The sequence below is a fragment of the Sander vitreus genome, chromosome 21 (genome assembly GCF_031162955.1).
Source record: "Sander vitreus isolate 19-12246 chromosome 21, sanVit1, whole genome shotgun sequence".
Taxonomy (NCBI): domain Eukaryota; kingdom Metazoa; phylum Chordata; class Actinopteri; order Perciformes; family Percidae; genus Sander; species Sander vitreus.
In genome coordinates this window covers 14,927,776-14,988,723 of record NC_135875.1, presented here as the reverse complement: position 1 = coordinate 14,988,723, position 60,948 = coordinate 14,927,776, and the positions used below count along the sequence as shown (strand labels likewise).

At 42.1% G+C, this 60,948-nt stretch overlaps 1 protein-coding gene across 1 annotated transcript; it reads right to left on the bottom strand.

The window, feature by feature from the left end:
* Positions 1-7,407: 7,407 nt before the first annotated feature.
* On the bottom strand, positions 7,408-60,426 carry ankfn1b (ankyrin repeat and fibronectin type III domain containing 1b). Its single transcript, XM_078279994.1, has 20 exons — positions 60,392-60,426; positions 43,968-44,090; positions 29,929-30,142; positions 29,416-29,623; positions 26,096-26,293; positions 25,123-25,236; positions 24,812-24,909; positions 23,572-23,662; positions 19,396-19,503; positions 16,937-17,036; positions 16,327-16,459; positions 15,742-15,861; positions 15,400-15,615; positions 14,130-14,296; positions 13,807-13,957; positions 12,490-12,658; positions 12,213-12,379; positions 11,299-11,506; positions 10,435-11,159; positions 7,408-10,318 (listed from the first exon to the last, which is right to left on the bottom strand). The coding sequence occupies exons 3-20, from the start codon at positions 30,124-30,126 to the stop codon at positions 10,010-10,012; spliced, it is 3,480 nt and encodes a 1,159-aa protein (XP_078136120.1). The 5' UTR covers positions 30,127-30,142; positions 43,968-44,090; positions 60,392-60,426; the 3' UTR covers positions 7,408-10,009.
* Positions 60,427-60,948: the final 522 nt, after the last annotated feature.

Genomic DNA, 60,948 nt, shown 5'->3' with positions numbered 1-60,948 from the left:
CACACCAACCCGACGGCCGACCGTCGGCAGAAAAGGCAGTTGGACTGATCAGTCGGCTCCCCGAGGTCAAAAAAGTGCCTCGGAACACACCGAAGCAACGCCGACTTGAGCGTAGAGCTTAGATCTGGCCCAAAAAATCAAGCCCGACCCAACCCGAGCCTGTGCACGTTGTGTCCGAGACCGGCCCGTTAACTGGAATTATGAGCCCGAGCCAGATTTCAACCCGACACTTTTTTAATACGTGGGCCGTTATAACTGACGTTCTCAACTACAATTCAGAGTTGTTTGAACTCAACGCATTTCTCTGTGAGGGCTTGCTTCGCCCTCATGCTTGGAGAAGTAACAAAAGAGGATGTTGAAGGCTGACTATGATCTTCTCTGCCACGGCGAGCCTGCTTCATGTGTCTGTTCATCATCCAAGTCCCCGTTTTATTTGCTGTCATAGGCGAGCAGCGTGCCGCACTTAGCCTAATGCATTCGACAAAGCCGACACATATGTTGTCACTGCCCACGACTTGTTTAAAATGGTTCCATACCTCCGATTTTCCTCCAAACCTGCTCAAAGGTAATTCTCCTGTTTTTCTTTTTTTCTTACATCCTCAAGCTCCATGTTGCACTTAAGCTACACTATACAGCCCAGCAGCCCCGGTGTGATGTGTGCGAGAGGAGGAGACTCCGCGCATGACACGTGTTGCATTTTAGTCCAACTTGTGTAAGTTTTTGGACACATTTGTTACTTTGGCCTAAATATAACCTATATAGATAATATTTCTGATTATGGCATAGCTTTCTCCCCACCCAATTAGGCTAATAAAGTAATGTTAAAAAAAAACACAAATGCTTGATCAAGGGCCCGGCCCGGCCCGGCCCGAGGATAGTGGCGGAAAATAACGGGCCGAGAATCTAAACTCTACTTGAGCGTACGTTCTGCGCGTGGGCGAGACGTAATATGTCTCCATAATGGCGGAGCTAATCTGTATTGTCGCCCAAAAAATTTTAACCGGAAATGACGCGTCATGTGGGTCTGGCTTCTCCCGAATTTCAAAGCCGACCATAATGGCAGCTCGTTCAGAATACGATCTCGTATTTTACGAAAATAGTTCACCAAAACATGTTTCTGAAAACATTTTAAGCGAGAAATAAGCCATGCAGTTGCTGAATCTGTCTGTTTTTTTGATCGACAAAGGTCAGCATGAAAGATTTTCGTCAGATTTTGAGAGGCATTCGCCACACTCGTCCCGCTCGTCATTTCCGGTAAGTGTTTTAACATAAATGCACTGATTCGCTAGTCAAGGGCTAGCAATCCACCAATCAGATTGGTCATTGAGTCCGACTGCCCACTGGCCGATTCAACAAGTCAAATCAATCAAATTAAAGCCGACGGCTCCTCCGACTGAGTCACGGACCTCGCCAGACTGTCCGACGGCCGATAATCGGGTTGGTGTGTCAGAGCCTTTAGCCGCACACAACCTTGAGCATACTGTAGGGCTCATATGCACCTAGCAGTTTAGACTCTTCCTGTTCAAGTACGAAAGCTTAGCAGCCTCTGAATCCTGCTTCACAGTCAGGGGAGGTGCTGACGAAATCACCTATCAAATGATTCTCCAAGATACCCAACTTCAATTTGTCGCTGCACGTATTTTGATGAGTAACGAGTTGCTGCGCCTGCACACTCTACTTTGAATCTCTTTTATGAGCATGAATAGCCACTATTCAGGGTGTTTTGGGAATGTTTTTTTTATAGGTATTCAGATATATACCAGGGTTTATATTTAGCTCGTTTCCTCCTGGAGTCAGAAGGTTTAAAATTAGGAGGTGTCAGAATTCCAGTACAATTCTTAAGTTACTGTCAATAAACGTTAAAGGGGTGCTCTTAAAGGCGTAGTGTGTTGGCAAGGATGCATTATGGTATGATTTGTGTGTGATAAGCTGCTTGGGAAAGTGTGTGTGACTTGGTCTTGATATAGTACAAAAGTGTAAATCCTCTACATGGTACTGTATACATGTGCATTTGCACATCTAGATATCAAGATTTAGTGCATGCCGCTTGTGTGCACCAATGTGTGTTTGTGCGTCCATCTGCACATTAGTGTTTGTAGGATCTGTTGACAGGGAAGCATGCAGCATTTTATTTGCTAAAGGGCTGAAAAAACACATGGTGCTAGCAAGGGAGCGCTGTGATATAAGCCTGCTGAAAGCAACCTGGCCAGCCAGAATTTAGCTCTGGGATCACGATTCAACTAAACATTTAAAGATACTGCAATAACCGAGCTGTGCAACATAAAGCTTTATTAATGCAAAAATGCAGAGGTGTTTATTACTTTAAGTTTTGAAAAAACAATGTATTTGTACCAGTGAGCATCTAGCTTTCAACAGTAAATATGTAGGTAAACAGATACTTATGTAAATATGTAAAAATTTGTTTTTAACATTTAATTTGAAAGTTCAACAGTTCATGTACTGGCTAAAAAACCAGAAATGTTAAAAAGTGGTAAAATGAAAGGTCCCATATTGTAGTGAGAATTTTGTATGAGTCTTTTTTTTAATTAAAAAGCAGGTCGAGGTGCTGAATAAATAATGTGAAAGTATCAAAACGCTCAATCCACAGAGAAATACACACAGCCCGTATTCACAAATGGTGCCTTTAAATGAGGCCTTCCGTACAGTTGTGATGTCACAACCATACTATATATAGGTAGAAAGTGCCGCTAAAATGCCGTTACAGTCATTCCCCGTCTGCAATACCGGTGCAGTGGCACTGACAGCACAGATGCGGAAGACCTGAAAACGCAGATTTTTTTAGGAGGGTTGCTTAAAGAGACAGGCGCTAAAACGGAGCATTTCAGACAGAGGGTGAATACAAGTATATTCAGAAAGACAGTATGAGAAAAATGTTTGTGTTTTTTGAACATTAAAACTAGTGCTGTCAGTTAAACGCGTCATTAACGGCGTTAACGCAAACCCATTTTAACGGCATCAATGTTTTTATCGCGAGATTAACGTTCTTTTTGGCCTAGCAAACTTTGTAGTTTTTTTCACATGCTGTTGCAACAACTAGTAACGTTAGAAAAACTACAACGCCATATCAGATCTAGCTAGACCGGAAACAAAACAACATGCACGGCGCACACACTTGTTTGGGCTTGCGAGCCGGCCAAAGAGTAGTAGGCTAACGTTACGTTTTGAGTGGATGGCGAGCGCGAGACGCCAAAATGGATGCCAATAAGATTCTGAATGGAAAGTTTACTTTTAAAAAGTTGTCGAGGGGGACAGTAGTTTCACGCATACACAGCCTGTACGACACGGAGAAAACAGCCCAACTGGAACTGCTGCAAAGTGCTGCAAACGCTGTCTCATTAACCGGTGATCACTGGACGTCAGTGAGTAATCAAAATTATTTAGAAGTTACTGCACACTATATTGACTATGTATATCAGCATACGGTTTTAGGACTGTGTTGTTTGCAGCGTTTTTTTTGACTGTTTTTGTCATTTGGGACATTGTCCACCCCCTTTTGCAGGAATTGTGCAATAATGACCGTTTCACACATTTTTCTTTTGTTTACAGTAAATAAATAATAAACAATTACAAATCTTAAAGTCAAGTTCATAAAGTAACTTTCTTTGCATTCATTTGATTCCCAATTAAGATACCATAACATTTCCATTGTTAATATGTACTTAAAAACAGTTCAGAAATGCAAAATAATAGAATTTTATTCATGTGATAAAACATGCGATTAATCGTGATTAACTATAGAAATTTGGCGATTAATCGCGATTAAAAAAAATTATCGTTTGACAGCCCTAATTAAAACATGTAAACATGTTCTAGTAGAAACCCAAAATACAAGTATGAACCTGAAATTGAGCATGATGTGGGACCTTAAAGGATCTATAACACTTAGCAGGATCTTGATGTGAATGAAGGCTAACATTGGGTTCAACATCTCACCTTGCTGCAGTAATGCACAGGTGTACTCCAGGACACTGCAACCTCACTGCTGGGTGGGGCACAGGTGCAGCAAAGCCCCCTTCTGAACACACTCAAACACACTCATATGGAGTTTGGTCAGAGGTGAAACTTAAAAAAAATAAAGTGTTCTGTCTGTGGATGGAGGCCTTAGATTCCCTGCAATTAAATATCTGGGACATTTTTGTTAATATCTGGAGGTGAAAAGTTCTGACAAATATATAATTCAGCTGATAAAGGACCTGAGCCAATTTGTAACAAATGTGCATTTGTCACCTTCAAGAGTTGAATCCACTTTTCCAAGGTTTCATGTGTAGTTTGTGGTTCTGTTATGAGCACAGCAAATTGACCGTTTTTTCATAGTCTCTTCAAGCAGAAAGCACTTTTTTCATGACAGTATTAAAGTGCTCATATTATGCTTTTTGTCTTTTTCCCTTTCCTTTATTGCGTTATACATCTTTTTTGTGCATGTTATAGGTTTATGAAGTGAAAAAGCACAAAGTCCACCCCAAAGGGACTTACCATCTCCAACAGAAAACAAAACCAAGCTAGTTAGAGCGGAGGCCCGAAGAGTTCAGATAGTTGTATCACCATGTCCAGGAGACAGTGCAGAATTAAAACGTGACATTATGAAAGATTCATTTGTTAACATTTAAATAACTTACCACTCTGAAACGTCTTGCTCCAGTCTAGGTTGCGAAACTGGTTCGGGTTGTTCTGCCTGTGTTTCGGGATTAGACTCGGGTTCAAACATGTACGGCTGAGCCGAAGCCATAGGTTACCGGCTGAAGCGGGTTTCTTTTGGATCACACTAGCTTGCTTGTCAGGGCCCGCCCTACTCTGCTTCTGACTGGCTAGTAGTCCTTACTTAGGTACTGCACATGCATGCCTCCCAACAAAGATGGAACAGAAGTGAGATGCCTCACTCTGTAGCTAAAACAGAGAGCTCAACACACAGGGTGAAAAGAGGAGCTGCAGCAATGTGCAGTATGACAAAATATGGTGTTTTTTGAAAATTAAACCATGTAAAGCTATTGTGGTCCCTCTAAATACAATTATGAACCTGAAAATGAGCAAAATATGAGGTCTTTGAACTGTCTCAAGTAATTAAACCTCACCAATAGCAATTGCATGCTTAAAGACTATTATTTAATGAGCGTAACAGCACTGAGTTTGAAAAACCATATTTTAGTATCTTATTTAAAAAGAGGCATCTACTTTAGATCTTTTATGATACTTTATGTTGAGTGTACTTCGACAAACATGCATATCTCATCTTTACAGTACTGCATTGAGAACGTAAAGCTGACGTAATGCACATCACCCTGAGACTGGTGGAGGGGATGTCATTATGTCAAGTATTTTTCCTAATGCTAAGCCTAAACTCCATTCAAACCTGTTACAAAAAAACCACTCCATCAACATAGGCAATAGTAGCATCATTGTTCATCCCTGGCGAGTGCACGCTGCAGGCTTCATGTGGCCATGCCCATCACTTATACTGTGAGATTCTATCTGCAGCTGCCCACCATTCAGTTTTCAGCAACTGGGTGACAAACACTGATGAGGTCATTGCAAAATAGCATCTGTAGGAACAAGTGCCCTCTATTTGTCATTTACTCTCATTCATATCAGATGAATGAGCAGCTTTTGGGAGTGTATCATACATGTGGATGAAACTACAAACTAAAAGAATAAGCCCCAAAGAAAATCTGATCTCCACACATTTGAAATATAAGCTTGTTATGCTCCTTGTGGCTGATGGGGGTTGCCAACATACAGTGGGGAGAACAAGTATTTTTTGCAGATTTTCCTACTTACAAAGCATGTAGAGGTCGGTAATTGTTATCATAGGTACACTTCAACTGTGAGAGACGGAATCTAAAACAAAAATCCAGAAAGTCACATTGTATGATTTTTAAATAATTAATTTGCATTTTATTGCATGACATAAGTATTTGATCACCTACCAACCAGTAAGAATTCTGGCTCTCACAGACCTGTTAGTTGTTCTTTAAGAAGCCGTCCTGTTCTCCACTCATTACCTGTATTAACTGCACCTGTTTGAACTCGTTACCTGTATAAAAGACACCTGTCCACACTCTCAATCAAACAGACTCCAACCTCTCCACAATTGCCAAGACCAGAGAGCTGTGTAAGGACATCAGGGATAGAATTGTAGACCTGCACAAGGCTGGGATGGGCTACAGGACAATAGGCAAGCAGCTTGGTGAGAAGGCAACAACTGTTGGCGCAATTATTAGAAAATGGAAGAAGTTCAAGATGACGGTCAATCTCCCTCGGTCTGGGGCTCCATGCAAGATCTCACCTCGTGGGGCATCAATGATCATGAGGAAGGTGAGGGATCAGCCCAGAACTACACGACAGGACCTGGTCAATGACATGAAGAGAGCTGGGACCACAGTCTCAAAGAAAACCATTAGTAACACACTACTCCATCATGGATTAAGATCCTGCAGCGCATGCAAGGTCCCCCTGCTCAAGCCAGCGCATGTCCAGGCCTGTTTGAAGTTTGCCAATAACCATCTGGATGATCCAGATGAGGAATGGGAGAAGGTCATGTGGTCTGATGAGACAAAAATAGAGCTTTTTGGTCTAAACTCCACTCGCAAGATCTTGGCCAACAACCTCCTTCCCTCAGTAAGAGCATTGAAGATGGGTCGTGGCTGGGTCTTCCAGCATCACGACGACCCAAAACACACAGCCAGGGCAACTAAGGAGTGGCTCCGTAAGAAGCATCTCAAGGTCCTGGAGTGGCCTTGCCAGTCTCCAGACCTGAAAGTCTGTATTGCCCAGCCCCGAAACCTGAAGGATCTGGAGAAGGTCTGTATGGAGGAGTAGGCCAAAATCCCTGCTGCAGTGTGTGCAAACCTGGTCAAGAACTACAGGAAACGTATGATCTCTGTAATTGCAAACAAAGGTTTCTATACCAAATATTAAGTTCTGCTTTTCTGATGTATCAAATAATTATGTCATGCAATAAAATGCAAATTAATTACTTAAAAATCATACAATGTGATTTTCTGGATTTTTGTTTTAGATTCCGTCACTCACAGTTGAAGAGTACCTATGAGAAAAATTACAGACGTCTACATGCTTTGTAAGTGGGAAAACCTGCAAAATCGGCAGTGTATCAAATACTTGTTCTCCCCACTGTATATCATGAATCCTAGTGGAATGTTCAGCTTTCAAGCTAAGTCAATGTAGTGCAGTTAATGCGGACACGTACTGTATCTCTCCAACAGGAAGTGTAAAAAGGTCAATATCACATAAAAGATGTTGTTATTGCTCAGTGGGACTCACATGAAGGTTAGAAACGTCCTACACTCGTGTGCAGTGATCTGTTAAAAGAGAAGAAACCCTCGTAAACAACCAAGGCTTTTATTTTGTAATATTCATTTATTGTTCAATAAAAATAGATTTAAAAAAAGTGACGTGATGTCTCCTTCATGACTTCGCCTGATGGATCTGCCAACAGCTACTTGTAAACATGGGGCTTTACTTTATTTTTCAACTGGACAGGGAATTCAAATCCCCTTCTTCCCCTTCAGCTTAATCTTAAGACTATAACTTCACTGTCCTTTGACCTCAGTAGTGATGACAGCCCCACATTCACTTACTTTCACATTTAGGACAGATACAGTACATTCATCCCCTGGTCTTTGTTAGTCTATGTACATAGTTCGGTTACTGGTTGTGTTTTTTGCAGTTGGCCCCCGTAAAAACCGCTTATAACAATGTGAATAAAGAAGACATCTAAGCGCTAATACAACAGTTCAAGCCATTAGTAAAACCAACTACAACTTATAACATCAGTTATCAGTGTCTTAAGACATCTATATACAGTAGTTACACGTAAACACGTTTGAAAGTGTAAGGAAACTAACCTCTGTAAACACTTTGAGAGACACCGTTGTTAACTCCCCCTGTGACAGGTTCGACAACATTCTGTGAACCTGGAATGCTACAGTAACTGAGGACAGGTCCACTGACTTCATCCCACTCTCCTCTTTTTGACCTTTCTGGTGCTACATTTTGAAAATGCTGCAGGTTATTGTTAACGGTATGATGTTGACATTTCATAGCCGGAAAAAAGTATTGATCATATGCTGAAAAACAGTTGATAGAAAAAAATATATAAAACAAAAATTAAACACAGCAGCCTGCAGTTTGAGATGTGGAGTTTGATGTAAACAATGCACAGACTGTTCTGTCTCAAATGTAAAGTTGTGAGGTTTCACGCACTGTATAGTGTGAACAGAGAAATCAAAACTTGGCACAGGTTCCCCAAAATTAGCTAAAAAGGATGATGTAGATTGGTAAGGGGCCTTAATTATTGTGTAGTCAGAAATAGTGGTTCATCCAAAAGTACAATACCTGCATCAGTGTTTTGGTGATTGAGGTAATCCACATATTAGAGACTCCCGACTGAACGCTTCCATTTGCAAGGAGAGGGTCCCATAACCCATTAGGGTAGACAAGCTGAGCACTACCGCTCGCTCGCTAATCTGCTAGCATGTTAACAGCAGACTGAGCACAATTGGCTGTGTGAGCTATTACAATATTATCTAATAGACCACACTGGCTGTGGGTTTGACAATGTTGTTTTATGGGTGTTTTTACATTTGACATTTCGCCTTTACAATTCTCCATCGGTCATGCGCATTGCAGGTCGTGGCGGTGCGTTCAGGGGCTAAAACGTAAACCCTTTTAAACCCTCTTATAGTTAATATATAACTTATTTTGAAGCAGTTCAGAGGAAATTCTGGAATAAACTGTAGGATATGTTACTTTGCTAATAAACACTGGGCCTCTTAACAACTAGAGTCATCCCTTTCACACTAGAATCCCTTTGGGAGACCCAGCTCTAGACTGGCGGGCACCATTTTCTGAAGCATCTGGGAATACCACTGAACCAAACACAACAAAACACAGTTTTTAGCACTTTTAGCACAGCATGAACTACAGTACTTTAGATGTACTCAGCACAATTCTGGAAGGTTTACATGCTTTTTTTCCCCCATCTATTAGAAAAACCAAAAGGGTCAAGTATTGCTTGTGTTTTCTCTGTTGTGAAAATCCAAATTGGCTGGTTTTATTTTGTGTTACTTCACAAGATGAGTATTTGTTAGCTACACTACGACAGAGGATGTGTTGCCGAAAAGGGAGCAAAAGAGCACCAGAGAGCCAGTGACATCTGAAAGATGCAGCCTCCACCCTCCTCTTTGCTCTCTCTCACTCTCTATCAAGTTCTCTCTCCCTTGCTTGGCTGCTTCGCCACCAGACAGTACAGTGGACAGGAGCAGTTGAGTGACAGGCTGACGGGCCAAATCGTTGAGTCAATTGCGTCCCCAAGCGGAGACGCCAGCCGCCCTCTGTACTTCTCCCTTCCTTTCTGCCCTCTGGGCCGTGGCCAGAGCCCACATCCTGGGGACATGGGGCCGGGCGGCTGCAGCCGACAGATCTTTGGGCCTGACACAATGAGAGAGTTTATAGGAAAAGCCGTGTTCGCGTGTGGCTGGGGAGGATGATGCTGCCCATGTCGTTTTGGCAACGTAAGCGTCCCAATGTGCCGGCGTCAATCTTGGCAAAATTCAAAGTGACCCTCTATTAATCTTGCTCAGCATCACAATCTTTTTCCCAAATGATTCCTGACAGCACAAAAACTATTTCTCTTTGTTCCATTTTGTTATTGTTCATTTGGTGTCCATATGAGGGTTTCTGATGTTCATAAAAAAAAAAAATCCTACGTACGGGGGAACACATTCCATGGAAACAGAAGCATTTCATAACAAGAACACAGCAGAAAATATGACATGTTATAGCTGCAGTTGTGGATGGTAATACCACAGTGAGAGAAAATAGTGTAGAGTTTAGGCCTGTTTGTACAAATGTAACAGTTCCTTCATTTCCAAACACATTTATCCAAAGTTAATCCAGAGAATCTGCACATGGCAGGTACTCTTAAATGTTCTCTTTATTTGTCTAAATGTTCTCGTTCTCTCTCCTGGAAGTGTCACACTGTGGTGGCCCGGCTGTGTTTGAGTGCTAGTGGTGAATATTCCTTAATGCGAACGCACAGTTTGCCCCTCAGCCAGGGGTTTTGGAGCTCCAGGGGACAGAAATCATCCTGAAGCCACTTTTCTCTATTGTCCACCACCAGCATGAGCCCAAAGTGCTTTAACTGTTCGGGACTGTAGTACACACACTGCTCCTGTTCACCACCGCCTCCGCTGCTACCGAGCATGCGCCGCGACACAATGTTCATCTCCTGCACCACCAGCTGGACTATCTCCCGCGCTGACGTCCCTGGAGTTGCACAAAGCTGAAACACGGGAAGACAGAATATCAACAACTAGTGTCATAACAAATACTTAAGTCAATCAGATACTTCAACAGTTTAAAGGTGAATAGCTTCAACATGTCAAAACACATCAATACCTTAACACTGGTCTCCTTTGGCAGGCCTGTGCGATACTGCGGGTACACTCTGAGTGTGGCATGACAGCCTTTCCTGAGGGCAGCAGGTGATGGTGAGGAGAGCCTCTGTGTGCCACTGTCCTCTGATAACGTACGCGCTGGTGGAAGCCGTGGCTGGCAGCGTTCAGCCGAGCAACAGCGGTCCACCGACGAGGGCCTGTGCCATCTCCGCTGTGGCGAGTTGGAGGGCGAGGGGCAAGTAGTGTGGTAGGAGTAAGGCTGGTGGGCTGAGGTGGTGGAAGGGAACTCCAGGCTGCTGGTTCTCACACAGAAGGCCTGTCTCTTCTCTGTGATGTGCAACAGCTCGATCTGCCTGCTGGGCAGGATGAAGTCACTGTCAAAGAGCTCTGGCCCCCCCCTTCGCCTTTCTCTGACACAGTGAACTCCTCCGCCACACCGCTCGCCTTCCCTCCCGTGCTGCAGCTCTGAGGCCTGGAGGACATCTGGCGTGGAATCCCTTAGCGCCCCACCTCCGCATCCACTCCCACCGAGACACATCCCTCCTCCTGAGCTGCTCCCGTCACTACGCAGGAAACCACATGGCTCCAGCGGCGCAGAAGATGAGACGGGTGAGGGCGGCAACAGATCCAGCTCACGGGGACTCTGGGCACGGCTAGAGTCATAGTCGCTGTCGGTGGTGAGGAAGACCTCAGAGGAGCCCTCCTCATCTGATAGTCCAGCAAAATCTGCAGAAATGCAAAAATGGCAAGTACCAGAATCATGTATGTTAATGTCATTGTTGTAAGTTGAATATTAAATCCTCTATTTACAACATCATATAACCGCAGAATCTGACATGTTTCTGTTGTAAGAGTTGATTGTGACCTGAGTGCTTGCGGCAGGGTTCGGGTGAAGGCATGGGGGAGGGCATGAAGTCTGGTTGGGAGGAGGTAGAGGGGGGCTTTTCGGGCAACACTTCCTTGGAGAAGTCAATTATCCAGCTTATGGAGATGCCTCCTGTTGGCTGCTTGTAGCGAGCATACTGCAGGGCGTCCATGATCCACCTCGCATCGCGCCACACCTCCTCCATTTGCTGTTGTACAGTCAACAAATTCGTAATAGTTAATCTCAGTAACAATCAAATGTATTATTGGATTAATTTCAATCCATTTTCCATACAAATACCAGTTTTACAGTACATAATCCAAACACCTAGGTGTGTGTAAAACCATAGGCGTCAATTTCGGTGGGTACGCGTACCTATCAGATTTCATCATGAGTCATTTTGTACCCACCACTTTTTTTGAAAACCTCGAGCTCAATTTAGTTAAAAAAAATAAAATTCATAACACATAATTTTTGAGCGACAGATGCCAACAAATCCACAAAAATCTCTATCCCCACAGGGCAGGTACAGACACAGCCGTTGTGCTGCTGCGCTGGCTACATGCTTCTCTGTTCACAACCCTGCAACAACTGTAACACTGGGATACGTTCTAGGTTGTGGAAGGGGTGGGTGGCACGTGTTTGCCAAATGGAACTTGTTACTCTGTCAAAGCTTTCTTTTTCATAAAACGTGTTGGACATCATCACATTTTTGTATACATTTTTATTCATTTACATTAGTAAGCTACAGGACAGCGTCTTTCAAACCATGAACTGCGTCCCAGCACTTCTGAAAATACACTTCTGAATGCGTCTCTGTCCCCAGCACATTTCAAACCAAACTATATATATATATATATATATATATATATATATATATATATATATATATATATATATTCCTGTTGTGTTACCTGTATGTGTTCCTGGACCTGCTGGTGTTTCTTCTTAGCAGCAATGAGCTCAGCCTCAGAGAAGGCCTCCCTTAGGGCCTGCTGGGACATGAGGGACTCCAGCTCCAGCAAAGCTGAAACTCTGCAGTACTGGCCGATGAAACTGGGGTAATAGGCATTAAAGTGGACTGAGGGAGAAAGGGAATCCAACAAGAAAAAAAATAAATACAGGAACATATATTTGGAAACAGCAGTTAGTGTCAAATTTCCCATTTCTGCCAAAATCGGATATACTGACCCAATTCAAAGATCTGCAGGGGCAGGGTGAGGAAGCCAGAGCGGGGGGAGTATGGGTTATTCTGACCAGGAGCTGTGCACACTTCATCTGAAGGTGGCAGGAGGAGCAGGAAGGACACTTTCTCTCCAAACTCTACCACTTCTTGGCTGTAGATACGGAAGTCCTGCACCTAAACACACGGCAACAGGTGTTCTCAGTATGCCGATGTAGATCTTAAGCGTGATTTATGGTTGTGTGGAGGCACCACGTAGAGCTTTCGCCGTAGCCTACGCAAGTGGCCTAAAGTTTATACTTGTGCGTTGGTGTGTGCTTCGATCTCTTTAAGAGAATAGCAGGGTTCAAGAGGTGTCAGGCTACGGCGTAGGGTCCGTGTCTCCACGTACCTACATACGTTGCCACAGCGTAGATTTAACGCAGAAGCATAAATCGCGCTTAACCTTAAAACAGTGACAGAATACTGACATCATGTCATTTTAATGTATGCAGTTCTTTTTGTGCAAGATTATCATATTCAAGATCAATTGCTCAACTGCTCCTTTTTTACCTCTAAATATATACATATTTTAAGGTTATTTCAGCTTTAATGTTTTAAGATAGAAGTAAAGGGTGAGTGGTTGCCTTCAAGAGGAAGTCACAGTTGAAGGGTACGGATCACAGACCGCTAGCCCACCATGAAGTCATTTTTTCACTCATTTGAGTATCTTGAAAGTAGAACCAGAGGCTCACCAGTGGAATGAGAAGTACGGTTTGCTGTAATTATGGGTTATTGCATGTCACTAATACACTGCTGAAGCCATATTTGATTTTTGTTTTTGTACTGTAACATCCATCCCCTTTGGAAACAAACTTTAAGGTTTCAGTTCTACATTCTGTCATTCTAATCTATCAATACATATGCTCATATATGTATTCATGTAACTTTTCATTGCGCAGCCGTAGAGTTCTGTCTAGTGCGAGCTGGAAGAGTGGGTGGTAAAAGGTTAAAGTCGAATGGACAATGATTGCCATTGTGCTGGAATTCAAACCATGTTCTTTTACAGAAATCATGTAGAATTAGTGGTCTAACCAGAATTGGCTGAATAACCATTGGAATCATTTTCATTGCTTTGAGCTCTTGCTACTGCCTGCCTCTGGAACTTGGCTAGATATCTCTCGAGAGGAGTTTCAACTGGTTCCATGATATCAGTCAAAATCAGTCTACACAAAAAATACCATTTTTGTTTTGCATTTGGTAAAGAAAAGGTTGTACATCTCACTGTAGAACCGTATGCTTATGGACAAAGATACACACACACACAGTTTCACATTGTCTCTGACCTGATTGCCAGGGACATTGATGTATGCCATCAGGTCTTTGATGGCGCTGCGCAGGTCCTGTAGGAGGCAATGTGGAGCACTTTGTTCTTCATGGTCCATTTCCGACGACTCCTCCAGAGAGCTGAGAGCCTGCAGCCACTGCCACTCCTCTCTAAAACAACACACATGCAGAACACACACTCACAGGAATGCTTTAAAAGGGCGCATCAATCCACTTAACAGGTATCCCTTGTCATTGTTTAGCCAGTATATTCAGGTGTCTGGTCAAAACTGATCCAGAACCCATATACACTGACCCACATTAGGTGTCATATGATCCCCACCTGGACACGTTGCTGTTGTCCCGAATTTTGGAGTGACAGAGGACGTTGGGCAGTTTCTGGGGCACAAGCGCTCTGATCTGCTCCACTGATGTACACAGCTTCAAGTAGCCCAGGTACAAGCCTGGAGGCAACGTCTTCTTGCTTCGCCTGTGATATGCCAGCTTCTCCTGGGAACAGCAGGTGGAGAGAGACTAAGTTAGAGCACGGTATGGTAGTGTTGACTGAGGTCGACACAATTCTAATTTTATCTCTTTAAGCAACCTCACAATCATCTAAATGATTGTGTTTTCATGTTTTGCCATTGTTAGTCCTTGAGAGACTTCACTCTAAAGTTGTTCCAACATGTTTAAAGTGGAAGTCAGCACGGCAAAGTAGCCCATCAGTACATTTTTATGTATTTCATCATACAATTTGTTCATAACTGGCCACAAAACAAATATTTCAGTGAAATGTGGTTTTGCCAAAGGGTTTCTCTACCATTGTTTTGGAACCACAAGGCCAAACCAACTTACACTGGAGACAGAACAGCATTGCAACAATGGTATCAAGTTTACCGGGCTATATAGACAAAATCAACTTGTGGTTTGGTTCCAGATTGTGGTCGTTCTGAACAAAACAGCCACACAGCATTAGTTACAAAACACAAAACAACAGTTTGCAAGATCATCATCATCAGGTCCACAATGCTGAAATTCAAAGGTAACCTTCCAGTTTCTACTAAAATAAAGTGACTGAGATGATTAACATTCATGTTGGGTCGGCATGGATCATTGACCTGAAATCTGGCTTTTAATTAATTTGTTGGCAAGCCAATTCAATATGTGTCTGCACAAAAAAAGGTAACAAATGGATGAGGAGAGAATAGAAAACAATAAAGAGTGTCTGCACAAGCAGCACTGGTAATTGGAAGCACATTTCATTTTAAAGTGCTATTGTTTCAGCCACAGAGACTCATGTTTACTGGTTTTCTGTGAATGAGAGTTTAAAAACATTAGAGCGATACTAATAGATAAATGCTTTCCAGTGTTTTTGGGGGCATTTTATTGTTGACAAAGGGCCTTAAACTATGCTGTTTCATCTTGCTAACTCTCTGGGTAACAAACAATGCAAAGAATGAGCCTGATGAAAACCACAACCATTGCTGACAAACCCTCCTACCATTCCTAACTGCTGTGGCAGCAGGCTGTCTCCAAAACAAAAGCAAAAATAACACATTTTCCAAAACTGAACTAACTACCAATCACTGCCCGTCTAATCACGTCGGACTCACGTGGAGAGTGATGAGAAGCATGTCCAAGGCAGTGGGCTCTTCAGGGGATGAGATGGACTTGCGTTGGAGCTGCAGTTTGCAAAGCTGCGTCCAGCGAACCCCATCCAGGTTGGGACAGGCATTCATGTCCTTCAGGAGCACCAGCAGGGCATTACCATGCTTGTCTTTGATTGGCTCAAAGTACACCTGACCAAGGTCCTGGGTTCCCAGCATTCCCTGATGAAAAGACATCAGATAATAATTGTACTGCTGTTCAGTGCTTTTCTCTTCGTTTGGAGCATCACCACCATTTACATTTCGAAACCATAGTCCTAATAGTTTGTGATGCTGGCGTTGTACTACCTGTAGATGGGAGACAGCCTGCAGCATCTTGAGGCGTGTCTGCAGAGTACAGGAACAGGACGACTGGGACGGACTGAGACACTGCTGCAGCCAGGGAATCTCCTCCCATAGATAGGAGACCTGGCACGTGGATTGGATGCACACATACAAAACGTTTTTCAGTTTATGAGCTAATGTTCCGTTTGCAGCTGATCAGTAGTAACCAAAGGGTAATGTAATCATTTGTTAAAATGCAGTAATGTGGCCATGTAAATTACTAAACAAAAACCCATTTTTAGCACAATCTTAAAATAAATTATTCCTTTAGATTTGTATCAGTTTTATGATGGGTCATCAATTGTCTGAGAAATATATATATAATAATAATATTGTGTTATATAATATAATATAATATAATATATATATATATATATATATATATATATATATATATATGTGTGTGGTGTTGTACCTTTCTCTCTCTCTCTCTCTCTCTCTCTCTCTCTCTATATATATATATATATATATATATATATATATATATATATATATATATATATATATATATATATATATATATATATATATATCTGTCTGTCTGTCTACCTTTGTAAACCAGAGGAAGTCCTGCATGAGGGAGCTGGAGTAGGAATCTTCAACCTCCACAACGGGAATCTGGTCCTCTGGAGTCACCAACACATTGTCATCTCTGTAGAGTATGGATGTCAGATAGAGACCTCTGGAAAGTAACACAGAAAAAGTACATGTGTTACAGTAACACTACGCCACTGAGTGACTAAATATCAAAATGACACATTGCACAACTCACAGTACCCCAAACGTATCATCTATCTTGCCTTGGTGTCTGAAGGTGATTCAATTTTGATGGACTTGCATTAAAGCCTACACTGGTCTGCACGTCTCTGTGTGTATGTTCTCAAAGTAAGTAATTGTCATTAAAAATGTGATAACTATTTGCTGCAATGGAAACCATGTCACCATAAAGTCAGAAGTATATTTAACAATCTATAATGGATATGACGTTCTCTCCAAAATGAATACTCGTTGAAAATATATGTAAATTGACAAATTAAACACATTTGCCATACACAGCAATTACAATTTATTTCATATTATAGTGTAAAGTCTATAGTATGGAGGCTAACTATTTTTATGTCACATTTCACGGAGGAAAGCGGACAAAAAGAACATCTACCTTTTCAAGCTTTTAACAAATTTGCTGGTGGGTTGGAAGAGGTGGCGCAGGCTTTTGGATACTGAATGCTTCCTCCCTTGTGGTGGAGGTTTGCACTGTTCTGTGTGGACAAGACAGAGACAAGAAAAAAGATGTTTGTTACTCAATAGAACCAGAACAAATTAGTCAGATTACTTTTGGATAAATATTTTGATGCTTAAAGTCAGGGCACTTATGAGAAACTGTGGCATGACTCTGATTGGTTGTCTGATTTTTTTGCACCAATGAATACCTCTGTCCTGACAAACTCTAGAAACATCTCTTCCAGTGACAGGTCGTTAACTAATTGACAACAAACCTGACATGTCCAACAACATGGTCGGAGTGGAATGTTTTTCGACATTTCATGCGCTCCAGTGGCGCGGCACCATTTGACAGTCATGCTGGCTGCCAACAGCAGACTATGGGCCTTAAGGGAACCACTAGCTCTCTGCTCCCAGAGGGACACTAACTGTGTGTGTGTATATGTATGTGTGTGTGTGTGTGTGTGTGTGTGTGTGTGTGTGTGTGTTTACCTGCACATACTAAAGCTGCTGGAGCATGGCATGTCTTGAGCTGCAGCCATATGAGTGGAGCCAAGGAGCTGTAGTAATGTGTGTGTGTGTGTGTGTGTGTGTGTGTGTGTGTGTGTGTGTGTGTGTGTGTGTGTGTGTGTGTGTGTGTATGTTTCTTAACCCTTTGCCACTCACTGACAGGGAGGTCAGTTAAGTCTGTGGGGACATGTTTATTTTTAGTGGGCCTGGAGGTGGTTGGAGGCGAGAGAGGGATGTGTGTGTGTTTGTGTGGGCGCCTGTTGGTGAGATAACGCACCTCCCAACTCATTAGAAATCCTGAGTCCCAAACCCTTCACAGATTCCCTCTCCTCCCTCCCAGGTGATCTTACTCCAGCACCAGGCCACTTAAAGTCAATAAATCCCCCCATTCAGGACCAGAAAATAACTAATTTTCTCTTCAGGTGGACGAGTCGAGGTGGAGTAACAAGAAAAAACAGCACCCTCGACCCCTCTAACCTCCCCAAATTTCTCTTTACTCGCGAGTCTGTTCAGCTCAGGTCCTCCTGGCCTCACTCCCTCTTTGACACTGAGTAAGACAGACAAGTAGGGCTGACTGCTGGGGTGCCTGTGTTAGTCAAGGCCTCTTTCACAGTTTAATTAATAGTGTTTGGACAAGAGGGAGAATGTGGTGTGGGCTATAAGTCGTGCTGCGATGGGGGTGCGTACATGGACATGTGTGAGAGAGTCAGAGCTGAAAGAGAGACCATGAACTAGAATATTTGTGTCTGTTTCATGTACATGTGTATCTATGTGTGTGCCTGTCTATCTTTATGTGTGTATACAGTATGTATGGACAGTAGACAGGACGACTGGCGGGCTGTGGGGGGTGGAGGCAGCAGTAGTCAGTGTTAATTTATGCCCTCTCCCGACTCCAGCCCAGGACTCGTCTCTTACAGGAATAACAAACATGACCCCGGGACACGCCACCTTGGCTACCGTGCCTGAACTCTCAAGCTCAATCAGTCGCCGTCTGAAGAACCAAGAGCCACTCAATACTGACTATTATATTGCGTCTCGCCCTATTGCAAATATGGTCTGGCCACAGTGGACAATAGTAAGTGGGTGAGTGTGTTTGGGCATATGGGTGTGCGAGAAAGAGAGAGACAACTTGCTCCACGCTAAATGCAGTTTGCCGTCATGTAAAAGAGTCACTGTGGACAGGTTTTGACACTTATGGGACCAGCTTACAGCCTGCAGTGTTTGGGGATATAAACAGCCTGAGTGTGAAAGAAGTTGATCTGCATTTTGTCACAGAGAGAGAGGTATTCAGCAGAGGAAGGGCTGAGTCATGGAAAGATGTATAAGGGGGTGGGGGTGTTGTTGAGACAGAGGGGAGGGTATTATTTTTGAGGTGGCATGCCGTCTTAGGGTGTATGGCCCCTAGACTACTTGTCGTGCTTGAGATTGTAAAGTGTCTGTCAAGGTGAGATGAAACACAGCAATTGGTGAGACGTGTTACACCTGCGAGTTGAACCGTCCATTGCTCATGTTTGTGTTTGTTTACACAAAGAATATTTCTGAAACATGAACTAGATGGTGGCTGAAAATTCTGATGTGTTTGTTTAAAATGTGACGGGTGCAGTTAAAACGACAGAAGCTCAGGTTAATGTCAGAAGCTCATAGCGCAGCTAATGGTGCATTTCACTTGCTGCATGTAATTCCATAGTTGAACCCAATGGCAGTTTAAAACCTTCAGTGTGGCATAACATGTGCTCATATGTAGAGTACATTAAGTCACTATCACTACCAGGTTTATGGGTTTGGGTTTCACCAGGGGTCAGCTATGCAAACCGTTAAAGCTCTCATATTACTGTTCTGTATTTTATGTAAACACGCCCACCAAATCGATCAAAAAGTTGTTGATACCATGGCAGACACAGTGGCGGTGAGCTTCTTTTATCTGTCCAAGTAGCTGGTCTAGTGCTTCCTTCTGGCCTCTCTGACGTGGCGCACGGCCATCGATATCCATCCAACCTGCAGACAGAGGTGAGAATGACGATATTAGAAAAGTGAGAATGCAATGTGCTGTATTTATCAATAAAGCCGTAGTGCTGATCTCTAGACCTATGATGTGCATTAATGATGGAGAAGCAAAGATGATGAAATGATGGTGCTGCAAGTCTGAAAATCCTATTAAATATGTTGCTGTAATGCAAGACAAATATTTAGCCATGCTAGTTGCATAGCTCTATGGATGGCAGTGTCGGTACACCACTTTGATCCAGATTAAATCCAATTATTTAAACAATTTGTGGATGAATGGTAAAAAAGAAAAAAAGTGTACAAACATTTGTGATCCCTGAGGCATGAATCATACTAACCTTACCTCTCGTGCCACCAGGTTGACATTTTTGTGAAACGTTTTTTGTGAAATGTCTTGACTATTGGACAAATTGTCATGAAATTCAGTACAGACATTGGTGATTCCCTCATGTTGAATTGTAATTACTTAGTTTATCCCTTAACTTTTCATGTAGCTCCATCATAAGGTCAAACTTTATATTTGTCCATTACTTTGACGTCAGCCTCAGGTATGCTTTGTGTTCAGTGCTAATTACCAAATGTTAGCATTCTAACGTGCTAAGCTTAAATAGGGAACAAGATAAACATTATAACGTCTAAACATCCGCTTGCTAACATTGTCTTTGTGTTAGCATGTTTGCATGCTGACGTTAGCATTTAGCTTAAAGCACGGCTGTGCCTTAAATAAAGCCTCACAAGCCTTTAGCATGGCTGTAGACTCTTAGCCAACTGTACATGCTGGAAGACATTTTGAACAGTTTTTAGTGTTTATTGAGTTTTTACTGTCTGTATATTATCTGTTGTATGTTTACTGTTATCGGGCCCCCTCTGAAAAGCTTTTAGTAGCTTATTTGGGGTTCCCCATTTCACGCAGCCTACATATGATCATTGTACCTTCTGAAAATGTGTTTAATGATACAATGATGACGTGTGAAATAAACGAAACGGAATAAACAAAATGAAATATGGGTTTGCAGCAAAGACTATAAAATATGGAAGTAGTCTCCTAACGACACAGATAGGATTCTGAAAAGCCAAAATGAGGCTCAAAGTGGGCGGCTCCCAGTGACTGTCAACTATTAAATTAATGGGCAACTATTTTGATAATCGATTAAATCATCTTATTCCAGCTACTTAAATATTTCCATTTTCATCACTCCTTTATGACAGTAATCTTAATATGTTTGAGTTGTGGACAAAACAAGACATTTAAGGATGTCATCTTGGGCTTTGGAAAACACTGATCAACATTTTTCAAAATTTTCTAGCATTTTATAGACCAAACAACTAACACCAAAATATTGGACGGATTATTCGACGATGAATGAAATAATCGTTAGTTGCAGCCCTAATAGAGACTAAAACAGTTTTTGTATCAGAATCGGTCAGTAAGGTTGGACATTTTAACATGGGGTCTATGGGGATCGACTCCCTTTTGGAGCCATGCCTCAAATGGCCACTCGATGATAGGCAGTTTTTGGCACTTCCGCATTGGCTTCTTTTTTCAGCACCGGAAGTTGCCGCTTAGTTTGCAGAGATGAGCTGACATATAGGATCGCCTGCTGTATGTTGGGTTCTGCAAATTAGGTATTTAGGTACATCTCAGTATTTATCATGAAACTTCAAAAATTCCTAAATGGTAGTTTGAACACAACTGTAATAAAGAGAGTCGTCCTTCTTTGATCTTCATATTTTCCATTGTGGAGCCATGTTTTCATAGAATCTTCATTAGTTTGTAGATCAGTCAATAAGTTTATTATTTTTCTATGAATAAAGAAACATCATCCAACATTGCTTGACTACTGTCAGTTGTTTCCCTTTTTTTGGTGTGTAAGCCTTGTGCAGTAAGATTTTTATTATGGACAGGCTGCTGCTGGGGAAGTATACAGATTAGGTTCACAGAGGAATGTTTGAATAACATTATTTGGTTTATTTTAAATAGGTGAACCTGGCTCCATGGACTATAGAGCAATAACTTTGGTTAGATGGAAATAAACTGGACTTAAACTGACTACTTAACTACTACTAACTACTTTTACTATTGTATAACCATACAGTGCTGACACATACGTCAGTGGGACTCTATGTGAGGTTAGCCTGGGGATTGGGAGGGGGTTAATCAAATTATGCCTGGGACCCCAAAAATTCTTGGGCTGGCCCTGTTCCTGAGGCTTCCAATAGTAGGAGTGTGAGGTGTGTGAGACGACCTGCTTCTCAAACAGATCTTGTGTGTGTACTATAGGAAACAGCACCCACCCCAGTGTGAGAAAGCTGTGGTTGGCTGACAGACAGACCTACTGAGAACCACTGCTACTGGCTGCTCTGCACATATTTTAGCTCAGAATACACACACACACACACACACACACACACACACACACACACACACACACACACACACACACACACACACACACACACACACACACACACCCAGTCACCCAGTGACAGAAAGTATCACGCCACACATTTGCTATGCCTCCAAAAGCAAAACATTCTGAATGCACAGTTATTGTAATACAACCTCTATCTCTGTTGCTATCCCTCTTTGTGTTTTCCCCCTGTTTCCTCTCATTACAGAATGATATAATAATAACCAATAATATAGACACACACACAAACACACACTTTCCCTTCCCTCCTCATAGATGACCATCTCTGCAGAAAACGATCCTTCAGCACCTTCTGCATACTGTGGTAGTAAGCCAGCATCCTTGCTTGCTCACTGGAGGATGTGTCAGCGATAACCCCCCCTTACCACCATCAACCACCACCCACCCCCCCATTACCCCCACCCCAACTCCCTCTCCTGGAGCCCCCCGGAGGGCGCGTGAGGCTGAAACACGGTAAGCTCTATTCCCGGAAAGGTGCCTGTCCCGACAGGACAAGCGGGCCCTTTAATGGGCGTCCACGGCACGGTATAAGGCCCCCACTGTTGGGGCCGCGCCGCGTGCTACAGCACAGACATGCAAATATTTCCAGTGGTAGGCCCAAATGGAAAACACAAACACGCAACATCGAAATTAGCTCTGAGAGAGGGAGGGAGGTGGACAGTAGAAAAAAAGAGAGGGAAAGCCCAGTCTCCTAAAATGAAGACGCACATACACACTCACACACACACACACACACACACACACACACACACACACACACACACACTTGCTGAAAAACACGGTGTGCTGATGAGGACAAACATGTTCATGTGTTCCCCAGATGTGCCCTCAGTGTGCCAACACATCTACACTCACAGTACCTATGTTCACTCTCTTACAGTAGGTGTGTGCCGGCTGCACAGACTATACATGCTGCACACAAACAACTATCATGAAACCCATCTCACAAATCAATACACTGAATTAAACACTTCACTTAAATTAATTAATTTACTTGCAAACCAACACATCTGATATTATACTACATACCAAAGACAAAACATTGTAAAGTCCTCAATCTGTCCTTTGTAACTTATAAGAAAACCTCTGATAGATAGATAGATAGATAGATAGATAGATAGATAGATAGATAGATAGATAGATAGATAGATAGATAGAGAAAGGAAGAAATAAGATCAGAGCTGGAGAGTCAACACCTCAGCTGTTGTTGCACATGACTTCACGGTTAACTTCTTGGCTGAACTCGGGAACCTTCTTCTGTCAGCCAGCCCCAAACGCCATCCTGAGGCTATGGTTACACACTCTGACGTCCACAGAGGGGGTCCCAAAACCCACCCAGCCTGCTGGCCCCAGAGGGTCCAGCTGCCCCCCCCCCCCCATGATGCCAAAGCAACGTCAGAATGACGTTGGAACAACCAAATCAACTAATGTGAAATTGTGCAAAGTCCACACACATACGCACATCTAAGTCCTGTGTAAAAACAATTTTTCAGTGGTGTTAATTCAGTGAGGCAAGCCAAAACCCTTCAGGGCACTTGTTTGGAGATGTTGTTAACTTGAAGTTCTATGTTTTGCTTTGTGTAAAACATAAAGTACACACACAAACATACACACTGTGGAGACTTACTGGAAGGTGCAGCGCAGGCAGGTGTGGAAACTAGTGGAGGCCCCCAGCCCTTCATGTTGTAGGCTGACACCTGGACATAGTAATAGGTCCCCTGTAAGGACAGGACAGATTACAGTTAAGGCACCATATACAAATGTATGTGTGTGATTCAGTGATGCATCTGTTTGTCTCTTGCTAGGTAGCTGTCTGTCTACATTTCAGTGTGTGTGTGTGTGTGTGTGTGTGTGTGTGTGTGTGTGTGTGTGTGTGTGTGTGTGGAGTGTAAAGGGTCTTATCTAGAAGCTCTGTCTGTCTCTGTGCCCGGTCTGCAGACAGCAGGCCTCTGTCTCTCCTTTCTCAGCCAGATCAATCAAACCAGCCGCCGACACTTCCTGACCTCGCCTTGACCCCTGTCATGTGACAGGAGTGAGCTTTGGCTGGCAGCGGGGGTCTTAAAGGGGGGAAGGGGTTTCTCTCACACTATAACAAACAACCAATGGAGCGTCCATTTGTCTACATGCCCGCTTACAAATGCCAAACATAAATCAGGTGGCAGGCTACCAAGCTGCTCTTTCCATCATTTCGGGAGGCTGTTTTGCAACTGTTGCTTATGAATGGTCAGGAGCCAAGACTTTTAACAAATAACAAATAAACTGTGTTTTCCAATTGTGTTTTTAGCAGGGCCATTCGTCTTTCATTTGAGATTGATAGTGACAACTTGTGTGCGGAGTTTGACATATGTAAAGAAGAGTCACTTGGGAAATGCCTTCAAATGTTGCCAGAGCAATTGTGTAAATAATATCAGGGGCCTTCGAGTGGCAGAATAGCTTCTAAATTTTATATCAGTCAACGCCAACAGCTGGAGAAGCTAGAGCTCAGAGTTCTTTGTGTTGCTTTATCACCCATAAACTACCTAGATAATGCATGGCTGTATCCTTTTTATCTGGTAGTTCTTAGGGACTGTGGTGGGAGCAGAGGAAATAGGACTACTTCATTAGGGTTAATGCGAAAATGGTGTGATGTGCAGGAAGGGATGAATGAACACATGGAAAGATGTTCTATCCAGACCATCAAAACAAGACACATTTATTGTCAGTGGAGCAGCTCCTGGTGTTATCTTTTGACAGCATCACATATAAGAGATTTAATTCTGTTATTTTGGATTCTGGGTCGGTTTCTTCCTGCTTACTACTGGTTGAATCATCGTACTGAAAAAGACTGTCAATCATATGGCGGAGACAGAGATTCTGGCAGAACTTACAGAAGTGAGTCCAGGGATGTTGCACTGTAGCAAAGTGGTGTCCTCCACGATCATTTCACCCAGCAAAGGACTTAATAAAGGAGCACTGCTCCAGCTCACTGCAAATACACACAAACACATTTTTTAAACTTCAATAAATAAACCTTAAGAAAAAAGAAATTGGTATTGAAAAAAATTCCAAAACACTTGTGACTCGGAAATACTTGTAGTATTTAATAACACTTCTCATCTGCATTTCATTTTGCACCAGAGCTTTGTGATACTGAGTAGTTGGTTTTAAATGAAGCAGAGGGACGGGCACAGTGGCTGACCTTTGTACTTGGTAACCACAGCAGAGTTGACACAAAGAGGTTCCTGGAAGTCCACCCTTAGACTGGTGCTGCTACTTACAGACAGGCGGACTACACTGGGGGCGTCTGGAGGGTCTGGGCAGGCAGACAGACAGACAGAAAGATGGCAAAGTAAACACAAGCAGACTTAAGATCCTTCACTGCATATCATAACTATTATAATACAGTGAGCTTATACAATTGGCAGCTTACTGTAATGACATAATTTAGTCTTCCTGGTCTGTTGTACAATGCATTGCTCAGTTTCAGAAATTGGAAAGTTAAAAAAGTGTCAAGTAGCGAATGCCTGTTATCTACATGTAACATTTTCATAAGTTAATGTTGACTTAGTCAAAACTGAGAAGAAGCGAGGATGTCAGTGATTGTGAATGTAACTACATCAACTTAAATTAAACTAATACATTTTAACATGTGGTGAATAATTTCCATTCATGTCCACATAACGTACCCATCAAATGACACGAGTATGTGGAATTACAAAGAGGGGAACAATCTTTTTTTTACATCAAAGTGCAGATTGGTTTGGGTGGAAGGGAGGAGTGTGTGCGTGCGACTAAGTCTGTTTTCAGGGGTGGCTGTCTACCCTGCTACTAAGCGTGTCATGAAATGCCTGTAAAAAAAGTAAAGCAGGAATACAGGCGTGTTATGTTTGCGCATACACACACACACACACACACACACACACACACACACACACACACACACACACACACACACACACACACACACACACACACACACACACACACAGTCGTGGAAACCTTTCCAGTGTGGAAGCCATTAACTATGCCCAGACAGAATGCCAGCAGAGAAAGGGGTGCAAAAATGAAAACCAAAGCGACTGCTCGTATGATGTGAGAGGCAAGCTTCCCCTCAGTCAGCATTTTAAAAAAAAATCTCTGTAACAAGCATCAAAGTCATCCTGAAGCCTTACTAGCATGCTCGAAGCCCGTCTGCATGCGCCGGAAGAGCCGGAGCCTCCACTCCCAGGCCTTTAGCTGCCTCTCCCGGTCAGATCCCTCCCGCTCACCAGGACCATCGCTTCGAACCTGGGCCTGAAGCTCCGACACCCGCTGCTCAGCCTCCTGCACCAAGGTGGCCAAATGCACTGCTCGGCCCTCCAGACTCACAACTAAGAAACACATGGGAGAGTCAGCGAGATAGAGAAAAGTCAATGCATTCATACTGTATTAAAAGAAGAGTTTCATTACACATTATTTCAAAACTACTTTGACTTCCATAAAAATGCTTTTATATTGTCACATAACAAAGACAGTTGGTAAAAACAGCTCAAAGCTAAGCAATGCTGGACTATAACTTTGAGTGGGCTGTTTTTCCAACCAAGATTCAAAGAGTAAATGCAAAATACTGTGAATCTATTTTTATAGCAGAACCATACCATTGTGGACTTTTTCAGGAACAAGCACGTGTTCATCACAAAATTATTTACTAGCTCAATTAGAGAAGTAAATATCATGTTGGTTTCACTTTTATCAAGTGCACATGGCTATACTGATATTGCAGTGGCCTGCAAAAGTGGCCTACAAAAGCAACTGAAATTGCTTTTGCAGGGACTCTTTTTAATGTCTTTGTTTGCCAAAATGATGTGGCAGATTCCTCAATAAACTTCATTTAACTAAGCAGTCCCTCTTTAGGGATGACATCACCTAGAAAATGACAGAAAATGTGGCAATGAAAGTGAGAGGGGCAAGAGAGGGAGGAGTATTCTTCATTTGCGGTTATAGGGGAACACAAAATGGTGGGAACGTGCATAGGCATCATTTTAAGCTGCCATTGTAAAACAATTTTTCTGCAAAACTTGTGGAAAACATGTGTATAACTCATCTATATATATCATAGACCACAGACTCAACCAGCCTCCATCAGAGGAATGCTTTTCTGAGAGGGGGTAGGGTGTTACTAACATGTGAAGAATGATGTTTACTTAAACAAAAAACACATCTCCATAGTAGATGCGATGCAACACCCAATGATAATATTCAAATCATGGCCATGTGGTTAGTGATAATGGCTGAACACAAAGATTGAAGATTGCAATTGCCAATGTGTACAGATCACTTTAAATAAAAGTATATAACAGGTAATGTAAAGCTGTTAAGGTCACAAAGGACAGTAGCATACTGTACTTCTTCTTTGGTGGCTGGTCATTCTGGGAGTGTTTGGGACTGCTGTGTGTCTGTGTTTAGTCTGTGTGGTCTGTGTTTGTTCATTGTAGATTCCACTGTTGAGCGTTAGATTCCACTGTTGACAGTAAGTTTAAAGCTCCGTGTCAAAATGTCCATCTGGGTGTTTAATTCTGCGGCTCTCTCGGTGTCTCCTCAGTGGCTGCGAACTTCTCTTTGAATCTGAGAATCTCTTCTGGGTGTCAGTTGTGTTGTTCTCTTCAGCCACTTGTGTGAAGACCTAGAGGCCGTTTGTCACTTTTAAAACAGGTAATGCAAGGGTTGGGGGTTAGGGCTTAAATTAGGATTATTACTGAGGATCCTTGGACTTGGACGGATGGAAATAACTGTAAAAGGTCCATTTTGATTTACATTTCCAGCCCTTCCAGGGCTATAAACCGGTCCAGATGCTGTCACCAGTGTGTACGTGTGTCTTGATTTGTCCTTATTTCACATCAAGGATGGGATCCTCTACAGCACATTAAAGTGACTTTGTCCTATTGAGAGGGATTCATAATGTGAATATGAAGTTGCTTTGGAGAATTTGTTTGGTTGTCTTTGTCTGCCTTTGTCTTTCTGGTAACCACACAATGAAGTCAAGCCTGGCAATATCAATAAGCATCAGAGTTAAATCCTTTCAAAGCTCAAGGAAAAGTCTGCAGCGTCTTTGATGTCAATTCTCCTCAGATGGAGTTTGATTAGTACATGCTTATAAAAATAGAAGCCTTTACTTTCCTTATGTGCTGTTGTTCTCTCTCTTACACACACACACACACACACACACACACACACACACACACACACACACACACACACACACACACACACACACACACACACACACACACACACACACACACAACACTCACATTCTCTCATGAGTTATTTGAGTCCTGGAGAGAGGGAACAATCAAAGAGCAAACTTCAGTAAACATCACTTTCCATTCAAGTGTTTTCAATTTAATGATACCTTTATAAGACGTCTGGCTCAGCTCTGGAGGAGTGTGTGTACGCGTGTGCACACAAGTACAAACACAAACAGCCTAGGAGCCGTACTGGCGAGTTCTAATCATTAACAGAGGAATGGAGCAGAGGCTCAGCAGATCACAGACAGTGAAAAGTGCTTACGAAGATGACTAATATTGCATCATGATTAGCACCCCTTCATTGCCTTTAATATGTTTTCACTGCCAGCACAAAACAGAGGAGCTGTGTGAGTTTGTCAGGAGTGTGTAGATGAATGCATTACTGGTATACATGATAAGAGATTGTGCTATAAGTTATTTGTGCGTCGTTGCTTTGGGCAACACCAGCTTTGGTGTCCACAACGACAGTTGTTGATTCCCATTGAGTGGCTTTTGGGGCCCAAACAAACTCTGGTCTGGTATCAGTTCTGAGCCATGCTAAAGATTCAAGTCTATATAGGAAAATAAATGATAACAGATCTGTCAGTAAGTGACAGATGTGGGTTGGGGCTTCACTTGCGTCATAATTTGTAAAGTGTACAAGTTGTGATTGGCAGAACACAACTACATTTGGCTTTCCCACACATCATACAATTTTTTTGGCAAGATTAGATTGGCGAAAGGATCTGGCAAATCAACTTGCTTCCTGCTCAAAGCCAAGGTAACATTTGCTATGGTACGATTCACCTGTAGGCCAGCCAAACTCCAAACAGGAGTAAAGGGCTGTCAAATTTTACAAGGAAGAATACGATTAAATACAAGAGACTGAAAACATGAGAGAACCATTGCTTTCGTTAGTACGAACACATTGTGGTAACGAGTATATTTGTCAAATTCTGTGGACTGCAACAATATGCTTATTTGTAACTTTCGGCAACTTTGCATGACCTCACTTTACTGTAAACACACTCCAGTTCGTGGATGTTGGTGTTGATCGCCAAATCAGATGCAACTACACAGCAAGGGTACTAAACAGAGTATTCTTCACGTCACAAGCACATTGGGCAGCAGGAACTGTAGTTTTGATTAGTCCCATTAACATTCAAATGATCCCCATGTGACTGGGTAGGTACTACAGTTCAGGTATGTTGTGTTCCTCTACTCACAGTGGGGGCTTTCCTTGGCACCAGCTTGCAGTAGCAGCTTGGCCATGGGCACGTTGTTGGTCATTATAGCGATATCGAGGGGAAGAAGACCCTCACTGTTCGGGGTGTTATGGTCCAACTCCTCCAGACTGTACTGGGACAGAAGTAGCTGTACCAGGTCTAACTCTTGGTGCTCCACTGCCTCAAACAGCGCTTCATTACTCTGGAACTGTGATACAAAAAAAGTGAAGTTAAAAAAAGAATAGCACTGAAAGCTTACGTTATGATACCTCTGTCATGTCAGCTTGTATCAATGAATGTTGAACTCTCTCTGCACACAACCATGTCTCCATACAGAATGTTTCTCACAATATATTTTCTGTCTCGCTGTACAAAAGTGAGATGGGTGGGTGTATGATGTTACTACCTGAGGTTCTCTTACTATCCAAGTCTATGTGTTTTCCCTGATTTTTTTTTAGACTACAATATTCCTAGGCTTATTATTTTTTCCTTCTCAGTCTCGCTCTGACTTACTACGGTGGTTTTGCGCAGCTTCTCCTTGTCTCCTCCCCGTCCTGACACCACACTGTCCTCCAGGGCAGGGGGGTTGGTACGGAACTTTCCAGACAAGTTGCGGTATAGGCGGCGAGCCGCGCTTGGCGAGGACAGGCTGGTTGACTTGCGGGCTGGGGCCGGCTGGTGGGCCTGGTCCCCTCTCATTGGCTGCGTCATCTTGGCAGAGTCAGCCCTGGAGGAGAGACAGGAGGGATACTTTAGGTGAGAGAAAGGATTCAGTACATGGACCCTGTGAAGCTTCAACACTTCTCAAATCAAAGAGATAAGATCAATGGACAAATGCAACAAGAACAAACAAACAGAGGAAGATTCTGCACACTTTAGTTCAGAAAAAGCCAGTCAACTACTCTCCTCTTCTTTATAGCTTGTCAGTTTATCTCCATAAAACAAACTGTGACTTGCCTAATTTAATTCAATTAGACTAATTAGAAATTGTTACTATAGGTCAAAAAGCATTTCTGCTTTATAATGGTGGAAGACTAAAGAAAAGGAACCTGAAAGGAAGGAAGGCCAGATGCGTGTTTAACTGACACAACTCTAGTTAAAATCCATTTTGGTCTGGAATTCAATCTTAATCCATTCACAAAAGAAGCTGAAAAACACAATAAGACTAAGGAAGGGAGTTTCTACTCTACAGGAAACAAGTTTAGATCCTGGCCCTTGAAAACAGCACCAGAAATTCATAGGTCTGAATGTGGCAATACTGTTTTAAGTGCCAAGGCATGTCAGCTCAGCTTATCGGTTGTTGAAACACATTTAATGCCTTGTGTTGATGTAACAGTATGTATGGCAGTGCCTGTCAAGCTTTTTGGATTGTGACAATTGAAAGTAAAGAAATGTCCACTAATGCCCCCTGTCACAGGGTGCTAATGTAGAAAGGTGAACAGCTGATCTTAAGAGCTATTTTGCCTTTTTAGCTTTTGTAGGATTATCAGAAACAAAAATATTTACATAGTTCAAAAATTGTTATTTTAATCCCATTATAAATCCTATTATATTATAAACAAAACACCTGGCTGAGAACCACTGATCTATGGCATGGTGATAAATGACACTGATCTGCCAGTTGGGCACCATGTTGATTTTGCAGAAGGCACGGTCAATCTTGTCAAGCTCTGACCACCCACTCTTGGAGGAATTCATTCCTCTTCCCTCTGGTCGGAGATATAGGCTCCCTAGAGCAAAAACAAACCGGTACAAATTTTCTTTTGTTCCTTGCACAACTCTTGAATACACAGTTTGTATTAGTGTCACTTGGGCCTTCTCTGTGACACCCGTAGAAATCACTATTCCTGTCAATCTCAAGGGATTTTTTTTATCACAATTTCATGATTATTCAAGTCATGAAATTCTTCTCAATCAATCTGTTGGTTGTGTGCTGCTAGGGTGTTTGATGTTTTGTGCCATGTTTATTGTTTTGTTGTTTATTGTACCTCCAACTGCAAATCAAATTTCCACTCGAGGGACAATAGGAACTCTGAACACTGTGATGCCATATGAGTCACCATGCACTGGCAAAGTCTGCCTGGTAGCCGCTTTGCCAGGGCTACACTGTAACGTCATATATTTCTGATGTGTTCCAAAAGATCAGCATCTGTTGCCCCTGGTGTCTTGGCATCACTGGTATGACGACTATGCCCCCCTATCCATCCTGCCATGGGAACTATGTAGATGACAGTGTGTTTCTAGGGTGAGTCTGGTACGTGGTGTTCACACACACTTGATTGCTGAAGGAAATGTCAGCAGGACTCTACAGGTGATGGTGACAGACTCCGTGACGGGTCCCTCCAAACAGAAGCAGAGAGATAAATGAATTCCTCAAGAACACACTTAAAGCAGCTTCCTTCTGTTCCTCCCTCGTCTCCTAACATCTTATGAACTTGTTTCCCTTCCTGTCATCTCTCCCCTCTCTGTTTCTCTGCTCTGTTCCTTCCCCTTGCTCTCGGGCTTTCGCTCTTTCCCCTTATCTTCTTATTGCCTCTCATTTCTCTTCCATCATTTCTCTCGTTCTCTTCTTCCCCCTTCCCTCTCCTAACGCCTCTCTCTTGCCTTGATTCTAAATCATCTTTTTATTGAAGTATGACTATAATCAAAGAATCTTTTTGAAATAGACAATTATTCTACCGTCACAAACCCACTTGAAACATTCATACTCATTTGATTTTCTTACCATTTCTTTAAAAAAGTGAAAAGGTTTTGATGTAAACTGAAAGACATGTAATAAGGTAATGAGTAAGTAGGTTATATAACATTTTCTAGGCATTTATGTTCCAAAAGAATGAGATAACAATATTGGAGCAGTGACATCTTTTGGCATTTGCCGACCTAATCATCGAAAGACTCAGATCATAATTTGAATCCCTGTAGCAGTCAACGTGTTTGTCTCGAGCCACGTGTCCTGTTCAAGTCCTTGAGAAATGCTTGCTTATTATCAGTCACTCTGGAAAACATCATAAGTTAAATACCGCAAATGTAAATGTTGTTTTTAAAAAGCAATGGCTTGAACAGGAGCAGGGAGAGGTTAAGGAAAGTAAATAAAGGTTGAGTTACGTTGGTCCATCATGCCATATGCCAAGAAGTATCACACAGGCCAAGAACAGATTTGTCAAGGTGAGAACATCTGTAGGAAAAATGTTATTTATACTCCCGCTCTGCTATGGACGTGTGAGCCCACACGATCATGCATACACACACACACACACACACACACACACACACACACACACACACACACACACACACACACACACACACACACAAGCCCTCCCCCAACACATGCAGATTGTACAACAGCTGACGGCGGCCCACATAGTAGACTTTAAGCAGCTCCAAGCCCCCGCAACAAGCCCTTTTTCACAGGGCCGATACACCTAAAATACACCCGATCCCCGTCCCTTCCCGCTCCGTCCCATCCATCTCCACTCCATCCCGTAATAGAGGCCTTATTTTAGACATCCTCGTGTTCCCGGCTGGGCCTAACCTATTCCAGGGTTCCAGATAAAGCACGGCAGGTATTTGGAATAATTTTTCCATGGGCCTGGCCCGGAAGATAAAACAAGAGATATATTTGTAATGCGTGTGTCGGTATCTCATTTCAAAGAGAAAGCCCTTTGGAATCCAGCCCCAGGCTTATTGTTATTTGCCTGAGATGGAACAGAGAACTTTTTTTTGTCAGCAGGACGGTACCCCATCATTCTCTGACGACATTACGGAGTGTGTAACGTGGTGTAGTGTGTGTGTCTTTACTTTCAAAGAGATGTTGCATCCAACACGTGAGATTGGGATGTCATTCCCCAATGACATGACCCCACTACCCTGGTGAAAGATGAAAGACAATCATAACACGAAAAAAAGGGAGAATAAGCAATACAAAGTGTCAGAGTGTATCAGAAAGAGAATAAGTGATGATAAGAAATAAATAATAAATAAAAAGGATTTCAACACAGCTTTTCAGCAACACATTTATCCAAACTGTAAGCTGATGACCATTATGATGACACCTTATCCAATCAGCAATCTGCTGTCAATAAATGCTGACAATGATCATGTCTTGATTTGATTAACAACCTTGGTTAGCACTAACCTCACTGACAAATCCATTGCATTTCCTCTGAATGCTTCACAATAAAATGTTTCGCTAGATGAATGATTTTAATGTTAACTAGCAGCAGTAGGAAATATTTGGTTGGCATTTGCATTAATACAGCTCTGATACAGCGTTTAGGAGAGTAAACATTTAACAGTCAGGCTGATATCATGAGATAAACTTAGAAATGTCAACGTATGAGTTACATGCATGCATCGTATCCTGTGAATCCCTCTTGTTTAGGTAATTTGAATCCAGATCCAGTGGTGGACTCCGCCACTTAAATACTACTATAAAGACAAGAAATTATAAAATGAAAATACACTGGCTATCACACACACACACACACACACACACACACACACACACACACACACACACACACACACACAGAGTCTATGCCACACAATTTCCTACACTTTTACCAGATTTGGGAATAAGGAAGCAGTCGTTCTGGGAAACTAAAGTCTCTACCAAAAGCCAGGCTTCATGTTTGGCCCCCGATCAATCCCACATCAAATACACCCAGCCTGCTACAGTGAGACTGCATCAGCCCAACAAACAATCAACACCCCCAAACTGCAAACACACGCAGCATTTACTTTATTAGTTGTATCGGCCTGTTTACACAAACAGCTTAGTCCTCCAGACAGTGAGTCACATGGACAATTACTAACTGAAAGTCAAAATGGGAAAAACCTGTGATGTAAAAGAAAAAAAGAAATATATATGGTGGTTCCAGCATCTCAGAATTTCTGAGATTTTTGTGTGATCTAAAAAGCAGCCACAAGTATGCACATACCAGCTCATAACAGTTGTGTGCAGAGGGAAATCTCAGAAACACTTCAAAGCAAATCTGCAAACTGACAGCAGAGTGAAAAATGTTGCTTAGTCTGTACGAAAAACTGAATCCATCCAACCTGTTGTCAGCAGTACAGGGGTTACCAAACGCATGCACGCACGCACACGCACGCACACACGCACACACACACACACACACACACACACACACACACACACACACACACACCTGAATCAACTGTGAATAAGAGTCAAATCAGAGCATCTTGGTGAGCTAGCAATGAAATCATCTACAGTACCTGTCCTGTTTATTCGGTTTCTTCTCATTTTTGTCATTTCTTGGTTTTTCTCTTGTTCTCTCTCTCTCACAGACAATTTTTTTTTGTGTTTACCCCCTCAGCCTGTCATGTTGTGTTACGCCTTCTTGACATTTGTTGATGCAACTTAGGGAAACATTAAGAGTGGATCAGCCTGCTAATAAAAATACAGCAGAATTGTTGCCAGGTCAAAATGAGATTCCATAGAACTTTTATTTAAAAAAAAAAGACTTGTAGGAATGATTAAGACAAATGGGAATGTGAGCAGGAAAATGTTCTTGGCCAGAGCTTTCTGCTTCTATAAATATAGATAATGTAAATCTAAACTATAAACAATGGAAAATGTCTTTACAACACACACACACACACACACACACACACACACACACACACACACACACACACACACACACACACACACACACAGAGTGTATGCTTGTGCCATAGTGGGGTACCTACAGGCATGTGTCTGTGTGTGCATAATCATGTATATGCCAGAGAAAGAAATGACATGGGCTGCTGCCCAAATTAGGTACAGCAGCACAAAGAAATGTATTTTGGTAGTGAGAACGACTATACAATTATGTTAGTGTAACAAAAGCATATAATGCAACCATATATGGACACCTACATAGCCATGTTTGTCCCTAAAGAGCTTCAAGGCATGGAGCTGCGTAGAAGAAACATTTTACAACAATGCTCTCGGCCAAAATCAGTTTAATTCTAAGATGTCTTTTCTTCCCTAACACGTCCTGCCTTCATCTGGTTTACACCACCTTTCTCCTTCTAACCTTGCCTCTGCTCCACCTCCTTCCCCAACTCCATCATATGTCATTCCGTCAGTGTGTCACAAGGTCTCTTAGGTCAGCTGTGTGCTGACAGGACCCCCCCTATTTCCAAACTTCTCACCAGTGGTTAGTATACTGCCATGAGAACACATAAATATCTGCTGAGTGTTAGTGTGTGTCCAATCGTGTTTATTACACACAGGCACAAATGACTATTCATATTAGTTGACATGTATTGCATCGGTTGTCTGCAAAGGTCAAGTCCCACAAAAAAAAAACAACAAAGAACTGGAGGTAGGTAGATGAATAGGGAGAGACGAAGAAAAGGAAAAGAGCGGCACCAGAAGGACAGTGCTCGCTGAAAACAGGGTGGCGGGGGTCAGAGAGGCAGACAGTGAGAGGAGAGTTGCACACACACACACACACACACACACACACACACACACACACACACACACACACACACACACACACACACACACACACACACACACACACACACCACATACGCACACAGCAGTGAGAGTACGCTGGCTGCTCTAAATGTGGCTTGTAGAAGGAAATTCTGAAATCTGAGTCTTGGCACCAGACAGGCTGGAAGCAGGAAGGCTGCTGGACGCACAGAGGGAGAGAGCAAGAGAGAAAGAGTAAGAGAGAGAGAGATAGAGGGGGGGGCAGCAGTATTACTAGAATTCAAATAGCCGTCCCCTCTGTTTGGCTCTTATCAGCTTATAGGCAACATGAGGCCACACCAACACTGTGACCTGCAGCCCCTAAGTTGGCATGGCAACACAACAAATGCAGACATACACATTCATGCTCACATATTAAAAACATACGGATTCACATGTGCAGCGCTGTGTAGAGATTTCACATGCTTTTATAGCCAAGGAGACAATCAGAGTGACTCTTACGGCTCTTTAGGGTCAGATTTTATGGATGAACTTTTATTGAGGGATGTATCAGGTGTGTGCACGAGTGTATTAATGTTTCAGCGGTACACATTTGCTAAAAACCTCCCCTTTCACTTTAGCCCCAAGGGGTCGACAGAGTGAGATGCGGATGGATTATCCTACCAGATGTGCATTTGAAAAGTGGTAGAGTGGCCTGGAAGCAATGTACCTGATCAGCAAGATTATTAACATGGACTGTGGCATTTAAATGGTGTTCTTTTGATAACAAGCAGCCTCATAAGTGTTGAGAAAACATCACCCAATCTGTTACACCACAGGCAGCAGACAGCACAACTGATACCAGACAGGATAAAGCCATGGACTCAGTTGTTTACACCAGAATTACACCATCTAGAGTCTAGATTCTAGACAATATTTTTCCACTGTTGAGTCATCCACTTTTTGTAATTCACTGTCCACTTTAGACTCAACTTCCTCTTTCTGATAAGTTGGGTGCGCTAAGATGGTGCTCTTCATATCACCGTTGTTCTGAGATGATGTGGATTTGTATTAGCTTTGAGTAAGTCAGGCTAATTCTCTTGTGACTTCTCTCATCTGGGCGACGCAGCACAATCCCAGAACATTGGTCGACGGTGTTCTGTGCTCAGATCACTGGTGCACAGTTTGGTTAGTTCATACGTAACTCACTCTAAATTGTGAGCTGTGTGCATAACTGGGGAGTCGACGCAAACTGTGGACACCAGGTGTATACCATACCGTACTGCATGCTCCCACATGAACACGCTCCCACTGACCTTTATCTCTCTTTTTTTCTGTCTCGTCTTTTATCTTGTCCTCTTCTTCTCACTTTCTCTCTCTCTCTCTCTCTCTCTCCCCCATGGGAGAATGGCAGAGAAAGAGTGGGCGGTCCGCTGTATGTTTAACCTTTGAAGTGGGCCTGCTGTGCTGGGCAAGGCCTGCCACCTGTTGGGTCTGTGTGTGTGCATGTGTTGTGTGTGCACACAGAGGTAAATCTTTCTAATTGTGATGAGCAGAGACAACAGCAGAGTCACCAAGGGGATGTGGTGGCGGGCAGCGGCCGACGTTCTCAGGAAGGGGGTGGGGGGTGGGGGGTGTGTGTGCTTCCAAGGTGGGATCACACACACAAACATACACACAACCCCTCCTCTGTCAGAGGCTTGGTGACACCATGTCTCCCATGGCGATCGTGGGCCCAGCCTGGGTGGCTCCAGGCCTTCTGTGTGTGTGTGTGTGTGTGTGTGTGTGTGTCACACCAAAGGGGTCCCTGCCTGGGCCGCCATATGCCACCCACCCAGCCAAGGAGAGGAGAGGGGCGGGGGCGACCCCTGTCCACTGAAGCCACCAGTTGGCCCATTCTCTCAGTCACACGCCGCCCGGGCGCCATGTTTAAAGTCCCACGGCTGTTTATCTGGGATAGGGATGGAAGTACTTTTTGGGGGGCTCTTGACTATGACATATCCTCCTAACGTGCATGCTCACACACAAATATATACACTCCTGATTGGACGGACAGACGGATGGATGCTTAGAGCATGGAAAGGGTGATAGTGTGTCACTGCATGATAACCACAAATGTATCTGACATCAGTGTGTGTGTACACACTACCAGATTGCAGCTTGTTTCTAGAAGCTCACATGCACGCCCACAAACATTATACACATGTACACTCACACACCCATCTCTGAAATTCATTCATTTAATCGTAAAAATGAAAGCAAGGTTTAGACAGTTATTACTGTAATGAAATAAATGTATTTGAGATTGACCCTGTTATGAATTTGTTATCTGTTATGGATGGAGTTGCACCAACATCTAAAGAACATTGAACCTCCAGATGACAATCTAGATGGATGAGATCTGGATTGAGATTCCCTGATGGAACCAGATCTGGACACACTCTGGAGCTGGCTCTGATATTAAACTGGATGTAGATAAGTTTGAGGTGGGTCACGTCAATCAGACACAGAAGTGACAGCTGACAGCAGACCAGAAAGTAACAGTTTTGAATTCTGACAGCAACAATTTGATTGGTTAACAGAGGTTGTGGCAGAATCTGATTGGGTGAGGTAAAAAGGGGAAACAATGTCTGCTGATTAGAAAACAATTCATAAATAAAAGTGCAAAGAATTCCTCAGTAAGCAAGTAAGTAAAGCTCTTTACTGGCTCTCACAGCACTTCTGTTCCATTGTTGAGTACACTGACGTGGGTGGAAATCTGTACTACCTGAGCTTCCTATCTCAATCTGTAAACCATTTTCCAAGACTAGTTTCAAACCACAAGTCTCTTGGGTCCCCAGCCGATTTTCTTTCTGCCTCTGACCCTGAATACAACCCTCACACACACATATGCACGCACGCACGCATACACACACACGCGCACACACACACACAGGCAGAGGGGTGTAGTTTCCCCAGCTTGGGTTGTCTTTTATCAGCTTATAAGCAACACATGGAGCCACGCTAACCCTCTGACCTACTGGCTGTCTGTCTCTGCACACACACAGAAACAGAAACAAACTTTTTTTTTCTACCATACTCTTTATTTTGTAACCTCTCCACTCTCTTTCCAACTCTACAGTCCAGTTTTCAGGGCTATTTATCACTCGATCTAGCTGTCCCTCTCCATCATCTTTTCAATCTGACATGTAATCTGCTTCAGTCTCAATCATTCTCACTCTCTTCTACCTCCTCTTCTTACCTATGTCAGTCTTCCCTGACATGCCCCCCCCATATCTCTCATTCAGTCTACCTCCCTCCCTCTCTCTCTCTCACTGCCCTCCATCCCCACCCCCTGTCTCTCTGTGTCTGTGTGCTGAGTTGAGGTTTGGAGTGGAAACCAGAGTATCAAGTCAGAGACACACAGGACAAGAGGGAGCCAGCCTCATAAATCTCCCTTAGTGCAGCCCACAGCATCCAGAGTCAAGAAGACAGTGTGTGTGTGTGTGTGTGTGTGTGTGTGTGTGTGTGTGTGTGTGTGTGTGTGTGTGTGTGTGTGTGTGTGTGAGACTGTGTGTGCATATTTGAGTGCATGTATTTGTGTGTGGGTGCATGCATGTGTTAATGTATATATGTGTATATGTATGTGTGCATGTGTGTATTTAATTTACTTAATTTGTAGGCACATATTTGAGGGGGTTTATGTGTTTGTTTGTGTGTGTGTGTGTGTGTGTGTGTGTGAGAGAGAGAGAGTGTGTAAGAAAGAATAGCCCAGGGCCTATCCAAAAGCAGAGAGGTAAGCAGAAATTCTGCTCCCTCACATGGCCTGGAATCTATAGACTGTCATCTTGGCAACAACTCAGTCTCAACAAATTAATCTTACAGGCCAAGAAGCAGTTGATGTCCAAACTTAATGGGACATTTGAAAGAGTGCATACATATTTTTCGTTCTGAAGAAAATGTTTCCTCATATCCTCAAGGGTTTGTCAATAAAAACTAAACTTGTTTCTATTGGTGTCTTCGTCACGGGGGCACTTAAAATGGCTCAGAAAACAATCTCACCACAAGGTCATTACATGATCGTCATCAGCAGAGTTTGGTCAGTTGTCATGGAATTGCAGAGTAGCACTTTCCTTTTTTTCTGAGCACTTTAAGGACTTCTTGTCCATGTTGGCTTGAAAAATAAAAGCATTATTAATAAACTCTGGACTGAAAAGTGTAACACCTGCCCACTGACACTGACACAAGATTCTGATTTCTAATAGCCTACCTTCCTACATGTGGTGTGTGTATAACTGATATTTCTAATGTATATTCAGTAAAACGAGAAAAAAAATTACTTTCTAGACCAATATTGCATCAAGTTTATATATCATCTTGAAATATGTGTGTGTCAAAGCTTTTCAGTGTTTAATATATTCTAAGAATTTAAATGCAGCCAGAAAGTAAAATGCTCAACATTCCAGCACAAGCAGGGATCAGTTTCCTTCTGTTGTGATCTTTAACATTGTGTTCTGAGCAGAATTTCTAAAAAAGGAAAATTATAGGGATCTATAACCTCCTCATTTGTCCCTCTTGTTTGAGCTGACAGCTCTCAGCCACAGAAGAAAGGAGAAAAATCTACAGAGAGGATGAAAAAGAAAGAGTGGGGAATATAAAATCAAATTAGAACCAAATGAGGCAAGTGGCACACTGTCCAAAACCACTTTACACCCAGGCCCCTTGAGCATCGCCCTCCTTTTTCCACTAAGACTTTGGTAATGTCTCTGTTCTTTTTATTCCCTTTGTGCACCATTCATAAGGATTAGCACTTGGTAACCCCCTTACCCAGCTCAACACAGTGCTAACTATTACAATGTGTGTTTGCTCATGTATGTGTGTGAGCATGAATATCAAGGAGAAAATCAGACATGCGAACATGAGTTTCCAACACTGTGTGTGTGTGTGTGTGTGTGTGTGTGTGTGTGTGTGTGTGTGTGTGTTAATATATCAACTACAGGAAGGGGAGGCTGGCTTCTCTCCTGGCATCGAAATTAGGACGTCATCCTAAGAGTGCTGTCAGCTCCGAGTTATCCCTGAAGACAAGGTGGCACCAGGCAGAGAAGGGGATGGAGAGGGTTTAAACCCTCTAGCACATACTGCATAACCACACACATCACAATCAAACACTTACTGGTGTGGTATCAACTTCAGATTTCAACTTATTTACTGTATGAAGTGGATTTGGTTTGAGTAAATCCACTTCATACATGAGAATGCTACAGTTCACGTTGATGTTTAAGTACTTATGTATAGAGTTTCCTCTCCAGGCATACTGCGGGGGAACTGTTATGGGAAATAAAAACTGCTTGGCCGACATACATGGCTACCTCTCCATTGTACTCAGGGGTTTTGGCAAAGGGCTGGAACTGCCTTTCTGTCACCATGAGAGGATATGGAAATAAAGACTTATTTACTGACTCTGCATTGGAACAGAACCAGTGTCCCTTTATAGCCCCGGTATTGACTGTACTGGATGTCCACGTCATGCACAGGAAACGAGGTAGCAAATATAGGCGACAGGAGACAGACCTATGTTAGGCTGAGTTTAGTTTAGATGTTGAACTTAATGTTCTCATAATGTAAATAATGCCCTTAGTGACATACAGTTTCAGCAGCAGGCTGTAGTCAAATCAAATAGGTTCTCAAATGGCTTTTAGAAAATCAGAAGTAAAAAACTGCTTTTTATTCAGAATTATAGAATAGAAATCTCACAAGGCCACCATTTTTACCCAAAGACGTCACAGATTGTGATTATTCATACTAATTGTTTCCTGGAGAAAAAAAAATAAAAAAATCTATCAATATTTTTTCCGCAATCTTAACAGGCAGCAAATAGCCTCTGGTTTCCCCTTTACTACTCCCTCTCACCCCCTTCTTCTACTCTTTACTCCACCCATATCCTAGAGGCCATTTACTATGATTACCAATAACAATAACACTCCCATTATCTTTTATTATCGCATTTTCCCAAGGCCCTGCCAGCCCTGACGGACTTTGATAAAGCTACAAAACGACTCCTGTTTCAAGCTTGTATATGGGCTGCCTTGGCTAAGAATTCCCTTAATAGTCACAGTTTGTTTGGGTATCTGACTTCAATCGACATAAACGGCAATGGTCCACTAAATAGATAGTAAAGTGTTAAGCCACCTGAGACTGCTTTACTGCGGAGAGCTGCTGGTAGGTTTCCAGCGTGGTATTTAATATGATCCTTGTGTCACTTTGCTCTTAAAGGTTTTGATTTAAAGAGGGAAAGGAGGGGTGCAGTGCACAGATAAACATAATTAAACCTTTATTTAAAAGCGCATATTAGTGGGTAACGCTACATTTCCACATTTCACTTTCACTACAGGAAAACACATTCCAGGGATTTTACAGCCTGTCTCAAGACACAAATATTCACTAAGGCATCAACGGTTCCTAGACAACAGGTAACTATTTACTGTAGATATGATCTGAGCTGTACTCTAATATCTCAGCACATAATATATACAAAACGCTCCTTGAATGAGTCACATAATAGAAACGTCTCATCACAATCTTTTACTTGTACACATGGCATTTAAAAAAACACATTCCAACACAATATATTTGATTGAGTACGCTACTTAGAAAGATATTGCTCTGTCTGTGATAACAATTACTTGTTAGCAAAACAATAAGACAGATTGCTTGGACAGACTACTGGAAGTGCTATAAATGTCGAACAATTCCAGAAATGCAAATGATTCATGGGATGTTTTCCTTCTGACCGCGTTGATGACACCGCGTGCATTCCAGAGGAGCCGTGCTGGTCTTGTCAGGACCTTGTTTCACCTCCCATTAGCATGACTCAACCAGCCCTCAACCTTGAATCTCTCCTCCTGGGGTCCCTTGTTTATTATGTCACAAAAGACCAGTCACACTCCTGTAACGGCGGCTCGCCCCGGAGAAAGTCAGAATCCAGCTGTAGCCGAGCCCCCCCCATCCCTCTCGTAAATGAGCATGTCCAATCTACCCACTGTGTTTCATTAAAACCAGACTACATCAATCAGGGCGTGAACTTTAAAGGCCAGGTCCCCTCTCCAGCATCATGGGAGAAAAACACAAACCTGTTAAAGTAAAGGACCTCACACTGCACATATACTCCAACGCTCATACACTTAACACCACATTTCTGCTGGCGGACCACACATCGCAACTTCAGTCCAAGACCACACAGTAGGTCTCATAAGGCCGACAAAAGACCTTGTAAGACCTCACACCGGGCCCAAGCATCATTCGATAGGACCTCAGAGAATCCCACACCTGTAACTCCACAAACTGCAAAGTAACTCTACTGAATAGCTACTGTAGTCCCTGCACAGCAATTAGAAACCTGCAAACTGTTTAGACCCGAGACATTTTTTACATGACAAAATTAAGTGCAAAGGAAGTTTAAGATCCGCTTTAATATGGGGCTATTTTCCCAAATGGTGAGAGAAATATAAAGGAAGAGCCAATAATACATAGCAGGAAGCTCAGGGGGGATGCCAGATGGACACAAGGCAGGATGGATGGGTATATAAATGAGTGGAGGCTGTGCAACAAGAGGGGAGACTGGGAAGGAGTCCCATGGGTGTGGACGGGAAGGCAGCCTCGCGATGGAAAGCTTTCAAACTCCTTTCATCGGCTGCCTGAGGACTGGAGCTTTACAAGAGCAAGATGAGCCGGCGCCACTGGAGCTGTTTGGCGCTCTTCAACGAAACCCAGACGCAGAGACAAAGCAGGACCCTATCACCACTCCGCCCACTCTCTGTCCCCACCCATCAACACCAGCCGTCCAATCCTCATCGACCTCAGCCTTGACTTTGTACACTGACACATCATAGCAAGGCCCAGATGCAGTTGTCTCTCTCTTGTTAGGTGTTACTTTTTGGATTTCAGTTGTGATAAGTGAACAATTCTGCTCAAAATCCTTTTTCTGATACCAGTTTATGAAGGCTTATTTTATAATCTTCACAGTCTAAGAACCTAAAAGCCATGTACACGGGTCTCATGTCTGAAGTAGTGAAGGCCAAACACACTATCACAACCTTTGATTTTAAGCAGATTAAGAAATGGTCTTTGGTCTTACCAGTCCACACTAAGAGATCGTCTCCTGTAGGATGGAGGTCTGTCCGTGGAAGTCTTCTCTGCTTTGGCCACACGCTCTTTGAGGGACAGACGATGGGTAAATTTGGAGATCCCTGACTCTGACCTTGGGGACAGAAAAGAATAAATGGATCAGAATAAGACTCAACTGGTTTAGACATGGACATTGGCCCATTACGTGGGCAATCTTCGAGAAACCTTCTGTTTTGCACCATATTCTATTATCATACATTATACATTCTTGCAGGAGTTCAGGAGTAGTAACATAAGTGCCTTTATTCTCAGCTCTTAGTATGAATGATTGTTAATAAGAAAACACACAGAGGGACTGATATTTGGACTGATATTTGTACTGTGGGTTTAACATCTCCAGTAGTACAGAAATTCTCTTTGCCAAAAACTAAAAACATTCAGCCAAGGTTAAATGTTGCTGGAAAACACAAATGTCTCAGTGAAATGGATTATTATGCCTAAAACTAAACTTAGTTTTGCAGAAATCACAATACTTAGTGGAAATGTAGTCCATGAAGTTGATAAACAGTGTAACAATGCTGCAGTTCCCAGAGGAAACATTAGGTTTCAGGGAAAGCCGCATACTTCCTGCCTAATTTTCTCCAAATCTTTTTCACAGATAAAAAAGTGAAGTCACACACATTTTAATCTCCTCTACTGGGCTGCCAATGTCCCAGTTCAACTTTTCGCTCAAAATTAAAAACAGGAAATGTAATATTTCTTCCATTCCAGCCCGGGACACATTTGATGAGACTCAGCATTGCAATATTGCTGTGGTAACAGTGGGGAATAATCAAAATGTAATAATATTCTCTATCAAAGAGCCAAACTCACAGAGGAACATTACTGGAGCACAGAGTATGTGATGTAAAAAAAAAAGGTTTATATACTGTACATGTAGCCAAACTGAATAAAAACCTGTGGGTAACATTTAGGTAAGTCAAACACTGTAGGAACAAAACCATAAATCAAAAATGCATAACTGAAGGATCTTCCTACTGGTATTGCCACAAACAGAGGATTACATAAAATGATGCCCAAGCATTGTGCGACCTTCTTCGCTCACCTAAGCTAACACACATGCTGTTTCCATTTCATTATGAAAAGATAAAGCATCCCTAATAATGACTCATACGTACTTGCACACATACATAGATCTCCTCTCAACGTGAGCCAAAAAGCATTTTAGTCTCCATGGTGAGCTCTGTTGGAGACACACTGCAGGGAGGGTTGGATTGAGGAGAGCACAGAAAACCGGGGTGCACCCTGCCACTCAAAACCAAAGCTTAAATCTGCCATTGCTTTTGTTTATGTACTTTATGCGAGATGCCACAGAAATAACAGTTCACATAAGGTTTTGATAAAACAGGATCGATAAAATCGTACACAATAGTTCATGCTGTTACACAATAGTTCATGCTGTTACTTTGATTACTGAACATTAACATGGATGAATGACAGTGTGGTGATGCATCCAGTTACACCTAACTCAACTGCCAAATTGGCACAATGTCACGTCAGTTTTTGGCATTGTGATGCAGAGGTCTGACAGGACCTTGCATGAGTAATTCATATGTTCTTGTCCAGGAGAGTGCTTTACTTCAGAAAGAGGACAGAAGGTCTGAGAGTGTCCTGTCAAGTCTAATGCTTCGATGAGAGACCGGTCAGATCTGAGAGAATTATTCGGTTGGATGGAGACTTTCATTGCATCACAGACTTGTAAACATTCCCACAGGTGTGAATTAAAGACTTTTGTGACCTTGGAAATTAAAGTGAAACCCTTTTAAAAAGTTACAGATTCATGCCAGCTGGGCTTGCTGCTACCTTGCCTGGAACATTCTATCCTCTTTTCCAAACTGATATAAAAATAAATGTCTCGTAATAAGATTTCTTCATTGCCAAAATTCTATTTCATCCCTCTCTCAAAACAGACATAATCCATATTCTATCATAAATCCAAGTTCTCTGAACACCAACTTAAAAAACAAAGGCAACAAAGTGACAAATAAAGAGTACATTTTAATATTAGATCAACCTTTTACAGAATCACAGTGGGCATAAAATCAAAGCGCCCAGACTATGATCACAGTTTACAATAAATATTTCAAAGTAAAACGTTTCTGTCTATATAAAACTGTGGCATATTCTCTAATGCTACAACAACACATTCCTCGTAAGACCAGCTGTTGCACTATAAAGACGTTGCCATAAGCTGAGATGAAAATGCATGAGTTCTCATTCAAAATGACCTCATGCTATGGCTTATCTGGTAGAACAACCCCTTGAACTGCCTTCATTCCCACTCCTACACCCTCAACTACTGTTTCCTGACCCTACGCCAGCTTCTCCAAAGAGTTGGTTGACCTCGAAGACAAAGAGGCATATTTTCCTGTATGAATCACACAAATGGGGTGTGGGATTTTGGTCAGATGGTCGAGCAACCCGTAATTGATGGTATTAAGTTAGGCTGGGCTTCTTCTTCTTCAAGGGCTTTTAATTAAATTAGTAGCACTGCCCTGTGTATGCCAGCTACTTCCAATCACTGATGCTAATGTCTCTGTTTATGTTTCCATAAACTGTGTATTTCACTGGGCTGAGAAAATCTGATTTATAAATAGACTACAGGGTTGATTGGTTTGGATCATTATTGGTTGTTAATAATTGCCTTGGTTTATATCGCTAATATGTTTGGCCAATAGTTTACATTTAGAGTTCCCTGTAAAACTTCAAACAAACTTTTGGATCAAACACATGACACGACATGACCATAGGATAATGACTTCAATGCCATGAAAACACATAGGATCATGACTTCAAAGACACGAGGGCCAGTGGACATAGAAGAGGACTCAGGGAATCCCTTTGAGGGGTTTAGAAGGAGAAAAAAAATGACATGCAAAGCAGGTGGGTCTAAGCGGAGGGGATCTGCTGGCAACTGGCTGCCTCTTGGCTCCCTGAGAGCCTCAACCCCTGGCTCCGCCCCATGCAGCTGTCCCTGATAACATCATCACAGCAGGCACACTGTGATGATGCAATCCCCTTGGAGGCCCACTCAGGATATCCCGGTCGATTATCCTCTCATCAGAATTTTATTTTCTCTTTCATTTCCCTGGTGTTGATTTCGGTTTAAGAAATCAGTGATTGATTGTTTTTCCGTATAGAACCGAGTCTATGATGTGACCTTGAAGCCATGTGATCCTAAACACACACAGCCAATGGAGCTTTTAACCTATAGCACAACCAGGAAAGTGCATACATAGGAGCCAGACAGTGCATCAGCACCTGCCAGGCTGCCCTATCGCCTTGGAAGAAAAATCCTTCAAAGCCAATGTAGGCAAACCTGTATGTGTCAGTCCCTTGTCATTTCTCATCTTACACCTCAGCCATTTTGCCCTGCTCTCAATGAGCACAGACAAAGGCTATAAAGTCATTCAGACCACATGCAGAATGGATGCCGAACCCTCGCTGAGCGAAGCTGCACAGCATGTGTGCACAGTGGACAGCAGCTCTGCAGTGGAAGCTTTCTTTTGCCATCTCTTTTCTATTTGTCTCTGAATGTCTCTGAGCTTGTAATTACATAAATACAGTGTAAAAAAACACTGAACTGATGTATGTACATGAACGGATTTTATCACTTCTATCTGAGAACTTTTCATTTCTTTAATTTCTTTATTTGTTTATTTAAAACAATGCAGATTAATTGACATTTTTTGTTTACACTCAAAATGTAAACGTGCCAGAGTTAGCAAAAAAGATCATTTTCATCTGTAGTCCCTTGGCAGGTCAACACATCATCATATTACATTAATAAAAAAAGAATACAAGACAGATAGAAAGCAGATTAAGAAAGAAAAAAGAAGAGAAAAGAGAAAGGGACAAATAAAATAAAAAATAAGTACAATACAAAGAAGGGCAGTACCTAGGATGAGGTAAACCAGCTATTGATGATTGCAGTTTTGATTGTTTTTAAACCATCTGTTGAGTGTGGTTTTAAATGATAGATAGCTAGTGCTTTCTCTGAGTTCAATAGGAAGGCAGTTCCAATAATTTGAGGCCCGTACTGAGAAGACGGTTTGGCCAAACTTACCACGTCTATACTGTACAACACAGTCTGCCCTGGTGGCTGCCCTAGTTGCCTTGCCACTGCTGTTCTTCTGTTGTATAAATTCACCCAGTGGTGGAGGTGCAAGCCCATGTCATATTTTGAAAATGAGGCAGGCATCTAGATAATGTAAGAAACTGTCCAAATTGAATAAGTTGTATTTAGTAGTGATATGGCAGTGGTGATAGCAGACTGGTTTTTGATCTAGTATTTTTAGAGTCTGCTTATGAAGGGTTTCTACTGGTTTAAGAGTTGTCATGTTTGCTTGGAACCAGCTTGTGAAACAGTATGATATGTGGGAAAAGATCATGGCATGCATAAAATGTTTGGCTGCCTCTGTGGTTAGATATGGCCTTATGTGTCTAAAGTTAGCCAGATTATATCTGATGGTATTAACCACCTTTTTAACATGCTTTTTAAAAGTTAAATTAGAGTCTAAAATGATACCAAGGTATATCAAATCAGACACAACCATGAGTTTTTCTCCTAATGTTATTCTAATGGCATCAGTTTTACTGTTTTTTGTTGTTGAGGTTGACATTTCCCTGAAATGTCTATTGGATGGATTCCCATGAAATTTAGTGCAGATATCCATAACCCTAACCCTGACGGCTTTGGTGATTCCCATTTACCCAGAGAAATATCTAAACATCTGATGGAGTGGCATACAAGTTTGTACAGCCATTCATAGTTCCCAGACGTTGTGTTCTAATGACTTTTGGTAATCCCCTGACTTTTCCTTTAGCACCACCATGAGGTAGACATTTGTGGTTTTGAGTGAAATGTCTCAACAGCTATTGGATGGATTGCCATGAAATTTCTTACAGACACACAGTTCCACTTCAGGATGAATTGTAATAACATTTCATGTAGCACCAATATGAGCTATATATATACCTAAAAAAATGGATGACTGTGGTTCTTTATATTTAGTGCCATTAGCAAATGTAAGCACGCTAACACACTAAACCTAGATGACATACATGGTGAACATTACCTGATAAACATCAGAAGAAGGCTGTCAGTGCCGCTACGCGTGGGTTGCTTCTCCCAATGTCTTTTAAATGTTCTATCATGAAATAGCTAGTATAATAAAGGCTTTTTAAGTAATTTTGAAGAAGAGTGCCTTGGATTTTATCTTTTTTATCTTTTTCTCTACATTCAATTGAATTCCCGACCCCAAAGAGCACCTTCAAGCATTTGATTGAACTTTCTGAGCACCCTGGACTTTTTTGTCTTATCAGATATGTTAGCTTTGTCATTGTGATCATATTAGCATGCTTACATTACTATTTTGCTCATGGCACGGCTGCATTTAAATCACAGGGGCCAAACTGGGGCCAGCTGTTCTATCCAAGGGACCAAAAGTCAGCTACAGCTCACATTAGCCACCACAACTTACAGGCCATTCATATCGACAAAATAAGCTCCCTGAGTGCAATAAATTCAGAAAAGGTGTGTCTCATTGCTTGTGAATTCAACTTTTAATTTGTAAGAGAAGGATCGTGTAATTTCTTCTTTCAAAAGATAAACTAATTTTGTTGTCAAGTGTTTAAATACATTAAATCCCTCTTATGTATAATAATATAATATCCATTACTGTAAATACCCTCATTTGCATTTTTATTGAAAAATTCAGGTAATTTAAGGGACAAATCAAAGTGTAGTTACCTGTGATGTTATACTCTACAGGTGTGAGGTTTTAAAAAACGTTTATGAAACTGTATCCATTAAAACCAATTTAACTGAAGGCGTGCAGATGATCAGGTCCTCTATTATTTGCAAAGTCAGTTCAAAAGCCTGCAGACAACTAAAACACACAAAAAAGATGACAAAACCCTCACATGACACACTTCAGACGGGGCTTGATCTCACATCTCAACGTCCCCGGACGGTGTCTTTAACCACTGAACCATCTCCTGCGCCAATGAATGCTGAGAACCACAGATGAGGAAGATCAGACTGAAGCTGAAGTAACTTCACCTTCATTAACCTGCAGACTGAAACCTGTTCACACTGAAACCTGTTCACACTGACAAACTGACAAAGTCTAATTCTTCTCTGTGAAAGTCACTTCACCTCACAGATCACTGAGAGCTCAGCTGGTAATAAACTGCCTCATAGTCTTTTGTGTTTTCCTTCGATCAACCCTCAGAGGGCTGTTTCATACAGGTGTCTCTTATTGTGAAACAATGAAACAGCCCTCTGAGGGTTGACAGAAGGAAGACACAGAAAAAAGGTGGGATTTGAACCCACAACTTCCAGAATGTGAAGCAGTTCCTTTACCAGATGAGCTGAGAACCTGTGAGATAAAGGGATTCTCACAGACACTATCAGTGTTTCAACATGTTTCAGTGTTGTTTTTCTGCAGGCTGATGAAGCTAAAGTTTCTGCAGCTTCAGTCTGATCTGTTTTGTCTCTCTGGTTCTTTATGTTGCTCAGCGCCGAAAATGGATCAGTAGTTTACAACACCGACCGGGGGTGTTGCTACGAGGGTTCGAACCCCGCCTGAGGTAAACCACACAGAAGTGAATGTAATCAATGTATGTATGTTTGTATGTGGTTTCATTTGTCTGCTCTAAAAACCAACAACTAAACATGTCAGCGATCACGAAAGCCGGTCATCAAGAAATCATGTCCATATCAACAACAAGTCAAAGTGAGCCTAGGTGGTTGAGCTAGCTTGATGGGCATTTTTTTTAAAATATTTTTTTGCTTTTGTTATCACTTTAAATGTGTGTGTTTTAGTGCTCTGCAGGCTGTCCAACTGACTCTGCAGTCTCTGATAGAGGAGCTGATGATGAGACCTTCACCTGCATATTACATATTATACAGTAAACCTGCCTTATTAAGACATTTTAATGGATCATCTGCATGCTTTCAGTTAAAATTGGTACATTTGAATGAATAATCCATTAAAAATCATACGCAGCTGGTCCCCTTTTTTAATATACATTTACTTACTGTTTTACAAACAGTTTACATATCTGTATATATATATATTCAATATATATAGAGATGTACAGTTTTCCACAGTTAAATGGGCCAGAGTGTGGTCCAGGCTTAACATGACGGGAGGGCACGGGCCCCGTCTTCCCCTCCCTTAGAACCGCCATTGGTAAAAGCCCACCACTGCCTCACTGCAATGTGACTTAGATTATGATCTTGCCAGCATTAGTAACTTTCCCCAATCCTGCAGCACAAGAGTGCTTTTGTCAGCACTGAAAGGCTTGTGTGGTGATACGGAGAAAATGTTGACCTACGCTCACATACGCTCTTAACACACACTTTCACACTGTCACTGCGAGGGATCGCTTTCTTGCAAACAACTCACCTAATGTCACTTTCCCTCTCTGTTCTGTTGCCATGGCAGCAATTAACTGTTCAGAGGTATTCATGTGCAGGACAAATTCTGCTAAAGAACTCATTGTTCTTGTTCACAGTACACAAAGCTATCGAATGTGCACTTTGACCCCCGCGCATAGCCTGAGTAACCCACTGCTATTTGAGCGCAGAGTTAAGACTGCATGGAATTCTAGCAAAACCCACTACAGCTCAAAGACATTTCACAGTGATGCATGGTCAAGTCTTTAAAGTACTTTCTTTGTAAATAACAATAATAATACTAATAACAATATTATTATAGCATTACATTATTAGAATTTATTTATTTTCATTTTAATTCTAAATGATAAAATCCTTATTTGGAGCTGTATATTTTCTTCTAAAGAATGCTTCTATTTAATACGATATTTTTTACTTTCCTGCCCTCCTTGATGATACCATTATATTTACACATTTGATTAATGGGAAATAATATGACAAGCATGCTCAGCAAAGCTTCCCTGATCATACAGAGGGTTGTGTGTTAGATGTGTTTATAAAGAGATCACACTGAAAGCAGCTATGCATTACACAATTTATGTGGTCTGTCTGAGGTTGGGCTGCACTAAACCACAGATCTTATTTCAGATTACTATGGAACAGACACGATAGTAAATCATAAGCAGGACAGACAAATACCTGACCCTGTTTCAGCAATTATGGGCAATGGCTGCCTACCTAAAACAACTATTTTGGAAAGGAGGGAAAACAAAGCGCTGGGATTTCTTTCATCTCTTTCTCCTGCTATGGCTTCTTATCCCTGCCAATGGAACTCTAATACGCCAAAAAGAATGTGGGCACCCGCCCATATAACAGATACATGCAAATGAAATGGATGCACACACACATACACAAACACGGTTTAATTCAGGAACATACCCCTAAATGTGTTTCATTAGGCAAACAAAAAGGCTTTCAGTGGTCCAATCATAAAAGAACGCAGCCAAGCTATGAACATTGCTAATTAAAATCTGCTCAAAGAAAGCCTTGTTTTCCACTCACCATCTCCATCCAAACCCATGTCTGTGTGTACGTCTCTCTACATGGTGGAGGCCGCTTTTATTTCACTTGGACTGAAGTCTCCCCAATAAAACATACTGATATTTCTTCAAGCTAACAAGCTTTTTCCTTCAGTTGTGATACGACTACATTATCTGAATTGCTCAAAGCGTAATGTTTAATCATTGGTAGCAGTGCGGGTCAATAAATGAGAGGCAATATCATAGCAGTCTGTTGCATAATACCTGATGCACTCTGGAGCCTAATGAATTAGGCTTGCTTCTTATAAAATTGTCTAAAATAACACATCAAAATTACACAATGCGTGACACAGAGCAAATATGTTGATGAGAAAGATAATTCTTCTAGCACCCACATGGGTCCAAAGGAGAGGGAAAGCCTTAAACTGCCAGCGCATTGCCTTGACAAATACATCCTAACAATAACTGCCTCAGCTTCAAGTGCTAATAATCTAATCATAACGCTACATGCCAAAGGAGGGGACTCTGTTATCACCCAACGCACATATTCTCATATGCTGCCCATCCACCCACTATGGTAAACACAGATATTTCCATCTCAGCGCCTTTCCCTCCATCCCCTCAGTTGCACGTCTCTGAGTCACACTCATCTTCCTTTTTCTTTCCCTTTTATTACGTCGCTCTCTCTCACTCCTGTTTTCCACCGAATCGGCACATACAGAGTTTGTCAGGGAAACAAAAATGAGGGAGGAATTTGATGCCTTTTTTCACTTTTGGTTGGCTCCCTGTGGTGTTGGGCTTGATATAGTTCCCTCTGTGTCCCACTTTGCGTTTGATGTTTCCCATAAGGCTGACTCAACATACTGAGACATACAGATGATGGATCTGCAGTCAAATTAATCTTGAAATTGAGCTGACAAGCGCATGGAAGCCAGCAAACTATCAGAGCCTGTAGCTGAAGTACTGAACCACTAGCAGGGGAGGAGCGAAGCAAGCCATACCACAGGACAGTTTTCTCTTTCCAATCGCTTTCGGTTAGGTGGGATGAAATAATGTGATTTGGAGGAAAGTGATCTTGAGTAATTTAATAGCTATCACATAGCAGTCTGTGCAATATAGTACAAGCAGACGTATAAGCACACTACACACCCACAGTATCAGATACTCTACTTCCCAAATCCAAAGTGAGCAGAGGCATTGACTCAAAATGTATTAGTGGGCCACAATCCAGGAAAGACATACAGTAACATAATAATGTTCAAGTGTCTGGGGAGCTGGACTTATCTGATGGTAAAGCCTTATCACTGCTGCTGTTAAAAAAATCTACACAAACCTCACAACAGTCACATAACATCACATGGCATTGCAACCCACTCATAATTCTGCACAGAATCTCCTCATAAAACTTCACATAAGACTCCAGCTGGTCTCCTCTAGGACACAGACAAGCTGATAAAACCTTGTGGAGCCTGGATCTTAAACCCCTGTATCAGTACCCTCTGTATTGTAGAATTGCTGCCGGCCTGTAAGGGTTCATATAGCTCATAGCAATTTTCAGTAAATATGCTATTATTTAAATGAGTCTTAAATAATAGATTGAGTCTGAATAGCTGACAATGAGTCCATGGTTGTGGATCTGTGTGCCAGCCTTAATTCTAACTAACTGAGATTTTTAGAGGCCTGGCCTGTCAGAGGTGGACACCCCTCTGGAATTATGTCCCATGGCCTTGAAACAGCTTTAAACACACACGCATAGGGCACCCCACTTTCCCCCATCAACCCACAATTGAGCACGGCGTCGAGATTCCAATCAGGGTTGTGCCAGCAGACTGAGGGGATTATTTACACTGGAAAGGAGAAGGGAAGCTCGATGAGGCAGAGAGATGTGTGCTGGGTTCTTGCATTTTTATACTTGTGAGAACCAAATGTCTATCTTAGGGACAGAATGTTGAGCAAAATCCTCAAAAGTAAACATTTATCCAGTAAAGAGCTAATTTACAGTTAAAGCTTGGGTTTACAGTTAAAGTTACTTGGTTAAGGAGAAGAGAAAGTTAGTGTTGAGTATATGAGCAGGGAAACACACACACACACACTCACACACACACACACACACACACACACACACACACACGCACACACACACACACACACACACAGTCGTTGGCTTCGCGAACCGTGCTCTCGACCTGGGTTAAATGCGGGTTGGACACTGCTCCGCTTTGGTGAACAGGCGTTTATATTTGGTATGAGAATCCAATCTAAAGTTCAAAATACATTTAAGGGCGTTCTTAACTAGTCTGAAATGTTTTTTTGTGTGTTAGCAGTGTGGGAGATTTAGACGTTCCTGGGGTTAACTGAAGGACAATTCTGTGTGGTCGCCTGGTGAGAAAAAACAGAAAAAAATATAAATTCAAAATGTCTATTGGTAAACCTGAAATGGTGCTGGTGGTTGAAATGCTGAGTTGGCTTGTTTGTACCAAGGGCAGCTTAATCCTGAAATCATATTTGTACAATTGTGAGCCAGCAAACTATGAGCATCCAAAGTGTTGCGATGTTTTTGGGAAAGCTGATCAGATTTTGATGTGTGGTTTCAAATATGGAGGGAGAGGTTTGGTAAAGGATTTAACTTGTTGTGCAACATACTAGTAAGAACTTTCCCCTGAGAACTTTCTCAGCTAATGTGGTTGTGAGGATGGAGTGTTTAAATGTAACATACGTGTGTGTGTGTGTGTGTGTGTGTGTGTGTGTGTGTGTGTGTGTGTGTGTGTGTGTGTATGCGTGTTTTTGTATTTAAAGCCAGAATGGAAAAGGATATGCACTGCTAGTCAGCATAGCAAGTACTCCAAATTAAGCTCGCTTTCTTTCTTTGCATCTCTCTCTGTCTCTCTCACACACACACACACACACACACACACACACACACACACACACACACACACACACACACACACACACACACACACACACACACAATCATGGCCAGGATGCCTTACCAAAACAATGGCTGTCTCTGCCCGCTCAGTTCTTTGGCCTGGCAGCCTGCTCTTGGGAAGTTCTCAAACAACCCAACATCACTGCAGCCAAGCCACATCAAAAAAGCACATGCACACATACAGACACACATGCACGCGCACGCACACACACACACACACACACACACACACACACACACACACACACACACACACACACACACACACACACAGAAAGAGGGATAAATGCTGCTCTTCATATTTGTAAAACACACACTGGATCAACAGTATGGGTACAAACACACGTTGCTGTTGAGAACATGTGTACGCACATACACACTAGATCAACTGTACAAATAGTCACACAGTCAGATCTAGTCTTCTAAGGCTCGCTGAGTTAGCTCCCTCTCCTACCACCATTACCACTATTGTAAATACTCCTCAAAGTATTTACACTTGGATTTCAAAACCCTGGAAAAAAAAGTAGGTGAAAAGAAAAAGGGCTGGAAAAATGAAGAATGTGTTTCACGTCGGTCAGACAGCGGGAACCCTCAGTCCTTATTATGCTTTTGCTAGAATTTGCCTTGGATTGTCCCTCTGGGGAGTGAGATAGAGTAATGTGGTGGGTCTCTTCGCTCTCTGTTTGTCGCTTTCTTCTTTCTTCTTCTGCCTATTTCCAACTGATGCAAAGTGATAGAAAAACATTTTTTTTCATGTTAATGCTCATTGGCATGTTTGCATCTTTACTTGTGCTTGGTAGATAAGCTATATAAGATGTAGCTATTTCTTCTGCTTTTCCTCTCTCATCTGCTGTCCTCTAATCTGAGCCATGAGGCGCTGTGTTTGATCAGCCCCATTCAGGACTTTGTGCACTGTACACTGAATGAAATACATAAAACCTGTGATGTCGCCATGAATTAAATGCTGCTGGGTTTTGGCTCCTGTGTCACCTGTAACCACGGCAACAAGCAGCTACTGCTGGGAGAGAAAGTCCTGCAACTGTGGGGGAAGGTGGTGCTAAAACAACAGCTGGGTCTGAGACGCAGCGTCTTTAGAGTGAAAAGAAAGATGATGGTTATTTCAGCAATAGAGCCGTCTTCAAAGACAAGTCATTATCCACTAGAAAGTGATTTCCACGACAGCTTTTAAAAAAACTCTTATGTAGATTTTCTTGTATAAATAAAAAAGTTATATCTTCAGTGATTGACTGACATGTGCAGGCTACATTTTTATAATTAGAAAGGTATTGTTGCTTTAGATTTCATATTTCTCTAACGTTGTTTTTCAAGTAGAGTGCATTTTTTTCTTAGGTGGTGGGAAAGTTATTCTTCATCTAATTGTCTCTGCCTCTTCTTTTCCAGAAGAGAATATCTGTAAAGTTGTGGAACTGAGAAATTACACTGAACTAGAATATGGTTTTATTATCTAAACAAAACCAAGTCAGGCACATTGCTGAAGAACAAATATCCCCTCATACACACACACACGTACACAAACACACACACACACACACGCACACACACGCACACGCACACACACACACACACACACACACACACACACAAAGTGCGTTTCACTATCTTTGTGGGGACCCGTCATTGACATAATGCATTCCCTAGCCCCTTACCCTAACCTTAACCATCACAACTAAATGCCTAACCTTAACCCTTACCCTAACCCTAACCATAACCTAATTCTAACCCTATTCCTAAAACCAAGTCTTAACCCTCAAACATCCCTTTAAAGTTGTAGGATCCAGCATTTTGGCCCCACAAAGCTGTCCGGACCCCACAAGTATACTGTATTCCCGTTTTTTGTACCCCATGAGTATAGTTAAACAAGAACACACACACACACACACACACACACACCTACAGTACGTCACCCCATATGAGAACAATTACATGGCCTGCTCCTGTGAATAAATAAGTCTAATCAAGTTCTCTCTTCCCTGACATCCGTACCTAAATCCCTTGCTCTATGAAAAACGCAAAGCATCCCCCAGCCTCCAAGACACCCTTAGTTCCCCATCCTTCCATTATTCCTTCCTTCCTGTACTGTCTGCACCCAGCATAAGTAGGAAAGAAAAGTAAAGTGAGTGTAAAAGTTTTTTTACAAGATTTCATGAGCACAAAGCACTTCACAATTATAGAGGTAAAGGGACTAAAACATAGTAAGAGCATGAGTGCGGATAAAAAAAGGGCAAACTGAGAGAGAGAGAGAGAGAGAGAGAGAGAGAGAGAGAGAGAGAGAGAGAGAGGAGCCACAAAGTCAAAAGCCCAATCATAAAGCAACTAAGAAGCCCAAGGTCTTTAATTTAGGTGTTAAAATCAAAAAACGAAAACTGTGACAAAATAAATTCATCAACAACAGCAAAAAAAGAGAGGTAAAAAGGCAATTTGAAGCTCTATAAAATCTCGAATGTCTTAAAAATTCAATGAAACGTGTGAAAAATGTGTTCGCCCTGCTTTGTGTAGGAACCCACTTGACGGGGATGAAGATATCAAAATAGGTGTAATGTGAGACCTTTTAGTACACCTGGTAATAAGCCTGACAGAGGGAGTCTGAACCACTTGTAAATGATCCAGTGATTACCTGCTATGACACGTAAAAAGAGAATTGCAGTGGTCCAAGTGGGACAAAATAAAGGCATGAATGATCATCTCCATCTGGAGGAACAATGAGCCAGAGTTTAGCAATATTCCAACTGTAGGTAAGAAGAAGAACAGCTGAAATCCTTGACATGGAGCTCAGGAATAAGAGAATGTTGGATAGCCTGTCAGGACAGAAATAAGGAAATATTTGATCTGCATTAAGATGCAGAAAATGACTGACCATATCTGTACAATCCTTTATGGTTATATTAATCATGTTGCTGACATTTGATGAGACTGACTGTTATTGACATAGTCCTAATCATCCTACCAATGAGCAGAAGGCAGAATAGGTACCAGAACAGAGAGGAAGTGATTGTTAATATGGTGGATGGACAGATAATACAGATAGGATATTGAAGAACAGACAAATAATTAGTCTCTCTCTCTCTCTCTCTCTCTCTCTCTCTCTCTCTCGCTCACACACGCACGCACGTGCGCACGCACACACACACGTATGTAGGTTAATGGTTATCTTGAGATGAAAAAAATGAACATAGATGTGTGTGAAATTCACTGTGAATACTGTTTTCCTGTTTACCCCACTGTGCCTGTTCATTTATGCTCATACATGTGTTTCCGCTTGCATAAATAAATGTGTGGCAGAGTAAACTGAACACTCTTCTCCTTCCCTCTTTTTCTGGGGAAGACTCCTGTTACTTGACATCCCGTGATGATATACTGTATAGCTTGTCTCCTGGCAACAGATGTCTGCCATTCTGGCACATTGAGCACTTACTGGGCCAGCACACCTGGTACATCAGACACATCAGATATGACAAAAAAGGAGTATACATTACATCTATGATGCTCGATGGTGTTTTAAGCCCCCAACGTAGACTTGCTGCGACCGTCGACTAACCTTAACCCTAACCCTAGCCTATTCATTCTTTTTCTCACGTGAATAGGGTAAACATTTTAACCTTTAGATATCACCATGAAAATTACTGAGTTGATTACTTACATCAAGACAAACCAAAAAATGTATTACAAGTTTTTTTAAATTGTTTGTTAACATGGGCAATTAGTCTGTGCTAATTTGCATAAATACCACAACAGATCTAAACATTGGATACAGCCAGGTGAAAATGTCTTGTTGAATCTTGTTGACATATAACAGTAAAAGACGTAAAGGTGCTGTAGGTAGGATTGGGAAGATCCAGGACTTTTTGAACATAAACAATTTCTCAGTCCCTCCCCCCTTTCTGCTAAAGACCAAAATGTTCTCCTAAGCCCCTCCCCCCATAAGGGAGAGTGAATGTGTGTGCATGAGCAGTGATTGACACGCAGTTAGACACTGGCCATGATTGGTGCATCTGAACAGGGAGCGGTGGATTTTTGCAAATCGCACTACAGGCTGTAGGTGGTGCCAGAGGAGCCAGATTTTTTTTTTTTTATTACCTGCTTCATGTAGTTCTACTAGAACATAGGGTCAGTTGCATCTTTAATGTTAAGGTCTGATTGGAACCCATTTAGGCTACTCATGAGCATTAATACATAGAGGCAGGAAGAAGTACTTTAAACCAGCCTTTATTAATTATTATTGCAGAGATGGGGTTTGGGGCTGGGACTGTTTCTCTTCTGCATTCTCCTTACCCTTGTCTCCTGTTCTTCCCACTAACACTCATTGAAGCTTCATTTCAATTCAATGGTATAGCTTTCTAAGAACGACAGCTAGCAGAAAATAAATTATATAGTCATGGGTAAATTGGCTTATTGGTCCAAAGTGAGGCATCCTGAAATATCTTGGACTGGAATTAAGAGAGAAAAAAAATGGATAAACACCTCCATTGTCATTTCAAGTATCCATTCACACAGACAAACTCTATAGGTGCACAGACCATGCCTGTTGCACTGCTGATAGGAAGAAACAGACAGGAGAGAGATGTGTTGGAAAGAAAAGTATGGGTCTCCATTGCTTTGGTTGCTGAGCAACTATCTATCTCTGTCTATCTCAAATACCTAAAGACCAAATCCTTGGTTATTTTATGGCTACGAGTAAGATATAGGCTTAGTGGTTAACAGCGTTGTCTCACAGCAAAAAAGCTCCTAGGTGTGAATCACAAATCCACAGAAGATGTCATTCTCAAGATATCACATGGCAATGTCACGTTTAGTTGTTGTTGCCACGTTAGCAAGAGATCATGGTGGCAACAACCATTGGTGGGAGAACATAAAGATTCTGGGAGCCATTGATTTTCAACGAAAATGTCTTCGTCTCTGGTCTCTTTTGCTGTTTTCTTGAAATAAAATAAAGACAAACGAGAGGACTGTATACAGGCAGGTAAAGGGATGGGACTTACTTCTTGTGCTGATTCTCCTTTCGGTCAGCAGAGCCCAGACTCTAGAAATCAGAGAAGAATAACAGACATTACAATCACCATCTAAGACAGAAATAGTATGGTTCTCCATCCTTAAGTACTCTCTTGTAGAGAGCATGCCTCAAAACTATAGGTCAGAGAGCATAGTATACATGTACATACAGTATATATGTACTGTATATAATACCAACAATTTCACTTGTATTTTGTTACATTCATGTATTCAATGTGACCTACAGTAATGTATTTCTCAACTCTCCCACTAATCTGGACATCTACCTTTAAAGTAACACCAATCAAATGAGCAATGCCACCCTGGGAGAGCCAATTACATGGGTAATGACCTTGTAATGTGAATGTGATAGAAGACAAGAGTGAGTGAGAGACAGGTTTAAAAGCCATTTCCCTGATGATGAAAACAACTGAGTTCAGAAACTCCAGATGCATAAAAAAATACGTCCTGCCAGCTCTGCTCAACAAGGGGCCGTTTGAATACATCCCTCTGGCAGAGCCAACTTATTAGGCACACATGCACAGAA

Coding starts and splice junctions, on each gene's coding strand:
- ankfn1b (XM_078279994.1), bottom strand. CDS start 30,126: ATGACGCAGCCAATGAGAGGGGACCAGGCCCACCAGCCGGCCCCAGCC. Junction 15,616..15,741: donor AGGCTGTCTCCCATCTACAG/GTAGTACAACGC, acceptor TCTTTTCATCAG/GGAATGCTGGGAACCCAGGA. Junction 10,319..10,434: donor CAAAGGAGACCAGTGTTAAG/GTATTGATGTGT, acceptor CCCGTGTTTCAG/CTTTGTGCAACTCCAGGGAC.